Source organism: Pyrus communis, chromosome 15 (assembly GCF_041283825.1).
Source record: "Pyrus communis isolate YQ-2024b chromosome 15, ASM4128382v1, whole genome shotgun sequence".
Lineage (NCBI taxonomy): Eukaryota > Viridiplantae > Streptophyta > Magnoliopsida > Rosales > Rosaceae > Pyrus > Pyrus communis.
The window spans coordinates 28,561,290-28,621,028 of record NC_142579.1 but is presented as its reverse complement, the minus strand read 5'-3'; the positions used below and the strand labels follow the sequence as shown (position 1 = coordinate 28,621,028).

The 59,739-nt window shown below is 36.3% G+C and overlaps 6 protein-coding genes across 7 annotated transcripts; 3 read left to right on the top strand and 3 right to left on the bottom strand.

Moving 5' to 3' along the window:
• Window positions 1-5,006: 5,006 nt before the first annotated feature.
• On the bottom strand, window positions 5,007-6,031 carry LOC137712631 (uncharacterized). Its single transcript, XM_068451747.2, has one exon. It carries the CDS (start codon window positions 5,790-5,792, stop codon window positions 5,163-5,165), a length of 630 nt encoding a protein of 209 aa, XP_068307848.2. The 5' UTR covers window positions 5,793-6,031; the 3' UTR covers window positions 5,007-5,162.
• A 13,635-nt stretch (window positions 6,032-19,666) lies between these two features.
• On the top strand, window positions 19,667-23,113 carry LOC137728985 (putative flavin-containing monooxygenase 1). The gene is made up of 5 exons (XM_068467805.2): window positions 19,667-20,190; window positions 20,592-20,832; window positions 21,724-21,905; window positions 22,152-22,504; window positions 22,602-23,113. Exons 1-5 carry the CDS (start codon window positions 19,744-19,746, stop codon window positions 22,942-22,944), a joined length of 1,566 nt encoding a protein of 521 aa, XP_068323906.1. The 5' UTR covers window positions 19,667-19,743; the 3' UTR covers window positions 22,945-23,113.
• Window positions 23,114-31,774: 8,661 nt separating this feature from the next.
• On the bottom strand, window positions 31,775-33,382 carry LOC137743958 (peroxiredoxin Q, chloroplastic). The gene is made up of 4 exons (XM_068483869.2): window positions 33,026-33,382; window positions 32,751-32,888; window positions 32,441-32,530; window positions 31,775-32,175 (listed from the first exon to the last, which is right to left on the bottom strand). Exons 1-4 carry the CDS (start codon window positions 33,224-33,226, stop codon window positions 31,957-31,959), a joined length of 648 nt encoding a protein of 215 aa, XP_068339970.2. The 5' UTR covers window positions 33,227-33,382; the 3' UTR covers window positions 31,775-31,956.
• Window positions 33,383-34,109: 727 nt separating this feature from the next.
• Window positions 34,110-35,138, top strand: LOC148690822 (uncharacterized). The gene is made up of 3 exons (XM_088686436.1): window positions 34,110-34,164; window positions 34,248-34,458; window positions 34,651-35,138. Exons 2-3 carry the CDS (start codon window positions 34,301-34,303, stop codon window positions 34,784-34,786), a joined length of 294 nt encoding a protein of 97 aa, XP_088542562.1. The 5' UTR covers window positions 34,110-34,164; window positions 34,248-34,300; the 3' UTR covers window positions 34,787-35,138.
• A 174-nt stretch (window positions 35,139-35,312) lies between these two features.
• Window positions 35,313-40,683, bottom strand: LOC137742518 (respiratory burst oxidase homolog protein E). The gene is made up of 14 exons (XM_068482409.2): window positions 39,875-40,683; window positions 39,581-39,740; window positions 38,669-38,717; window positions 38,472-38,585; window positions 37,877-38,302; window positions 37,324-37,707; window positions 37,130-37,225; window positions 36,925-37,040; window positions 36,651-36,821; window positions 36,400-36,559; window positions 36,109-36,297; window positions 35,877-36,005; window positions 35,705-35,783; window positions 35,313-35,588 (listed from the first exon to the last, which is right to left on the bottom strand). Exons 1-14 carry the CDS (start codon window positions 40,443-40,445, stop codon window positions 35,479-35,481), a joined length of 2,754 nt encoding a protein of 917 aa, XP_068338510.2. The 5' UTR covers window positions 40,446-40,683; the 3' UTR covers window positions 35,313-35,478.
• A 7,782-nt stretch (window positions 40,684-48,465) lies between these two features.
• LOC137717356 (uncharacterized) lies at window positions 48,466-50,830 on the top strand. 2 transcript variants are annotated; one of them, XM_088685248.1, is made up of 3 exons: window positions 48,466-48,970; window positions 49,748-50,278; window positions 50,623-50,830. In XM_088685248.1, exons 1-3 carry the CDS (start codon window positions 48,952-48,954, stop codon window positions 50,646-50,648), a joined length of 576 nt encoding a protein of 191 aa, XP_088541374.1. In that variant the 5' UTR covers window positions 48,466-48,951; the 3' UTR covers window positions 50,649-50,830. The 2 variants fall into 2 exon arrangements, with proteins under 2 accessions (XP_088541374.1, XP_068312792.1); XM_068456691.2 differs by having other exon boundaries at window positions 48,469-48,970; window positions 49,662-50,278.
• Window positions 50,831-59,739: the final 8,909 nt, after the last annotated feature.

Genomic DNA, 59,739 nt, shown 5'->3' with positions numbered 1-59,739 from the left:
TAGAGGGGGGACATGCGGGGGGTTTCTGGGTGCAACGGTTCTTTCTCCTTTGAGAGAGGGTTGGTGCCTCGCATGCGACTATTGACGAATAACTAATCTTACCTAATCCGTCTCTCCAAAAAAATTATAAAAAAAAAAAAAACGAATTTGAACTATATTATTGCTAGTCTATTGTGAAGCTAAGCTCACTCCTCTCTCCCATAGTGTAGATAATATTGTTTGTTTTATATATATATATATATATATATATATATAAATAAATAATAAAAATAAAAAAAAATAAAAGCTATTGAGCATATTGTATTCACAAATTGGGATTTCATGCTCAATTATTTGGGTACTGGTAATAGTCCATGTAAATGTCCTACAGTTCGAGAGAAACTTACTTATGTATATCTTTTTTAGAAAGAGACTTGCAACGATAATTTGTAGGAAGAATACTTTCTTCTAACGAGCGTTTGGAAAAAAAACTTATACACAACATACGTATATCTTTTTAGAAGAGACTTGCCCACAAAAATACATGGGATTTTATCTAAAATAGCGTTGTTTGCAAAACACAATTCCAAATAAGTCCATTTTGTAAAATAGAATCTGCAATGGGCACTAACTATTGGTTAATTGTATATCAGCCCAAATTTACTATTATGATATCATCATTATTTTGTCACACTGTCGTCATTAGCTTCAACTTGTCATAATATTAAAAAAAAATTCAAAAAATTGATCATTATGTGGTTATTATTATTGTAGGCCTATTTGACCGAACTGTATTTAATACAGAGAGGGAGAAGGGCCGTCGACAACAGAGAGAAAAGAGAGAGATGTAATTTTGAGGTGTGCGTTGTATCACCCTATTGTGCCTTTATTTATAGTAGTAGGGTATGGGTAGATTAAATCATTACCCTATTAGGATTACAACTCTAATAGGAATTTAACCACTAAAGAGAATATACAAAGATACTCCTAGATATACTAGGATTTACACAATCACATTCCTAATCTAATAGGACTGCAACACTCCCCCTTGAGTGTGTAAATACTCAAACAAAGCATTGCATCAAATCTTTAGCAGATAAGGTAGAACAGTTGATGAAGTTGTCGGCATAACGGGGAATGTGAGTCTCAAATTTAAAAGAAAGTATGCATGGGTAGTAAAACTCACAAAAACCTTGCTCTAGTAAAACCTAAGGCAGGTGAAAACCCATAGACTAAGGAGAAAAGTGAGAAGTATGCATAATGTCTTAAAACAAACATCAAACAGGACAAAAGTAATGAACTCAACGGAGTATGATCATCCCAGGATGGGTGCCTCGTTAAAACCTCATTAGGTAGCAAAAACCTAGTGGAAAAAATGCTCCTAATCGTAAGAAAAAAAGTACATTAAGATCAAGTAAGTATGCTTCAGCATACCGATTCCTTGGATGAGCTTTTGAAAAGTAAACTTGGACAATGACTTGGTGAAGAGATCAACCAAGTTGTCTTAGGAACAGATTTGCTTTACTTCAATGTTTTGATGATGTGGTTACTAGTGAGAATAAAAGAACTTCGGCACTATGTGCTTGGTGTTATCTCCCTTGATGTAACCATTATTTAACTGCTCGATACATGTTGCATTGTCTTCAAAGATTGTCGTAGGAAGGTCAACGACAGAAGTAAGACTACTAGTGCTTCAAATATGTTCCATGACTGCTCTCAACCAAAAGCACTCACACAATACTTTATGCAGGGCGAGAATTTTAGCATGGTTCGAAGAAGTCGCAACTCACGTTTGCTTGATAGACCTCCAAGATATAGCGATGTCTCCAATGGTAAATACAGAGAATATGCCCTATGTGGGTCAGACAGAGAACCAACATCTGCGTAACCAATGGGGTGAGAATCAACTCAAGGACGGAGGGGTGCAGCGGCTACTCTCGATGATTCGTGGGTGTAGAACAAACCCAAATCCATCATACCCTTGAGGTAGCGAAAAATATCTTTAACACCATTCCAGTGTCTGCATGTAGGCGCATTGTTGTATCTAGCCAAAAGATTAACAATGAAGGAGATGTAGGGTCTAGTGCATTGAGCTAAGTACAATAAAGCACCAATTGCACTTAGGTATGGAACTTCAGGCTCCAAAATCTCTTCCTCATCCTCCTTTGGACGGAAGGGATCTTGTTTAGCATCTAGAGTCTGAATGACCATAAGAGTACTCGACAATATCGAGTTTTTCCAAGATCTTTCATCTCAAATTCCGATTTCAAATGAACGACAATTTCCTCAAGTTCTGCGGGAGTTCCAATGAAGTTCATGTCGTCGACATAAACTGCAACGATCGTAAATCCGGAATGTGACTTCTTTATGAACACGCATGGGCATAATTTGTTGTTCACATAACCCTAACTTGTCAAATATTCACTCAGACGGTTATACCACATCCGCCTAGATTGTTTCAATCCATAGAGTGATCTCCTCAATCTAATCGAGAGAATGGTCCATGGTTTAGAATTATTTGAACCAGTCAATGGAAGTCATTTTGGAACTTTTATGTACATTTCCGTATCTAGATCCCCATGGAGATACACGGTTACCACGTCCATAAGCTGCATATTCAGTTTTTCAGAAACTACCAAACTGATAAGGTAGCGGAACATTATGACGTCTATTATAGAGGAATACGTTTCCTTGTAATCAATCCCAAGCCACTGAAAGAAGTCTTGCACTACGAGGCGTGCTTTGTATCACATTATTTCATTTTTCTCATTACGCTTCATCACGAAAACCTACTTGTAGCCCACGGGCTTCACATGGGATGAAGTAGGAGCTACATGCCCAAACACCTTACATTTCGCAAGCGAATCAAGTTCGATCTGGATTGCTTGTTTCCAGTTTGACCAATCTGTTTTATGTCGACATTCATCAACGAAACGTGGTTCAATGTCATTGCTAAGCAAAATGTTGGAAGCAACGGTATACGCAAGTGGACCGAACCTCATCCAATACTGCGTAATGGACTGAAATCTCACGAATGGACTGAACCTCATCCAATACGTGGTTCAATCTCATTCTGATTCCAAGCTTTATCCAATACTGCGTAATGGACCGAAATATCACGATTCTCAGGAGGTTGGTATGTCTCATCTAAGACATCACCGTAATATATAATAACCCCATGCGTTGGAACAGATGAGTAAGCAATGGTTGGATTCATACTAGAGTCACTAGTTTGTGCCATTTTCCTCTTCCGAGGTTGTGAATCCTTTGAACCAGGGGGCCTGTCACGTTTTAGGGTAGAAGCAGGTGATTGGCTAGCCACCAGTGTACCGGGCCATGTGGGAGGTGCAGTCACCCCACCATTGAGGATAGTCCCGCCTTCCAAGGCAGTGTTACAACGTACGTTAAGTACGTCCATCCTTACAAGTGCGTTTGCAACGGGTATATGTGATATTGTCACCTTTGCTAGATCAGTAAAAGCATCTGGCATGCTTTGAGCCATGCTTTGAAGATTTAGAATACTTCGCACTTCAATTTCAGACTGAGGGGTGCGGAGATTTAAATGAGACATAGTGGAAGTAATCCATGACAATCCAAAAACGAGAGGATCATATATACCTTTGTTGCGGACAAGTTCTCGTGTCCGCGGTCATTACGAATGACGTTCTCCCAACGTAACATATGGCTACAATCGGCTGTGGTTTTGGTGGGAAACACAAAACAACTATTGCAACTGGATAACCTCCTGCCTGTAACCCACCATGCAAATAATTGACACAGAACAGACATTTGCTCCCCCAAAACAAGAAGAGAATCTTACTTGCAACCGAATATATGTACCTCGCTTTAACATAAGAGGCAATGTATTTCAATGACACACCATTTTCTCTCCACAGGTAGGCAACTTGAGACCATGATTGCTTACTGTAACATTCATTACGTGATTTACAACAAGCACATATGGGTAAAAATATGTAGACGTAGGCCGGACTTTAGCCTATCGAATTATTTTTCCCCATTTTTTCTATTTGTCCCTATAGTTTATCCTAAATCTCGTTTATGCACCGATCAATCTTACTCGTAAGTAAGAACAACTTGCATCACTCTATTCCTATCTACATTCAAAAGTTGGTTACATGGTTGCAATCAGTGTTGTCAATCATTCGTAACACATCCATAATGGAACAACTACCCCCGCATTAGTCTTAATAATTAATTAATTAATTAGATGCTATCTTCTCTTACAATTCAGTGGGATTGTTGATAAGGGCTGAAACTTGACATGGATAAAGTTTTGTTGTTGTGTTTCTAACACATAATTCTTCTATGCTTCACAAGGCTTAGTTAAACATTGTACATGAAATAAGTTCTTCCCAATTTGGTCTGGTACTGTAGTTTCGCAATTCAAGAGAATATACAACTCATTACTCGACTTGGTATACACAAGAGGATCAACATCCGATTATCAAGCAAACTTTCTTGTGGTTGAGAATCGAAGGTTGTTAACATATTACATGACTTAGTAGGTACAAGCGCATATACAATTGATTATAAAACAAACTCTCTCGTTATTGACAACGGAAGAAAACATACAACTGATTGATTATCCCACATAATATGATAGACACAATAATATATGGCGTTAACCAATTACATAACTTAGTAAATACAAGAAGATATACAACCGAGACCTATATGTCCAATAATAGAGACATAAGTGATTTGATGTGCATGCAATAATGGAACATCGGATAGTGCCAATTCTTATATCAATTTGCAAGCACTCCTCGTTCAACCAGCTGCCAATTCTATATATTGTAAAGTAATGTTAGAGAGATCAAATTTTATAACTAAATGATGGGCTGTTGATGATTGAGTTATTACTTAAGTATTGATTAATGTGTTTTTATTGATGATACATCATTTTGTTTGTAAATTTGTTTTAAGAATTTGACGTAACTAACATTACCCTATACTTTATAATAGGCACACGGGCATGCACAATTAAATCAGAGATCAACTAGGAATTATATAAAAAATGCAACAAGTAGCGTTGCAATTTGCATTGATTTGAGTTTATTAATCATGTTTAACCCAACAAAATGTATTTACAAGTTCTTCTTCGAACCTTCAATCCCAAGACCTTAATGCATAATTAAGCCTAAAACCACATGCTAATCTAACTACCAAACGACACGTGGCTTTGGCTTTGCTGAGCGGGACGCGGTTTCACCAACTATTTTAGTGTAATCATCCCATAATCTAACGACGTTACCGTTAAGCTCCGTCAAGTCCTGGTACCTGTAGCAGCTCATCTCTCCCGTTCTCAACGTCAAAACATCCTCCCACCAATTAGCCGCCACCACCTCATCGCTGCCGCTCTCTTCTGTCTCATCCTCCTCCGGCGTCGGCGATGAGGTCGCTGTCAGGTCACTCTCAACGTTACTATCCTCAAAATACACCGCAAACTTCGAACCCTTTGTCAGCTGCACTCTGCTGTCATCGAACTTGGCCAATGCTGGAACAAAGCATGGTGGCTCCACCTTCTTCGCCGCGGAATTTGACTGAGTTATCTCGGGAACCGGCGACGACCCATTTGAGCTGAGATCGGAAATGGCAGGTTGGGAGCGGAATTTCAATGCGGAAGAAGAAGAGATGGCCCCGGTGGCGGCGGCTCTGGGTCTGAGCCGCCAGAAGCTAACGGCGGCGGTCAAAACGGCGACCCAAGTCCACAGATTGTTCACAACAGTGAACAATCCGAAGCTCAAGTAATTGAAAGCAAGAGCTTCGAGATTAGAATCCAACACGTTCATGATTGAAATCGAAGGTTGCGAAACAGAGACAGAGGAGGGCTTTTATTTTGGTGTTCGTTTAAGGTTTGTGAAAGGTGTGAAGCTTACGAGGTGTTGGTCTCTGGTGGCGGTGAATTTATGGGGGGAGGAGAGAGAGGGCGAGGGAGAATGTGAGCCGTTGGTTTTCTTTAGGCCCTGTCCAGTTTGGATCTCGATAGAGAGATGCCAGAAGAGATGCCAGGAATCGAGAGCTAAGATGCGAATTGCTCAATGGTAGATCCCAATTCATATACCGCATTTTTTCACCACTTGATTTGATTGAGTCCATTGACACGTGTCTCGCTAGGAACCAACTTTCGTCTTCCTTTCGTGAACCCCACAGTGAGAAGCAAACCCTTGCCTTCACGCTCACCGCTAAAAATAGCATGGTCTGGAAACTGATAGAAAATTGTAGGATACCAAACATGCTTGTGGTTCGTAGGCTTCCGCAGTCCTTTCGGTTAACCACGCATAACTCTTAGGAATGTTCCGTTATTTCAAGCTAGTCACATAGATTTTAATTTTTATAATGCAGTACGCTTTTTTTTTTTTTTTTTTGAAAGATTATACATGGAATTATATATTCTCGTAAGCAAAGAACTGAAGCTCACTGTAATTTTTAAGAGTACGAACCTCTACATTTGAAGTCTTGTGTTCGATTTTTTCTTAGGTAATATCAAATTATAGAATATAGAAAAAATAAAAGGTTTTTGAACATTAGTTCTTGCAAAAGATTAAAATTTAAAAAAAAATTTGGTGCTAGATTACATATTCAACTTAATCTCTTGAAGTGTACTTTTATCAAAATTTATATTCAATTTTGTTATTTAATGTCTCCACATTAAATTTTAATTTTATTAATATGCACATATTTAGTTCTTTAATTATAAATGAACATAAATGAGAAAATATTAAAAGAAATTTGTGATACAAAAATATATAAATACATAAGTGTACAAAAATGATTGTGCCGAAATATATAATATTGACTTTTTTGTACTAAAATATTTGTACCTACATGATTGATCAGTTTTTTTTTCTCAGCAATCCATTTATTTTCTTGAAGAGCTACAATTTTCTCATTTCGTTCTTTTAACGTACATTAAAATAGTGGCTTGCCCTTTTAATGCAAACTTTGGTACGAAACAAGATTGTATAGTGTTCACATTCCACACTTATATTCGGATAAATTTAGCTAGTTAAAGCTTTCGAATTCCACTGCCTGATCATGAAGGTACCGTTGCTGATGGTACGTAACCTTTTTTTTTTTTTTTTTTTTTTTTTCACTTTACGAACTTCACCTTTCTTATATATCCATGCAGCTACACGTATATGAAAAAGATTTGGGCCTAATTGGGATGCAAGATATGAATGCTGAGCGAACTAATTGGTGGTTGTGATTGATTAGAGTAGCGTTAGGTAAAGATGATCTGGTAGATATCTTGTTAAAATGTAAGCTTGATGCAGAACTTAAAGTCCATTAAATGACAACCAATTGTATGGGGAGTATAAGGTTTAATTAAACTTAAAATGTTGTCACTTAGGAATTTGTTAAGTCTTGTAAGAGTCCCATAGAAAGAAGAGGTTTATATAATATTATAAGCCTTTTAAGGTGTATTAGAATGCCTAGAATGGCAGACTTGATTAATTAGTAAAGAAACATATTAATATATGCCTTGTACAATTGAAGTGAGTGACTTTCATTTGAAGAGTTATATATCACCGGAAATTTCTGGGAGTCTTAGTTTCCAACGCAACAAATCGTGCATCAAATCAAATTTTGTGTGTGCAGACTTGATTAATTAAGAAACACACATTTGTCTTGTGCAGTTGAAGTGGGTTATTTCTCCTTCTAAAATCAAACATTTAGCTTAGTCGTATGAGTGAATCCACATTTAATAATATCGAGAAAACTTTGTTTTCCCGAGCGAATCCTAAGTGACTTGTCCTTCGTCCCCAAAACTCCTTGGTCCACCCTGCACCAAAGCTGATAGGGTTGGGGAAGTCATGATTAATTGATGGGCCTATCTTTTAAGCAATTACTTTAGGGAATTGTTGTTAGCAATTCAAAAATCTCATTTGGCACTCCTAATTTTCTATAATTAGAAAGAAAAATATACTTGTGAGGAGTGTAGAATGAGATTTTTGGGAGTGCTAATAACAATTCCCTTACTTTATGTACAAACAATAGTTTGACAAGTCACACGTATACCCAAAAAAACAGAAGCAATCGTTATCTTTTTAACGCTTTTAATGCGGTCCTTGGTTTCTAATGATAGATTTAAATGAATTGTCTTTGGTGGCTTCGTCATGTGATGCATATGTACACATTTATAGAGAAGGAAATCAAGTTGCAGAAGCTTTAGCTTAATTTGGGGCAAAATGCTTATTAGTCTATGGTTCTAGATTTTGTTGCATTTGCCCGTGCTCATGACATTTCATTTTGTTCTTATTATTGTTTTCGTTGATCATGTTGTCTTTGGCTTCTTGGCATAGTCCCCCAGCTTGTATTTTTTTCGTTTACCTTCATTATTATCAACAAATTTGGTGGAAGAGGGATATGCGGGAGGTTTCTAGGTGCAATGGTCCTCTTCTTTTTAGGGAGGTAGGTGTCTCGCACACGACTATTGTCGAATAGATAATCTCGCCTAATCTTTTTCTATCTGAGAAGAAAAAAAACTAATTTTGTTTGTGTCATTTAGTATTACAGTCCAATGATTTATATTCAACCTTTGTAGATGAAGACTTTAATTCCCGTACCTGTTAATGTAAATGTATTTTATATAAGAAAATAAAATAAATAACACATTACCTATTACACATAAGAACAGCCAAATATTATCTGTTGATGACAAGCGATAGAGCTTAGAAAGCCCGAAAGACAAATACGGAAGAAGGGCCAAGAAAGGATTCAATCAGAAAAAGAGTTTTGGAGTGGATCAGGTGATTTAAGCCCCGAGTCCCCATGCCGAATACAAAAGCAGGTTTGCACAACGATGATGTATTTTATTTATTTATTTTTATTGTTTTGCGGTGGGGAATCAAACATATGATACATCTTTTATCAATAATTTACTAAATTTAAGGCTTAAGAATCTTGATGAATTACTGAATTGCTCTTATGTATACGGTATAGAGTTCTTTTATTCACCCTACTCTATTCCAGATTTAAAATTTTTCCCTTCCTTAATTTTGTTTATATTTATATCTTTTTGTTATAAGCGAAATTACTATTATAAGCGTGACTAAGGAAAGCATGGAGAGTTTTGAACCAAGGACATTGTGTATTGAAAAGAAAGACACAATCCACTAAAGCAATCAACCAGTTGCCTTTTTGATATACTTTAAAGTAGTAAAATATCATTTGTAATAATAATATTAAAAAAAGTGATAATAAAAAAGACTTCACAATAACAAAAAAAGTGTTTTAACAATTTTTTTTTTAAATAAACAATACTATCTAAGTTAAGAGGGTGGTGGAGTGGGCTAAGCCTCACAATTGGCTAGCAATAATGTGGTTTACATTCGCCTTCGGCGAGAATCGAACCTAATACCTCTCACTTATAAGTAAAGAGGAATATCACTAGACCGTAGTACTAAGTGGTAATAGCGTAAACAAGTTGAAGTTTGGCGTTGACAGTATTGTAATTAAGTTGAATTTTAGTGGCACATTCATCTGTTTTATAGTAAATTTTAGGTTACGAAGAGACAATTGCTGATTTTATGAAGAAATAGTAGTTGGTGATATCAAACTTTAACTTAATTACGATATTATCGCAACAGCTAAACTTTAATTTAGTTAAGATATTGTGGTTGCACCTAAACTTTAACTTATTTATAACTAGCCGTTTCTTTTTATTTCATTTAAAGAAGAAGATGAAAAAGATATAAGAAATTTGTAGCTTAATTGATTAAAAATATTTATTCATGTCCTCCAAGTCCTAAGTTTGATTTTCTTCTTCCATAACTAGCATATGGGGCATACACAAAGTGTGTGTGAAATTTTTTTATTTTTGTTGTTGAAGTAGAAGAAGAGAGGAAGAGAGTGATAGAGAATATGAAAGTGGGAAGCTTTTTATTTTTTTATTATTTTTTTAATTAGAGATGTGTTAGGATTACATGTAAGTGAGACTTTGAAAAGAAAAAACAGCAAAATTTGATTGTGTGAAATTACATTTCTACCCATTTTACTTATTCATGTTCAGTTTTAATTAGAGGGTTAAACCGATAATTTCATAAAGCAACTTTAAAGTAGTTTTTAGTTTTCTTTTTCTTTTTCTCTTCTCTAACAACATCATTGCTCCACTCGTATTCGTCTCTTGTTTCAATCATGTTTTCCCAATAACAAAAAAACTAGAAACCCAATTGTTATCCAACGACCCTTAACAACCATTTTCTCTATGTATTGATGTTTGCAAGAGGAGTACGCAAGAGGGTTGGTGAGATCAAAAGCCACTCTCAAGATGAATAAAGCGATCAAAACCATTTTGTTCGACTGTTTTTAATGGCTTCATATGTATATATGTGTGTGTGTTTTTTTTTTTTTGGTTTTTTATTCTATATGCAATTTTTTTGTCAAACAATAGATTTTGTTAGATTAGATGTTAGATTAGCCACTAAAGAAGTTCGATTCCACACCATCATGCAATAACTCAACATCTTTCCACCCATGTAGTAAATGATCACTTGATATTCTTTATGCTAATTGTTTCTCTAATTTTTTTTCACTATAATCTTAATGTAGGAAATTAGTGACATAACATGCACAAGTGCTTATAACTGTGCATTTTTTCTCGATTGTCATGTCATGTCATGTCATGATAATCGAGAAAAAATGATCACTTGTTATGTCATGTCACTTGTCATGTCATGCACAAGTAAATGATCACTTGTTATGTCATGCACGACATGACATGCATAAATGTTGTCATTTTGGTTGTTAGGGCTCTACATTTTTTCCCCGTTTTAATTCCCACCAGTGGGTGGTATGTAGGCGATTACGAATTTAATTAATGAGCTTTAATTTATGTAAACGATAATAGGCAGACATTGTTACTGTTGTGAGGGAAGCTGGAGGTCCATCTCATGACAGAGAGATGGTGAGGACTTTGGTGGAAGGTTACAATGGCTATGGTGTCAAGCATACTTGCGTGATGGAACACAGGGAAGCGATGAAGTCTACAAAAAGAAAAAAACGAGAAGAAAGAAGAAGAAGCTGCATCGCTTGCGAATATTGGAGTTCAGTCGAGTCTTGAAACTGAAAGAGATGATTTTCTCCTTTTGTATTGCAGAGTTGGATGTACTTTAGCCTACCTAGGCTTCTTTAGTGATATAGAAGGAACTTTATGTACCAAAATCTCCATCTAAATTTGATAGCAAAATTTTACAGCTAAATAAGAAGTAAAGATCACAAGGAAATGAATGGGTCTTTAGAATTGACAAAAAAGTTTCGGTATGTGAAAACATTAAAAACTGCTGTAAAATTCATCAGGCAACTCCAACATTAAAACCTGCTATAAAATGACCTGATTTACTCAAAAATTCATATTCAATCGATGACTAGTCTATAATTCTATAGAATCCACCAGACTATTATTTGACCAAATGAGGCATTAGGTTGGCCAAATGTAGCCCTCCTCTTAACCTTTTTTTTTTTTTTTTGCCTAGCTCTTCAGTTATAGTAATTGATTCAAATTGAACGACTAGATTTGAAAACATCCAAAGATAGATTTATTAAATTAATCAATAAACTTAAACTTTAAATTGTCACTCAGTACTATGGTTTGGTGGTATTCTTTTTCACTCGAAAAAGAGAGGTCTTAGATTCAAATCTTGTAGATGGCGAACTCGATACCAAATTAGGCAGCCCGTTGTGTGGCTTAGCCGAACTCTCCTCCTCTTAGTGTAAAAATATCGATGTATTAAACAAAAAGTATAAACTTAAAACTAATAAATTATCGAGAGGGCTATGTTTAGCCTCTTCGGGTAGATATGATATATGAGTATGATCTGACACTATTCATTTAGAAATATTTTTTTGCAAGACTATATTTTTGGATAGGGCTATATTTAGCCTTTTTGGTTGGATATAGCTTAATCTTGTAAAATCATATACTCATAGTTTACATTACTATATATTGTGTGTGAGAAGGAGAAATTAAGATGCGGTCTCTAGTCACCAATTCTCTATGGCTGAAATCTTGTTGAATTTCAGTTTCTGATTAAGATCCCTGTACTTTGTACACATTAACATTTTACTATTCACATATTTCCATGTTAGCTTTTTCTTTTTTGTCTTTTCCCTATGTTAAAAATTTAAAACAAAATATTGATGTAGGTTAATTGTAACCGTTTAAATAAAAGGGGAGGAAAAGAGAGAGGAGATAATCTCATTGTAATATTGCTTGAATAATTCTTTTTACCTTTATGGTAGGGCTGGGCATTGAAAAATAAAAAAAATAAAACCAATTGACCTGCCTGAGTCTTGGTTTGGTTGGGTTTTTCTTTTTTTTTTTAAATAAATTTTCCTGGTTAAACCAAAACGCAACGATCTTTATCGGTTTGGCAATCAATTCTTAAAATTCTTAGGACGCGGTTAATCAAACCGATCCGCATATATTAATTTTATTTTTTAGTCATAATTAATACGTGTAGTAATAAAAATTGTTAGCTATTTACAAGTTACCGTGTTTCCACCATATGAAAATAAAACTTGTTTAATTTAAGAGTCCATTTGAAGAAGAACATGGGCACCATTTGGAGAACCCTGCAGCTGCTGCTTTAATGCTCTCCTTGAGCTATTTCATTTGTGTTTTTTTTTTTTTTGAGCAATCACTCATATTAATGTTATATTCTGTAGCTTTTAAAAAATAAATTTATTATGTATTCTTATCTTCACATAAACTAAAAACCAATCCAAACTAACCTACCATATTCAATTAACCAACCTGACCAATTTTAAATCTAATTTGATCGGTTTCAGTTTGCAATCCAAACAAACCCGCGTCTACCCCTACTTTACGAGGCTTAAAAGGCCACCGTGAGGATCAATCATTTTGCATTGGGCAGGTTTTTTTTTTGTTAGCATTTATGGTGACTGCAAAACCAACTTTTAATCAGGTAACATAATGTGAACGCAAATATAAATACCAGAATATTTTTGCAGCCAATACTTACTGGGGCTTTAAAAGGCCACGCGTGATGGGTCCAATCTTAAATGCAAACATAAATACGAAAAGAATTTGAATACCAGAAGAATCTTAAATGCTAAGACATAAATACCAGAAGATTTCTGCAGGCAATGGGGCTTTAAAAACTTATCCAACTGAATTATTAAATATTATTTTATTATTTAAATAGAATTTAAAAGATTATAATTATTAAAATAATGTTGAGTCTGATAATGAGTGATAGAGGTAATTTATAAATTAAATTTTTAATAAACAAAATTAAAAAGGGAATTGTTATTAGCACTCAAAATTTCTCATTCTACACTTCAAATTCTCTATATTTAGAAAGAAAAATACACTTGTGAGGAGTGTAGAATGAGATTTTTAGAGTGACAATAACACTTTCGATTAAAAAATGATGGAAATATTGAATAGTAAGTAAGTGCTGATGTGTACAAAGAACCTGACCAAAAACTTCAGTCAAAAGAACTCTAATAATGTCCCGGTGGAGAATGATTAGAGATCGACCAGAGTAGTTGTGCTTAATATACATATATGCCATAAAAATACAAATAAAAATAAAAATAAAATGTCGGTTATGATAAGTCAAGTTAGTCAGCCGGAAAAGGAGCTTTGCTGAATGTTTCTAGATCAAGCCAACGTCGATGGCTCTGTTCGACCTCCATTTATAAATAAAAAAAAGAGTGATATTGATTCCAATGTTATGTTCTACCACGTACTAACTCTAACTCACCAGCAAATCATCAAGAATTAATGTTCAATTCTTCTGATTCCTCTTGTGGCAAACAAGACTTTTGGATCAAATCTGGAAATAATGTGGTATTGCATGCATATTCCACACAGACACAGTGTTCGAAAGGTCAAAGCGTAAATCAATGCATGTTACTGTTAGGGCTTATCAGTGATGATGCAGAGTACGTACTGCTGTAGACTCCCTCCTTCCACAGTTGTGTGAATCTGACCATTTCATGTCCTTTTCATCTAAAGTTGCAAAGTGACATTTTGTCAAATTCTTTTGGAAAAACAACAGGTTTTCTTTTTTTTTTTTTTTTGGGTGAAGGGCAATAGCTATTTTGAATTACACATTATTTTGGAGTACGTTCTCCAGACTCTAAATAATTAGTCACGATGCTCTCATCTGTATACCAACATGAGTTTGAGGAGTGTAAAACAAAGTTTCAAGTACCATTTTGTCCAATTCTTAAGGAAAGCATCAACTATTTTAAATTATATTTTAGAGACTCAAATAAGTCATCATGCTCTCACATGTTATACCAACCTAAAGTAATGCTAAGACCATCTCCAACCAATGAGATAAAGTTTAAAATATAAGCTTTAAAATCCCCTTAAATCATCTCCAACCATTAGGCTAAAATAAACCCTGAGGAGAAAATATATCTCTGGGTTAGATTCCCCCCATGATTTAAGTCTGGCTTAAATTATTCTGAACTCACTAAACTGTAATATTTCAAACTTTTTTTTTGTACTTATAATCTAACGGCTGTGATCAAATGACATCAAATCTAACGGTAAAAAAAAGATTTGACAACCCAAAATTAAATCTAACGTCTAAAATAATGTAAGAAAATTATTTAAATAAAATTTCACTTAAATTTTTATAAATAACTATATATTTATATGATTTTTAATTAAGATTAAAATGTTCATAAAAATAATTAGGATAATCTACATAAATTTTATTTTCAAAAAAGTTACCCAAAAATAAAAGGCTAAAATCATTATTTAATAATCTCATGCTAAAATTTTTAAGGCATAAAGGTTGGAGTAAAAAATAGTTTTTGAGTTATAGCTTAAATTTTTTTACTTAAAATTTTAAGCTTTATCCCCAAGGTTTGAGATGGTCTAAGGAGGCTAAAATTTTAAACTAAATTTACTAAACTAATGACATGGTTGTGATGATTGGATTATTAATTAAGTGTTGATAACGTGCTTATTTTTTTATTGATGACACATTTGATTTGCAAATTTAACCAAATATGTAGACCAAACTTTATGAACCAAATTATATGGAAGTTGATGATTGAATTATTACTTAAGTATTGATTAACGTGCTTATTTTTTATTAATGATACATCACAATTTATACACATCACAATTTTATGAACCAAATGCAGAATAATCTTTTTAAGCACCAATCACAATTGATCTATACGTACAATTATATATGTATCATATATTGTAGAGCTAGCACATCAATATATAACTAGAGTTTGAAATAGATAATTAGATTTATAATTTGCAGTGTAGTCGATATCATGTTATTTTGCGCGGAAATTATATTGAAAGAGATGGATGCATGTGGATAGCAACGGGAGAAAGGCGGTTTGTACTATTTACACGTGAGCTGTAGTCTATGGACATCAAAGAAGTAAATTAAGAGAGAAAGCAAAAGGAGACAGGGGCTGGTGGTACTATTGTCTGGTCTGTATACACTCCACAGGTTCCAAGTCCAGTCCAGGGCAGCTGGGGATAGCAAGATCGAGATATGGCCAAAGTGCCGCAGTCCTTGTGGAAATTAAGATGGATATCTGACGAGAAGTGAATTTGAAATTGGAATAATATATAATTAGATAGATGCATGGCTAGCTCTCGATAAAGAATGCATTTGAAAAGTCCGGTCAGAACATATTTATTTCCTTTTTCTGGTTTCCTAAATGTGGATTTAGTGTGAAAGTTCCCTTCTGATTTCTGACCACCACCTTCATTAGCCAAATGGTTCCTTCATGATATGACTACTTGGAGAAATTTTTCAATATGACCAGAATACGGTTGGTACACCATATATTTTTATATAAGTGATGAAATTTTTTATTTTTTAATACATATATCCCACCATTTGTATAATAACACGTGATGTACCACCACATGTTCCGATCACACCGAAAAATCTCTCGGCTACTTGACTCCTAATAGGTAACTAAAGCAAAACCTAACAGGCTAATAGGTAAAGAAAATCAAATTTTTATTCCACAACAGTACTCTAGACTTGTCCAACAAGAACACCCATATATAAGATGACAAAATAACCTAACATAATAATAAACCAAACAACTAACTAATTAAATTACCAGAACAATCCACTTAATTTTGTTTCTTGCACTTTTATGAAGTCCAATTTTTGTCTCGTTTTATTTTGTAGTTTTATATAAATGTCGATTTCCCTTTTTCCCAAAATCCATTTTTGAATAGTTTAAGCCAAAGGTTTGGGTTGCAAGTAAATGCCTAATTTGTCTTCTTTAAGCCTTATTGAGTTCGGCCCCAAACAAATATTGGTGAACCGATTACGTTCGTTCGAAATTTTATGGTTAGATTATATAGTTTGGAATTAGCCAAACCGCAACGTGCAAATTATGTGCGACTTAGATACAAATTCGAAACAACACAAATCGCGCTCAGCCCCCATTCGAGACCAATAACATATACCTAATAAGAATATGGTAGTAATTTTACTTACTTAAAATATCAAAATAAAAACAAAGGTCTTCCCCATTTTTCTCCTTTTTTTTCCACATTTTTCTTTCATATACATGGTACTTGATAGTATATATAATTCATCCAAGAACTTGCATGGCAAGTCTTACTATGGACTTCTGTTAAGGAGACCGCATGAATCGTGTATCTGCATGAAATCAATTAAAATATTTTGACTGTCGTCCCAGTATAAACCAGTTGAGTCATGGCTAAGAAATTAACACTTAAATATCGAGTCAAAGGTAGCTTTGAAACTGCTATGCAATTTCATTAAACTGTTTGAAGTTGGTACAGAAATTGTAAACCAAAAACTCCAGGTGTGTATCTGACTAGTTGGTTTAAGGGTCACAAAAGATTCATGCGTTTGGATTGCTATATTTTAATACATTTCCAGTTTGCTTGTCGCTTAACTTTAGCGTGATAAAGAAGGGTAAGACATAGACCCCCACTTAATTTCGATTAGTTTCCACTTCGCTTTTGGCTTAACTTCGCCAAATATATAGAAAATACATTCTTTCTGTACGAAATATTGAAAAAATCACCGCAATTAAGCCTATTTTAGTTGTTAGTTAAAAGATTAGTATGATCGTTTTCAAGAGAGACGTGTTGTCGTTAATTTATTTTCTGATTCTGTATATTCTTTATGGTAGATTTCAGTCAGCATGTTACCTCTTTTCCTTTTAGTTTCTTGTTCAATTCTTGGATGTTTCCTTTTGCACCTATTGCATTGGACTTTCTATATTAAAGTAAGAAGGCCAAACCGTCTAGTATTTTTTTTTTAAATCTACTTTAAATATGATTACATGACGTTATTATTCAACTCAAGTTTATAACACTTCAAGTTTTTTGTATTACTATACTTTAGAATTGTGACATATCAACCTTGTCATCCACTCATATCATAACACATAAAATAGTATACCACGTGAAACTATCCAAACCATCAATCAACGACTTTTACATTTTCACTAAGTAAAAATTATAAATCATTTACATTCTTCTTTTTACTTGTAAGATAATATTCTATATACATTGAACCTAAAATTTACTAATCAGCCCATACCCCACGGCTGGAATTCTCTCCTTAAAAGTTTAAAATAGTTAATCTAATACCATTAGACTTTTATTAACATATATCTAAACTAACTAGTGAAAGCAAGCGTATGATCTTGAGATTATCTAGCCAGTTTAACTACATGCATATAAAATTCTATCTGTTTGTTTAATTTATGTGCCCGTATATGCATGGATGCCTACTCCATAATTAAGCTGCATTCAAATTGTTTGGTGGATCTTTCTCAAAAGTTACATGGACATCATTATTAAATTGTTTGGCCTGGATCATTAACTCAAATTGTTTCGTGGATTATGTTGCATCAAATTGTTTGGTGGATCATTAATTAAAGGGAGTTTTAACGAAACACTCATAGTACACTTTTAACGAAAAACCAAATTTTTACATTTCCCTTGTACTATTCACTATACATTTATTTATCATTTTTCATTAAAACTAAAGTTTTTTTTTGGACTTTTTGTTAGTTTTCCTTTAATTAAATTGTTTGAGATGTACTCTAGGGATTAATTTTATCATGCAAGTACTACTTAATCAAAGGGATTTAATGTAGGTTATATATATGCCATGCATAAACATATGTATAAATATGACTAAAATCGTACTTTTTACATGTACTACATGCATGTCAATTAATGATTTTATTCAAGCTCTATATCATCACAAATGTCTCCTAAAATGTAGTTGTAAACATGATCAACATATATAAAAATAAGGTGATCTTCTTAATTAGTGTTTTTCAATAATATACGTAAGATTTAGTTGAGACTGGCCTCTCCGCACCCCTACGTGTTTGGCAAAATTACTTTTCTTTTTCATTATATGTATAGATTTAAAAAATAAAAATAAAAATAGTTATATCAGTAATTTACTCCCTCTTGTACGTGAGATAGTTTTATTTTGTATTTTTACAGTTTTTTCCCTGTTAAATTAAATTACATTCTTTAAAAATTAAAAAGGGAGCTTTTAGGCATTTTGAAAGTTTCACATTTTTTGCCTTCAACTTTGCCACACGCCTATGCATTTGACAATTGAATATTTTTTTTTTTTTATTGTTTGAGTTTTAGTTATTTTAGATATTATTATTTTTATTAAAATATATTTTGAAAAATAATGAACTTACTAACCACCTTACATGTTTTTAATCTTTTTTTTTTTTTTTTTTTTTTTTAAATTGTAACTGAAGAATGGCAATTTGGGTATTATGAAAGTTTCACCCTCTTGTATATCAGTAATTTACTCCCTCTTGTACGTGAGATAGTTTTATTTTGTATTTTTACAGTTTTTTCCCTGTTAAATTAAATTACATTCTTTAAAAATTAAAAAGGGAGCTTTTAGGCATTTTGAAAGTTTCACATTTTTTGCCTTCAACTTTGCCACACGCCTATGCATTTGACAATTGAATATTTTTTTTTTTTTATTGTTTGAGTTTTAGTTATTTTAGATATTATTATTTTTATTAAAATATATTTTGAAAAATAATGAACTTACTAACCACCTTACATGTTTTTAATCTTTTTTTTTTTTTTTTTTTTTTTAAATTGTAACTGAAGAATGGCAATTTGGGTATTATGAAAGTTTCACCATTTTTTTTCTTCTCCCTATATATATATATATATATAGATAGATAGATAGATATAGATAAATGATTCTTATTATACATTGAAAACAATTGCACCATGACGCCAAGAATTTTTTGTGTACCTAAAACACTTGTCACGTCATGTATCTTTCTATGTGTTATAACATGAGTGACTGATAAGGTTGATATGTCTCACTAGTAAAGTATGTTAATTAAAAAATAATAAATGTGCTACAATTTATGCGTGACTATAATATATTCAACAGAATTATATACTTTGATCAACAAATGTAAACGAACCATGACGAGGAAGGTTCCCGTACATGACTTACCAATTTCGCATAACATTTACTAGCTAGAGAAATGATCGTGAACCACAATGGAAATTTGACCCTAGCAAAGCCTTATAGACTTGAAATTCAATTTCACGTGCTTCCATCATCATGACGACCCTCTCATGCAGCCCTGGACCTCCACTATAAATACGATCTGCTCTCACATTGTTTTACCAACCAAGCAAATCGATAGTATACAAATATACCACCCTCATTTCTAAACCCATCTCTTTCATCAATCAGCTCGCCTAACCAAAAAATTATGGATCCAATAGTCTCAAAACTTGGTATCATTGGTGCCGGTGTAAGTGGCATAGCAGCAGCTAAACAACTAGCCCATTACAACCCTATTATTCTCGAGGCCTCCGACTCCATTGGAGGGGTTTGGAGGCATTGTTCTTACAGTTCCACAAAACTTCAGTCCCATCGATGTGACTATGAGTTCTCTGACTTCCCTTGGCCTGACAGGGACAACACTGAATATCCTTCTCACCTTGAGATATTGGCCTACTTGAACTCTTATGCTGAGCACTTTGATGTGCTTAAGTTTGTCAGGTTTAATTCCAAGGTGGTCGAGGTCCGGTTCATTGGTGACCGAGAAAACACTGAATTTGGTGTCAAACCTGTGGAGTATCGGACTCTCTCGCCAGCTGGCGGTCAGCCTGTTTGGGAAGTTGCTGTCCAGACTAATGATTCAGAGACCATTCAGGTTAGTCAATTACTTCATATGCGAATGGTATTTTGGTACAGTTTCATGCATGCCTAGGGTTTGCACATCACTTCTTACAATATGTTTGTGGAAATGGAATTCTCGGATTAATTACCAGAGTCTTATAGGAATATATAGATGCAAATATGTTACAAATAGTACTTTTAATTATTCGTAATCAAATTAATGGTAATCAATAAAATTATTTGAACATGCAAATTACGAACACTATCCGATAGAGGTGGACCATACCACTGTATTAGATAGTATACCAGCAAGTAAGACGCAGTGAGATAATACTTTTTTTCTGTAATTCAAATGATCGATCCATACTAGTTATTATCTTGGATATGGTAAAATTAGGTTCTGATTTATTTTATTTTTTGTTTGAATTAATTCAGTGGTACGCCTTCGAGTTCATTGTGGTTTGCATCGGGAAATATGGTGATACACCCAAAATTCCAGAGTTTCCAAACAATAAAGGCCCTGAAGTGTTTCAAGGCCAAGCTCTTCATGCTCTTGATTACTGCAAACTGGACAAGGACGCTGCATCTCAATTACTAAAGGATAAGAAAGTCGTTGTAGTTGGCTACAAAAAATCAGCTATTGATTTAGCTGTCGAGTGTGCGGAGGCAAACCAAGGTAAAAGTTTGGTCCTCAAATTTCATACATATATGGGGAAATCTTAGGGTAAAAATAGGTCTACATTTCCACGTTACGGGGTTGTAATTTGCCTGGTTACACACAGCAGAAAGAAATTCAAGAATTGAAAATTACGAATTGCGTGGTCAGGGAATCAAAAGAGCTGACCAATATATATATGATGCGTTTTGACTTTTTATTTTTAGTTTTTTGACGAATTCTTTTTGACTTCTTTGACTGCACATGTTTTTCAACGATTCCCAAATCACATTAATTGAATTACGTACAAACCATTAGATTTGACATTATAAATGTTTATTAAATGTTAATTACGTACAAACCATTAGATTCATAAATATTCATTATTAATCAATTATTTACTAATCATCAACGGTTACGCATTCTTCACATCATTCATAAATTATGCGTGTATAAGAGATTTGAAATTTCGCAATGCATGAAGAGGCCGTGTGATTATGTAAAAAATAGTTTCACACAAAAGAAAAAAAAAGAACCTTGTAAAGAATTAGAAGGAGTTTGTTTAATGATTCTAAATCACATGAATTACCTACACACCATAAGATTTGACTTCATAAATGTTAATTATTAATCAATTATTTGCTAATCAACAGTCATGCATTCTTTAGGTCACTCAATTATATTATCTGCATATAAGAGATTTAAAATTTCACGATACATGAAGGGACCGTGTGAATATATGAAAAATGGTTCCACACAGAAAGTAAAAGAACCTTGCAAAGACTTAAAAGGAGTTGTCACTTTCTCCGTTACCAATTGTTTATGGAATTAAGACCTCGATTTCTGACCTTTTATGAGTCTTGATTATATTGACCTGAATTACTTTTAATTCCTTTTATGGATGTATTGCAGGACCAGAAGGCAAACCATGCACCATGGTAGTAAGGACTTTACATTGGACTGTTCCCCATTACTGGATTTGGGGCTTGCCGTTTTTCTTGTTCTACTCTACAAGGTCTTCACAGTTTCTTCATCAAAGACCTAACCAAAGCTTCCTCAGAACCCTCCTTTGCTCTCTAATTATGTCTCCAATGGTAAGTTAAAAATAATAACTAATCAGTTCATATCAAGAAAAGAAAATATTAAACTAATACGTGAGAAGTGACTTATGCACACTTTCTTCTCCCCATACACACTTCCGGCCTTTGGATTGAGTAAATCCACTGAGAATCACGAGACAAGACTTAAAAGGGTGTGTAGAAGAAGAAGAAAAAATGTGCGGGAATCATTTACTTAATATATAAGAGATGAATGCTTAAAGGTTTGGTTGTTATTTACAGAGGCATGCAGTTTCAAAATTTATTGAATCATATTTGCTGTGGAAGATGCCTTTGGAGAAGTATGGACTAAAGCCAGATCATTCATTTGAGGAGGACTATGCATCCTGCCAGATGGCTATCATGCCGGAAAATTTCTTCTCCGAGGCGGATAAGGGAAAAATTGTGTTCAAAAGATCAACATCAAAATGGTGGTTTTCTGCTGATGGAATTGAATTTGATGACAATACTAAGATAAAAGCTGATGTTGTGGTCCTTGCAACTGGTTACGATGGTAAGAAAAAACTCAAATCCATCTTACCGGACCCTTTTCGCAGCTTGTTGGAGTATCCTTCTGGTATCATACCCTTATACAGGTAAACCTAGTTTTCGGATTGGGATTTTAAAAATTTACAAGTCTTAGAAATGTTAAAATTGGAGAGTAAAATTTTTGAATGCATGTTTCTTCTGCAGGGGAACAATTCATCCTTTGATCCCAAACATGGCTTTCGTGGGTTATCTCGAGAGTGTTTCAAATCTTCATTCTTCTGAATTGCGCAGCATATGGCTGGCCAGGCTGCTGGATAATAAATTTGAGCTTCCAAGTGTGCAGAAAATGCTTGAGCAAACAAGTAAAGAAGTGGAAATCTCAAAGAAAACAACCAGGTTCTACAGGAGGCATTGCATTTCTACTTTTAGCATCAACCACAGCGACGAAATTTGCGAGGAGATGGGATGGACATCTTGGAGGAAGAATACTTGGTTGGCAGAAGCATTTAGCCCATATGGAAGTCAAGACTATCTGAAGAAACATTGAACCTACAGTTTGCAATAACCTATTAAGTTTATAATCGAGAGTTACATAAGTACTAAGAATAAAGAAACCCTAGCTCCTTACTGAAAAAAGTAATGAATTATTGTGCCATGTATAAGCAATTCAAAATCTATTTAATTATCTCAATAAATAATTTCTCCATTATTGTTTACTTGTGAAATTCCCACAAAATTATGAGCTGCTCGCAAAGTTGCCAACTAATTCACATATACGAAAAATAACTGATTGTTATAAGTTATAACCCTATTTTGTGGAGATGTAACACACAGATGGAAAAACAAGTAGCTAAAAACATGAGAGCTTTCGAAGTAGTTTAAGCTAGAGTTTCTTTCGATATGATTCTCAGGTTGGAACTGGTTGGTTTAGATGAGTTGAACCACACCATTTTTGTCCAGAACACGTCTGTCTCCCAGGCAATGTCCTCAACACATCCGATAACCCTCATCGCGTGCAAACATTTAAAATCGTAATCAACCTCAAGCGTGATTTGTAGTGGTTATGCATTCAAGGCCTAGTGCGAGATTACCATACAACATTCTCAAGCTATTGAAGGGTTTATTATGTGTTTAAACCATAGGCATGGTAGTTATGGAAAGAAGGTAGAGGAATGGAGATGGTTGATGGATCAGTAAGCGAAACATGCCGGCCTCAAAAAGCTAGGGCTTTTGGGCATTCAAGCTTCGCTGATTGGGTTTTAACTTCTAACAATATTGCGTTATAGTTGTTGCAGTCATATTTAGAATAGGAATGTGATTGTGTAAATCCTAAGGAATCTGGGAAAGTATTATATATTCCTCTTAGGATTAGATTACCTATTAAATGTTGTAATCATAAAGGAAAAGGTTTTACCCTTTCTACTACTATAAATAAAGGCACAATGGTTTGAATTAAACACACCTCACAATTAAATCAATCTCTCTTCTCCCTAAAGCTTGCCGCACCCCTCTCCCTCTTTAACCCTAGATCGCTCAATCAAATAGGCCTACAACACGTTATCAGCACGCTCTTGCCAGAAGCTGAGGAATTGACGCATCGTAGGAGGAGGCTATCATCCACCACATTCAAAGGCTTATTAGTTTTCTGCTAATCAGGTACACTTAAAATAAAGGAAGATATTTGAAACGTCCACGAAGCACGAAAACATTCCCCATGATGCATGAACCCTGTTATGTTTATATTTTCTTTTCGATATATATATATATATATATATATATTGTATATGTTCATATATTTGTCAATATATATATTTGTTTCATGCATCGCACAATTAAATTGTTATGTGGAATTTGTGAGTCAAAATATAAAATTAAATTAGAAGCAAATTTGGGTTTTTCTGAAACCCTAGGTTCGAAAATTGGGTATGTTTTTGGTCTCACCATGGGATGGCATCACCCTGATGCCCTTGGACTACCTGTGCAGCCCCTGTAGGGCTTGCTGCTTCACAACCACGGGCATGCAGCCCTAGTTTCTGGTCCACAGCCTTTAAGCCTAGCTTGCTGAGCCCCCTTTGTCACGGCCTGCATCATCAGCAGCCAGCCCATGCGCTGAGCTTAGCTTCCCGTACCCAAGACCCAGGTCCCAGCCTTCGCTGAGCCTTCCCGCGTGCTCGCCCACAAGCCAGTGTGTGCTGGGCTTGTTTCCATGCCCCCCTCACAGTCCAATTTCAAAACCCAGCTTGCGGCTGGGGTTTCCTCCCTTCATCGTGGCCTGCAGACCACCCCAAGGTCCCTTTTTTGGGCCTCATCTTATATTTAAGGCACCCAACCCGTGCCCTATTACCCACGACACTAAGCCCAAATTATTTTTGGGGCTCTAGTTTCGATCCAATAATATTATTTTCATATTATTTAGATTCTACAATCGACCTTGTATAGCCCAATTTATTGAATTAATTAAAAGTGACCTCCAGTCCATTAATCTGATAATGAATCCAAAATTATTAACCTAAAGATCACTTTTGGACATTAATGATTCAATAATTTATTTTTATACTTTGAACCGCCACATATTTTCGTAGTACCGCAGCTCTCACACTTGAGTTCCCGAAGACGACTCAAATCCACTACACTTAGTATATTGCATTCTATGTTTCTTGCAGGAACCTCTCATTATGAACTAATCGTTCATAAAACTAAATTGAACCTATAGTTTCAAATTTAGTGCATTTGAAACCTGAAGTTTTCATTCAAAACATACCACATGAAACTTATAGTTTTCATGCATAAATTATACCACTACATGTCTATAGAACTTGTATGTTTTACGATATATGTCTATGGTGGCTTACCATATGACTAATCACGTTTTCTCCCTCCGTTTTAGGGATATGTCGAACTTAAACAAGCTCGATTTCTCCGCTCTAGAAGTCTCTAGAAGAAACTATCTGAAGTGGGTTGAAGACGTGAAGCTCAATCTCACTGCAAAAGGGTATTAAAGCCACCATCGAGGCACCTATCGCCGACAAACCTGTTGACGAAGCTCAGCAGGCTACTGCAATGATCTTCATTCGAAGACACATCCATGATGCATTGCAGACTGAGTATCTTGCTAAGGAAGACCCACGCACCCTCTGGCTTGCTCTGGCCGATCGTTTCGATTACCAGAAAGACATATACTTGCATGAAGCAAGACACGACTGGCAGCATCTTCATTTCCAAGACTTTAAGTCCGTGAATGAATACAACTCTGAAGTTTGTAGGATCCGTTCTTTGTTGAAATTCTGCAAAGTAGAACTAACCGAATCAGATCTCCTGGAGAAGACCTATTTGACCTTCCATGCCACTAATATTGTCCTGCAGCAACAATATCGGGCATAGAAATTCACCAAGTTTTTGGATTTGATCTCTGTTTTACTTTTCGCTGAAAAGCAGAACCATCTTTTGATGAAAAATCATCAAGCTCGACCCACTAGCGCTAACCTCACCTGAAGCGCATGTGACTTATTCTAGCAGCCATAAGCGACGAAAGAATTGTTGTGGTCATGGCAATGGGTGACAAGCCCAACCACGAGCCTAAGGTCAACAAAATGTTGCACCTAAGAGAAGAAATATGACCCAGTAGCGTCCATCACTCGCCCCTATGGTCCCAAACTTTAAGAACAAGGGCAAAGCTCCTACTCAGGCTGCTTCTACTGAACTATACATATGCTATCGTTGTGGATCCAAGGATCATTGGTCACGCGTATGCTGAGCTTCCCCTGAGGCTAATGCCAAGTATCATTCTTATCGTGAGTCTAACTTTGTACATGTGGATCATTTGGAAGATGCAACTATATCCATGGAGATATCGGACTTTCAGGAGGCATTAGCGTCTATGGATGAATAAATTAGACATGTTTTTAGGGTGTTTACCCCTAGTGGCCAAACCCACTAGGAGTGGCCAGCCTACCCCCTAATTTGCTAGGTTTATGGTTTAATTTTAAACAATTTTTCTAAGTATGTGGAATAATTTGTTTGGTTTTGGTTTTTTTTTTGAATTATGGATTGTTATTTGAATGGATATTATTCTCTCGAATTGCTTAATTGAATGAATGGACTTATATTTTTGCATGTGACCAATTCAATCAATTTATGTCTAGGTGTGTCTAGTGGGGAAGTTAGTTGTCTGGAAGATAGTGCAACCACGCACACCATCTTGCGTGAACGACACTATTTTACTAACTTAATACCCAAGAAAACTCATTTGACAACTCTTTCAGGACCATCCAACCTGATTGAAGGATACGGAAAGGCACGTATCATGTTGTCTAATGGTACAATTCTGACCATCAATGAGGCACTCTATTCTCCACGTCCAGAAGAACGTTGCTGAGTTTTAAAGATATTGGAGATAATAAATATCATCTTGAAACCATTGAAGACCATGGTTCTAAATTTCTTTGTATCACTTCATACAAATATGGCCAAAAGCATATTCACGAGAAGTTGGAACGCTTGCCGAGTTGGTTATACATCACCACCATTTGCGGCATAGAAGCCCACAGTGTGGTAGGCCCTATGCCTGAGTTCCAGGACACTTTATTGCTTTGGCATGACCGTTTGGGACATCCTGGACGTGACATGATGCTTCGTATCCTTAAATCTTCTCACGGGCATAAGTTACATCCCTATATTGGAGTTCCGCCATGCAAAGTGTATTCTTTAGGGAAGTTGAATATTCAACCCTCCCATACAAAGATTATTCACGACCCCCCTAAATTTCTTCAGAGGATTCAATGGGACATTTGTGGACCTATCCAACCAACTTGCGGACCATTTAAATATTTTATGGTGTTGGTTGATGCATCGACAAGATGGTCACATGTTTGCTTGTTGTTTACACGTAACGCCACGTTTGCTAAACTCCAAGCTCAAATCATTAAGCTAAGGGCTCACCACCCTGATTATACGATTAAGTCTATTCGACTGGATAACGCGGAAGAGTTTACGTCACATACTTTTGACGATTATTGCATGTCAGTAGGGATTGATGTGGAACATCATGTGCCCCATGTTCAAACCCAAAATGGTCTGGCAGAAGCTTTCATAAAGCGCCTTGAATTGATAGCTTGGACTTTGGTTATGAGAACCAAACTGCCGATATCTGCCTAGGGCTATGCAATATTGCACGCGACTATGTTGGTCCGCCTGAGGCCTACTGCTACCCAACCACATTCACCGTTACAGTTGGTCACTGGATACGAGCCTGACGTCTCACATTTACGGGTGTTTATGTGCGCCATTTATATGCTAATAGCGCCGCCATTACGTACCAAAATGGATCCTCAGAGAAAAATGGGAATCTATGTCAGTTATGATTCGCTATCAATTGTTCGATACTTAGACCAACTCCAACAATGGCTTATAACCTAAAATTCCCCTTCCCCCCCCCCCCCCCCCCCAAAACCCACTCTAACCCATATGCTAAAGAAAACCTAAAACCCAAAACTTAAAAGAAGGCCAAATACCGGCCCGTTTTTAGGCCAAAAGTCATTATGGGCCCTACCTGTTGTGAGTGAAACACGGGCTGTGAAGCCCAGTTCCCTTTCCCTGACTTGCCCACGCACTGCACGCGCGAGGCATTTCAGCCTAGCCGACAACCCCACATGAGGGTGTTCCCTCAGCAATCATTCCAAAAAGTAGCCTAACGGCTACTTTTTATGATCTAACGGTCACGTTTAACTGGGCCATTGGTTAATCCAATAGTCCAGGTTCAAATTTTTTTTTTTTAGTTTTATATTTATGTATTTATTGAATCCAACGACTGAGATCAAATATAATTAAATATAACGGTAAAAAAAAGATCTAACGGTCCAAATTTAAATCCAACGGCTAGAATAATTTTAAAAAATGATTTAACTTAAAATTCAACCAAAAACTCTATAAATACCTATGTATTTGTTCAAACATCCACACAAAACTCACTTTTCTCCTACAATTCTTCCAATTTTTGTTTATACCATTTATTCTCATTTCCAGAATTTTCAAGATGGCAAAAGAGCATGTTAGAGGTCGTAATTGGACCTTTGACGAAGATATTGCTTTATGTTTGGCATGGATTTCGATTAGCGAAGATGGTGCCGTCGGCACCAATCAAAATAGAAAGGTTTTATGGGGTAAAATCGTTGATAAGTTCCATGAAAACTCCAACGCCGGTCGAAGGGAAGTTGGTGGTGTTATGATCGGTGGAAGATTATCAACAAAGCGTGCACTTTGTGGAAAGGAAGCTTGGAGGGAGCCATGGTTGACATGCTTAGTAGAAGGGGCGCCTCAGAAATTGTGAGTTTATTTGTTGATATGCTCCCACTATGTCTCATTTAGATCCCCGCACTGCCCAGTCTGAAACTGAGGTGCGACGAATTATAGATCTTCAGAGCATTACTCAAAGCATGCCGGATGCTTTTAATGATCTAGTAAAGGTGACAATATCACACATACCCGCTACAAACACACCTGCAAGGATAAATGTACCCCGCGTACGTCAACTGCCCGTCTGGGAAGGCTGGATCGTCTTCGAAGGTGGGGAGGCTGCACTTTCCACGTGGCAAGGTACATTGGCGGCTAACCAATCATGTGCTCTGACCCTGAAGAGTGGCAGACCCCCTGGTTCGAAGGATTCATAACCCCGGAAAAGGAAAATGGCACCAACTAGTGACCCTAGTTTGAATCTGACCATCGCTCACTCATCCGTTCCAACGTATGAGGTTATTCTAGATTACGGTGATGCTTCAGACGAAACATGTCGGCCTCCCGAGAATCGCGAGATTTCGGTCCATTACACAGTATTGGATGAGGTTTGGAATAGGAATGAGATGATCGTTGACGATGCATTCTCGTACTCAGTAGCTACTAACATCATGATTAGCGATGACATTGAACCACGTTCCGTCGATGAGTGTCGACGTAGAACCGATTGGTCAAACTGGAAAGAAGCAATCCAGGTAGAACTCGATTCGCTCACGAAATGTAAAGTGTTTAGACCTATTGTTCCTACACCACTACACGTGAAGCCGTTTGGTTACAAGTGGGTTTTCGTGAGGAAACATAATGAGAAGAATAAAATAGTGCGATACAAAGCACGCCTTGTAGCGCAAGGCTTCTCCCAACGCCCAGGGATTGATTACGAGGAGACATATTCCCCCATAATAGATGTTATAACGTTCCGCTACCTAATCAGTTTGGTAATTTCTGAAAAACTAAATATGCAGCTTATAGACGTGGTAACCGTGTATCTCTATGAGGATCTAGATACGGAAATCTACATGAAAGTTCTAGAATGACTTCCATTGACTGGTTCAAATAATTCTATACCACAGAACACTCTATCAATTAGGTCGAGGAGGTCACTCTACGAATTGAAATAATCGGGGCGGATGTGGTATAATCGTCTGAGTGAATATTTGACAAGTCAGGGTTATGTGAACAATGAACTATGCCCATGCGTGTTCATAAAGAAGTCACATTCTAGATTTGCAATCGTTGCAGTTTATGTTGATGACATGAACCTCATTGGGACTCCCACATAGCTTGAGGAAATTGCTGCACACCTGAAATTAGAATTTGAGATGAAGGATCTTGGGAAAACTCAATACTGTTTCGGCCTGAAGATCGAGCATTGTTCGGATGGAATCCTGGTACATCAATTGAACTACACCCAAAAAGTGTTGCGTTGTTTTAATGAGGATAAAGCGAAGCCTTCAAGTACACCCATGGTCGTTCGGACTCTAAATGCTAAACGAGATCCCTTCCTTCCAAATGAGGATGAGGAAAATATTTTGGAACCTGAAGTTCTTTACCTAAGTGCAATTGGGGCTTTATTTTACTTGGCTCAGTGCACTAGACTCGACATCTCCTTCGCTGTGAATCTATTGACTAGATACAGTAATGCACCCGCACACAGACACTGGAATGGTGTTAAAGACATTTTCCACTACCTCAAAGGTACTACGGATTTGGGTTTGTTCTATACCAGCAAATCTCCGAGTGTTGCCGCCCTCTATGGTACTCGGATTGATTATTGCCTTGTTGGTTACGCAGATGCTGGATATCTGTCTGACCCACATAGAGCACGTTCTCAAATGGGTTATGTCTTTACTGTTGGAGACATCGCTATATCTTAGAGGTCTACCAAGTAAATGCTAGTTATGACTTCGTCTAACCATGCTGAGATTCTCGCCCTGCATGTGCGTGATGCTTTTGGCTGAGAGAAGTTATGGAACATATTCGAAGCACTAGTAGCCTTACATCAGTCGTTGACCTTCCTACAATGATCTTTGAAGACAATGCAACATGTATCGAGCAATTGAAGAAGGGATACATTAAGGGAGACAACATAAGCACATAACGCCGAAGTTCTATTACTCACACTAACAGCAGTAACATCAAAACATTGAAGTTAAGCAAATCCGTTCCCAGGACAACCTGGCCGATCTCTTTACCAAGTCATTGCCCAAGTCTACATTTCAGAAGCTTGTTCAAGGAATCGGTATGCGTAAGTTGAATCGCTTGTAGTTCTCTTATTTAAAAGTTGTCTAACTCAGGGGGAGTATCTTAAAGCATACTTACATGATCTTAATGTACTCTTTTTTCCTACAATTAGGAGCGTTTTTCCCACTGGGTTTTTGCTACCTAACTAGGTTTTAATAAGGCACCCATCCTGGGATGATCACTCCGTTGAGTTCACTACCTTCGTCCAATTTGACGAGTGTTTTTTACATTATGCATATTTTCTTACTTTTCTCCTTAGTCTATGGGTTTTCCCCATTCCTTGGGATTTACCATAGCAAGGTTTTTGTGAGTTTTTACAAATGCATACTTCAAAATAAATTTGAGACTCGCAATCATCCGTTGTGCCGATGACTTCATCAACTATTCTACCTTATCTGCTGAAGATCTAATGCGATGGTTTGTTGAGTATTTACACACTCAAGGGGGAGTGTTGTAGTCATATTTAGAATAGGAATGTGATTGTGTAAATCCTAGGGAATCTGGGAAAGTATTATGTATTCCTATTAGATTAGATTACCTATTAAATGTTGTAATCCTAAAGGGAAAGGTTTTACCCTTTCTACTACTATAAATAAAGGCACAATGGGGTGAATCAAACACATCTCACAATTAAATCAATCTCTCTTCTCCCTAAAGCTTGCCTCACCCCTCTCTCTAACCCTAGATCGCTCAATCAAATAGGCCTACAACAATAGTAACATTTAAAAAATTTCAAAGGACTATTATACACAAATTAGAACCAGATTATTGTCATCCGTGTTCGATCTTCAGTTTTTGTAATCTCGTTAGTAAATATAAAATACCAATTCAAATTTTCCACAGTTGACTTACAAATAACATCTCACTTCATTGCTACCAAATATCACAGTAGTTTGCCTTATAGGGCATAGTTGCCATTAGTTATAACTAGATTGGATTATACAAAAACAACTACTTGCTAACCCTGTTTTGTGGAGATATAATGGACAAAGGGATGGAAACACAAGCAGCTAAAAAGATGAGAATTAATTTAGAGGCTTTGAAGTAGTTTGAGAGTTTCGTCGATATGCTTCTCTGGTTGGAACTGATTGTTGTAGATGAGTTTTACCACCCCATTCTTGTCCAGAACATATGTCTGCCTCCCGGGCAATGTCCCAAACAGATCCGACGGCACTCCCCATTCTTTCCTCACCTTGTTGCCCTCATCGCTTAGTAATGTGAATGGAAGTTTGTACTTCTTTGCAAAAGCCTGCAAACATTTTCAATTGTAATCAACTTCGAGCATTGATTCGTAATGCTTATGCATACAAAACTAACGCGCGCAAATTATAATTGTTGGCTCACGTATTAGTAGCTTACATTTTCAATTAATTCAAAAACCCAACAAATTTATCCTTACATCTGTTGAAGAATCATTGTGCATAATTTCCAAAAAAACTCTTTTGAAAGCAACATATACTAAGCCTTAATGTGATGACACTACATGATATAAACACACAAAACTTTCACATTACCTTGTGTGATGAGGGGTCATCACCACTAATCCCGACAACCTGGGCACCGGCCTTTTTAAACTTCTCATAAGAATCTCTGAAAGCACAAGCCTAGAGGAGTATCAAATTGTCAGTGTCTGCACTAACTAAAGGCACAATCTATCTGGCATTATCAGCTTCAATGCATATTTCATATCATAACAATCGAAAATTTACCGGACAGATAGCAGAAGTCATTGGCCAAAACTAATCCAGGATAAGCATATTAAGCATAAACAAACTTCAAATTAAGTGGAATTAGAACATGCTAAACAATGTGGTTAATTCGAACCTGTTTAGTGCAGCCAGGGGTCTCATCAGCAGGGTAGAAATATAGAACCACAGGCTTTCCCTTGAACTTGGAGAGGCTCACTGTCTTTCCATCCTGATCTTTCAATGTGAAGGCTGGAGGAACCTTACCCTTGTCCACCTGTCCACAAACCAACCAACCATAACCAATCAATAAAAAAAATGTAGCCGTCGTAAGGGACTCGTAGCTCAAATGATTAAAAGCGTTTATCCATGCACCCATTAATACGAAACACAACATGTATAAGCAAAATGTACCTTAGCAGAAATGAACATCTTGCCAGAGGAAGATGAAGGGATTGGCAGAGTGGAAGAAGTGGAGAACTTGAGGCCATAGAACTGGGAATGTGAAGAGCTGGAGACAATTGGGAGTGTTTGAGAAGATGGGTAGTGTTTGGGAGTTTGGGTGGGAAGTAGAGAGGGGAAGGCTGGGTGCTTGGGAACAGAGAGGGCGGCCATTGGATTGGATTGGAACCAGAGAGAAATATGAAGTGTCCTCCTTAGTTTCTCTGTTTCTCTGGTGGTTTTTTCACAATTGGAGGAGGAAGATAAGGGAGGGAGTGTTGGGTGTTGGGGAGAAGATGGGGATAGACTGGCTTTTGTGGACGATTGCTGACCCCAACCTTGTGTTACTAAGTTTTTTAGTATTTTACTACCTTTTCTATGGGAGTATTTTTTTTTATTGGTACAAAGTTCACCTTATAAATTATATTTTTTAGACAACAATGTTTTTACATTAAAGGGTGAGAGAATAAATTTGTATCAATTTTTTCATTCATCATATTTGAACTTAAGTCTCACTTATAAGTGAAGAGAAAAATCACTAGACCGCAGTACTAAATAGCCACCCAACAAAGTTTGTAAATCAAATTTTAGTGATGAATTACATCTACATTATATGTATTTATTACTGAATTTAGCATGATAAATTATGACAAGTTTTTTTTTTTTTTTTTTTTTTTTTTTTTTTTTTTTTTTTATGTCTAGCAGACATTAAATTGTCATTAACTATGGGACATGTGTTTACTTGTTGGGTGATCCTCCTCCTGCAACAAGTATGTGGCTTCGTCATATTAAGTGATTCTGTTGCCCCTAATCAAGTAATTCCCATGCTATATGTTTCATCACATAATTTTCACATAATAACGCTTAGGGAGACCATCAATTGATATCATATTTTATAAACTATATAACGTGGTTGTTGATGATTAGATTGTTTCTACAACTTGGTCCCGAGACCAAATGACTTTTTTTGGTCCAAGCCCAACTGTCTGGCCCAAACAGAGGAAAGAAGAATAAACTCAAATATAAATCTTTGTGATTTCGCGAAATTTAGGGGGAGAAGAACTCCACTGTAATAAACTAGGGATCTTTGAAGAGTAGAAAGCGTGCTCAGTGTAATGAACCCTAAACCCGTAAATTCTCAGTACTTATCTCCTTAAGATTGGAATTCCTAATTGGGTTTCTGAATTGTGAACAGGATAAGGCGTTCTGGGTTGGGTTCTCTGCGTTTTCTCTCGAAGCATTCGAATTATGGAGGGTTTGCAGAAGTTGATTGGGAAAATCCCAAAAGACCCCCCAAAATTGGGCTCCGCTTCGGCTTCCTTCGACCCTCACCGTGGGACTGAAGGTCTCGCCGCCGCTCTGTCTTCCTCCGATCAGTCTCGTATTTTGCTCAACAGACCCGCCAGGTACCTCTAAAAGTTTCAGATATTTTAATGGTACTCTGTAAATTGGGTAGCGTTTGGTTCAGGGTTCTAGAGGCTTGGGTTTTGTGGGGTTTAGCTTTCAATGATTTTCCGTAATCTATTTTTGCGTATTTTTTAAAGAGTTGAGGTTGATGCATTGCTCAGGCATGAGTTTGTTCTTATGTCTACTTGCAGGCAGGTGGTTTCACTGTGGACATGCTCAAAGCTTTGTACACTTTGCTTTGTTGCTGGAATTGTTGTTGGCTATACGCTGAAGCGACGCGTCCGAAGTTGGGCTTCCAAACTTCTCAAGAAGATCAGAGATGATTGATTGCAACTGGATCGCATTATACTGATCCATTTAATGTGTTGTTCTCCAAAGAAGAATGATTCTCCAACAATAGGTGTCTTCTCTAGAGGGTGCAATTTTGATTAGCTTTCCGCGATTATACTAACACTGCTTCCGACGATTCTGACCTGATCAACATATATTGTTACCCTTCGTTTTTTATTATGTTAATGATAATTTTTACAAGCTAACTATCAGCAGTGCCTCTGTTCCCGTGCTTTGGAATTGTTGCATCTGCTGATTTAGCCTCGCTTGCGTGATCAATGTGATATAAGTCGGATGAATTCTGAATATCAACTCAGAAAGGTATCTCTTTTGCTTGTGTTGTCTGCCATGAATACTTGTTCATACTCTCCAGGCTAGGTTCTTGTCATTTTCTTGTTTTTCCATCGAAATTTCAATACGTTGGGTGCATATTCGCTTGAATTTTGTTTCGTCATTGTAGATTCTTATTTTCGTCATTGTCTACGACCAGGACATAAATCTGCAATTCATCTTTCTTCCCATGTTTTACTGAAACTTTGTATTATATTGGATATGTATGAAAAACAGTTACATTTACATCTTTCCAAGCTACTATCCTTATACATTTATATTTATCTTTCTCTACGGATACTCCGTATGATTAGAAAAATATCGCTACTTGGTACTATGACGATGGTGGTCTTCTAGTTTTAGAAATACTCCTTGTGGAATTCAAACCGTGTCGTTGTCTTGTGACTGAGTTCATGTGATAGCACCTTCAGCTCCTTTGCCAACATCGGCATCCCACAGTAGAATACCCCTGCAAATGAGCTGATTCGTTTAATCTCTCGGTTCTTTGTTTCGTTGCTCTACTAGATGCATGATTAGGGTTTATGTTTTTAACATAAAAATTCGGTTGTGGTAGAATATCTTTACCTACTGTTGAATACGGATGCTTGGAAGCTATCTTGGTAAACACTTCTTTCCAATCTGGTCTTGCGAAGTGAGTTCTTACCTGCAATGCATAATTCAATGTTTGAAAGGTCAGTAACTTCTTAAGAACACAATCTACCGTACGTGTCAACTGAAACGGCGATGAGGATCATACTCGGGTGCCAGACAGGATGTCGACGCCATGTTTGGCGTGGTTTAGAGCTTGTACCATGGTGATTAGAGTCGACCTAGCGTCACCTTCTTCGTAGACACTCGTAAGATAGTTGTGTAGTTCAATCTGACCCTGTAACAAGAAAGAAGGTTAACAAACTAGTAACTTAGCAGTAGCACATCAGCAAGGTCGAAGAGAATTATGACGTAAGGTGGTACAGAAGTTAATTCATTACTTTGTGATCCATTTCTGCAACCTCATCCATGACTCCTTTAAACCACTCAAAGGAGCCAAGCTCTCTGGTAACCCAATAGAAGTGAGCATTCATAGTCCTCTGCGATTTCTTCTTGTCACCGGGCGTCAAACTTGAAGACGTAAAACTATTTTGGCTGTCGTCTGATCTACTAGTTTCTGTATTTGAATCCTAGTTCATGATCAATGCATTTTAACTTAATCGTCAGAAAGGAAAAATCTATCGAAACACTGAAAAGTTTGTACTCAAAGAGTCGGATATTATGAACTGTACCATTTGTTCTTGTGCCGTTCTTGTGCTGTTGAGGAGATCTCGAAGAATGCTTATGAAAGGGGTAGCTCCAATCCCAAGCCCCACGAGGAGCAAGACATCGTAGCTCTGGTAGTCCTGCGCTGGCGCCCCATATGGACCGTCGATAAACAATCTGGGTTGGCTGCATTGATGTTGCATGTAACGTTAATAATCCCATGCATATACAGAACCTAAATCTCGGACGGTGAAATATTGATTAGGTGTGTTCATACCCTCTCCGATCCAGATTTCGAATCTGAACAAATCTTGCTGAATGTACTGCAGGGGATGAATCATCTTCCTCCGCTATGGCTCGCTTCAATTCTCGAGTCCAGTCCCCTACTGTTCGGATGTGAACGCTGAGATACTCATCTCCTGGCGCTGAGGTAATGGAAAATGGATGCCTGTAAATAATAAAGGATCGAGAGGTTTAGTATTTATAGTTGTCGGGGTGCTTTTCTAATTTACGTTTCATGATAGACGAAGTTGTATAAGAATCAGACTCACCATTCAAATGGGGAGATTGTAGGGCATTGTAGAAATACGTACTGCCCACTTTTGTACTTAAATCCAGGTGGTTTGGACATGATTAAGCTAATCACATTTCCGGGTAGGACGGAAACCTGTTAACACGGTCAGAAATCAACGATCGCAAAAGTATATGAACAGTCGACAAAAAAAATATGAACAGATTTGAGTAAATTTTTCTTACCTTGAAAATCTTAACAGAATAATGCTTCGATCTACAAGTTCGCAGACTGCGTTCTGCCACATAGAGCAACAATGGAACAAAGATGTACATCCATGTCTGCTAAGTAGGAAAACATTTATTACTTGATGCAATCAGTTAATAAGTAAATGAAATTTGCTTTGTAATTTTCCTGTGTTATTGTTCAAGTTTCTTACCGTTTTCTCGTACCACTTGTGGGCTAAATACAAGCAGCTTCCATGTATGATCAGCAATATGTAGACAAGACCTAGCAGATGATGAGAATACCAGAACGCATTAAACCCAGTCAACTTGTTGAACGGAGCAGGAAGCCTCACCATGTTCCTCCGAAATCTACGTGCTGCTAGAGTGAATGAGATGGCTATTAAAATCACCATCAAAATTCCAGTCGTGCCTTCAGTTCCGGTGAGTAGGAATTCATAGGTGGGCTTTTTGTTGTGGAAATCTGAGGATAGCGGTGCAAATTTTTCTGGCGATGAGTTTACTATGCGAGGAAAGTCGCATGCCAGATGGTTCCCGGCGTGAATGATTATTCCAATTGCTATAGCAAATGCAATTATCTGTGGTAAAATAAGATCAATGCAAACAAAATGTCAAATTGTTGTGTCTCAGGAAAAAAAAACGCATAGGACCGGCTACAAATAGATAAAAAAATGGCACTAAATTGTAGTTTAATATGACTTATTGTCTATTTAGTATCCCCAAGGTACTGAAGATTAGTGCTTATACCTTGTGGAAATTAATGTTGTCATCAAAAGGGATGAAGCACCTAGCTCTTGTGGATCGAAGCCATGTCAGCGTGTTTCGACAGACCGGTAGGAGTACGAGAGCCATGTTAAGCTTGAGAGTCTCTGCAGCCCCTTTGGCCACTGGCAAGCAATAGTGCATGACCTGAAATGCAGCCCTATTTTTTCTGTATTGGTAGAATTTCCAGCCAAAAAGGGAAGCCATTGCAACAACCCACAGCAGTAGAATCCAACCGCGCTGCCAGTTCTCGAGTATGAGACACTGAAGTGAACGGCTCAGTCTCCGGACCAGATTCTTGGGCTTCAAGGAACTGAGGTTCTGACTCCGAGATACACTTGCTGTGCTCAATGGTCTGCTGTAGTTTAAGTACACATCTCTTTGTAGAAGCAATGCTTCCAATTGCCATAACTGAGTAAATGGTAAAAGATTATTAATTGTCTGATTTAGAATCCCACGAAGACGAGGAAACTTTTAAATGTGATTGTCACACTATCAACGTTTATAATATGAGTGAATTAATACATCACGTGACGGTGTGATAGTCACAGCTTTTATTCGAAGGTTGTATTAATTTTACCTCAATGTAACCGAAGTTTTCGGGATCAAGCTCTTCCATTATTAATGAAGCATAATCTTCAGCTTGTTCTTTCAGCTTAGATAGCTTGTTTGCAGAAGCACTGAGCATTATAAGCTGTAATTGAACAAAACAAAACGAAACTCCATAAGAAACTGATGGGATTTTTTTTTACTTTTACCGCAGTGAACAATTTTTACCTCTCGAACTCCTTCCCTTGTGATTCTTCCATCGTCATTGCTATCTGCCCTGAAAATTAAATCGGAAAATTTAATAAGAAAACAACTTTTGACCAACTAAACACCCAAAGAAAGTGATCAGATCTCTAACTTTCTTGTTTTTCTATCCAACCAAAAACCAAAAACCATGAGCCATTTTTCTATTCTTTTTTTTTACCAAAAAAATACATTTCCACAAATAACAGAAGGCAAAAGCTACACGCATTTAAAAAGCATTTAATTACCTAACTTTTATTTTAGAGGCACTGAGATGGGAAAGGTTGAAGTAGATAGAACACACAAAGACACAACATAGTTTAACCTATGTGGGTAAAATTCTCTCTTTTTGGTCAACTAAACACAAAACTCACACCAACACAATGCACAACTGCAAAACGCAAAATGCCAAAACACAATACAATCAAACACTCCAAGACGATTAGATTAATAACTTTCCAAAAGGGGGTGACTTGTGAACCCCCTTTTGAGAATCAATCACTTGATTTGTTGAGTTAATCTTAACTGATACAATTATAATGAATTTTGTTACGATCAATTGCGTGTAAGCTCTTAACAATTTTTTACCATAAAATTATGTGAAATTCATGTATACATGGAATGACAAGCATCTGCATGTCATTGACTTTAGCACCCTTCACTAACACGCTAATATAAAAGTTAAAAATATCAAAAGAAAAGAAAAAAGCAAACATAAGTTAGGTCTGTTAGCCATGGTGCATGTCCCCTTGTATTCAAGTTTCAGTCACCTTAAGATGTATGACACTAGTTTAGAATTAGAACTCTGTCCGTTTGGACGGTGGATTTGTTCGAAGCAAAATCAGAGAAACCTAATCAACGGCTGAGAAAATAGAGAAATGAGAGTGAGAAACCCACATGTCAAAGAAGATTTGAAGGCGCGCGTCGAAGCTATTGTCGGAAATCTGCAACCAAAAGTCGCGAAGCTCCTCTTTCGTAATTTTGCTTATCTTCTGCCGCCGCCTTCTCGCCAATGCATCAAATATCCCCACCGCAAACTCCTCCGAGTCCCCCATCCCTTCATTTATACAAAATATCATTAATCTTTTTCCCTCGCAATTTCCGGGAACCAAACAGACAAATTAAATTAATGTCAATCAATGTTAACTTATTAAACTTAGTTAAGATCAATTAATTAAACTCTTAATATACCTATACATTCACCGAAGTCTGCACTGGCGAGCAAGCCGTCCTTGGCGAGCGACTCGAACCTCGCCTCCACTTGCTGCCACTGCTCCGCCGCGTCACTTCCTCCGGCATTCGTCTTGCTGATGAATCTCAACCCATTGAGAGCTCTCTGCGCGCTCGATCTCGTCCGTTGAAGCTTGGCCTTCATCCTCCTCGCCTCGCGAGCCGACAGAGTGAACTCCGCCACCGACTCCGAGTTCGACGCCGTCGTCCTCGAAGACGCCGATTTCAACCACCCGAACGTCCGCCGAATACTCCTCGACGTCGCCGAAAGACTCCTCCGTAAAATCCCGTTCGCCGCCGCGGCCTCCGACGACGTCAAGTCATCGTTTGCGGGAGCGACGCTGCACACGACAATTGAGCCGTCGTCGTCATCGTCGAGCTCCAATGTGACTTCGACCAAGTCCTGGTTGAGGTCGTTGAGAAACTTCGGCAGCATTGCACCGCCGACCGACGACGGCGAGGAGTTTCCCGGTAACTCAAACCCGTGGCTGTAAGTCGACCGCTTCGAGCTAAACGACGCGGTTGGCATCATTGTTTAATTATTATAAGTCTTGAGGTTTTTTGTTTGCTTGAAAAATTGAAATGCTGAGGATTTTTCTAGTTCTAGAGAGAGAGACAGAGACAGAGAGAAACAAGATATGCACCTCTCAACCAATTCGTCCCCTACAATTTCAACGCAAGTCGTGCTACCTCTCTCTCTAACTCTCTTTCTCTCTCTAAAGAATAGTTGAGTTTTTGCTCAAGAAGCAAATTTGTCCCACAACAACAATAGATTTCCACTTACTTATAACAATTATATGATCTTTGAAGGGAACGGAGAAGGTACGTACTATATATTACTTCCCAGTACTATATTTTTGCCGCCAATTTTTTTGCGTACATATAAAGTGTGTTATTGAGATTTGATGATTTTGTAATGATTTTATAGGAGGAGCTTACCATCTACAATTTAAGAAGAAACAATGATTACGTTAATTGGAATGTTTAGGCTAATTGTACATGATTATTGTACATACGCACATGTTGTATAGATAAATATTTATATTTCTCCAAGACAAAAACCCTAAAATTTATCTTTTTCTACCAACTACACTCTTGAGTTTCACATTTTAACTCTAAAGTTGTTGTCGTAAATTTAGACTTGTATTTTATATTCTTTTGTTACATATACATTGTATCATACTCATGCATGCATATATAGTAAACTTATTAAACTCAATTCTTCATGTATTTTACGTAAACCAATCGAGTTATTTTGTATGAGTAATATATTTTGCCCTTATGGTATCATTACGACCATCAACTAGCTATGTGATTGAAATGAGAACCATGAAGAACTAATTTCGGATTAATGCTAGGAAGAACATATGTAGTAAGTTGAGTGATGTGTACTGATTGTATGCATCATTTTGTAACATCACGTGATACAAAAAAATGTGTTATACTGTTACTCCAAGCAATGCTCATAATATGAACATGTATACATAAATGGTTAAAATGCGTATTATCCTAATAATTGACTATAAAATAAAAAAGAATACTATATATATGTATGTGTGTGTGTGTGTATGTGTATGTGTAGGGGTTAGTAATGCTTCATGGCATGTGTAGGGTTAGTGATGCTTCATGGCCACAAACTAGGGCAAGGATTTGGTCTACATAATCACCTATTCAAAAGGAAGCATTGTTCTATATAATTTTCAGACAGTTTTATATTCTCTTTATATATGTATTATTGATGAATAGTTATGCACAGGGCATATCCGGCCGTTGGTTCTTTCACTATTTTTATGCATAACAATTGGCCATCAATGGCTTCTCTTATTTTATACTTAACAATTGGACATATTGGAAGTGGTCATCACTATTGTTGAGCAGTCAGTCTCAGACTCGATTTTTTATACAAACGTAACCACATAGAGATTACCCAGCATAGCTTAATTACCTGCTGGAACCAAACATGCATGCATGCCTCTTTTTATTTACGTGTTGTCATTGTCTTTGACTGCTTAAGATTCTAAACAAGTTTAATAGGTGTTTGACAAGTACATTAGCTATTTAGTTAAATTATTTAAATTGGATTAATAGGATCCCTTGATTAATGAGTAGAATTGGGATTAAGTCTCATTTTTCAGTTTTAGAGAGGAATACCACTACACCATAATACTAAGTGGCACTTATATTATATGTATATATGTATAAGAGCTAATCTTGATTAATTTTTTATACAATTTAATTATATAAAAAATATACATATGACCCTTTTTTAGAAGACTTATCTTCAATTTGTAATTATTGTTAACTTAATTACATGGTTTCGAATAGTACGCATATATGCAGACCAATTTACACACACATATATTATGTGCATATATATACAAGTGCTAATCTCGATTAATTTTTATATACAATTTAATTATAAAAATATACATATTTAAAAGTTGGTATTTGTTGTTATAATTAAGTTGTCATATATACGTACCCTCGTTGAATTTGTTGCAAAACCACCCATTTAGGAAGATGCTTTAACAATACTCTTTCATTGTCCGAGCTAAAAAATTCTACAATGACTCTTTTGCAAACGTTGAAAGTTAAATCTTGTGGCTGTTTGACATAGCTAATTAGAGCATGGCTTCAATTTGAAACATGTTCCCTCATAGATTTCGGACAGGTTTATAAAATTACTTCTAATACAATTCAGGTACCTCAACTAGTCAACTCTAAAAATCAGTTTTTAAACCCATTAAATTGAGAGATATTGTCTCCAAAGCATGTTCTAGATTGTATATATATGTGAATTAGATTATTTAGCCAAGTTAGCCTATATATATGTGTGGCAGAACACCATTAACACAACACGAAGATGCTGGTGCTCCAAATTTATGCTTTCAGTTGGTATTAATTGTGTATGAATTAGAGGGCATATTTTTTATAGTCTTCTTATTAGAAGGTTCGTGTCTTCCACTCCTGCCGCCCATGAGGCTGCTCGTAATACACTTCACATCAAGATAGAGATTGGAGATTTGGCGTTGCCCTAAAGTCACACGTATAACACCCTTCCATTTATTACTACGTATACTAGTTTTTTTTTTATTTGATAGAGAACCAAAATTTGTTTATAACCAAGCATTGTTCTATTTGTTAATATCATGTTTAATGTTATATTGCACAAATCTCATAATAAAAATCGTTTATTTTTTTTAATCATCATTTAAAAAAATTAATGTGCTTTAAAGGCTTAAATTCAATGCTTGATCTCAAATTCGATTTTACGTGACCACGTATTGTTAATAACAAGTAACTAAGAGAACATGATTCAGTAAGTAGATAACTAAGGTAGTAGCCTCAACGTTTATTTGACTACTGTAGCTTTTGCAAACTAAGAAAATAATTAACGTTTGGCTTCAACTTACTACTTGTCAAACTATTATTGGTTACAATTGATGTTAAAAATATGTATAGATACGGGCAATAGTGCTGGAATTTGGACCGTAAAGAATTGGTAAATTATATGTATATACTGTACACAAAGAAGAAACAAACGAATGAAGTTAATTATGTCATTTCGATGCTGTTCAGATAAGTTAGGTACGGATGATGACAAATTATTGCTTAGGTCGAACTTAATTTACTTGTCACTCTTTGAGTCTCTGGCTCAGCTGATTTGTTATAATATGATTTAAATGCAAATTACTTTCAAAAGTTCTGCATGCTATCTCATCTGAAATGCCAGATGAGTGAAGTAACTCAACCAACCCATTGACTTTAACAAGTTTAATTACAGAGGTATTTATCTTTAGAGTAATTTGACAAGTTTAATTACAAGCACCAGAGATGCCAAGACATATGAGGGAAGTAACTCAACCAACCCATTGCCTTTATCAAGTTTAATTACAGAGGTATTTATCTTTAGAGTAAAGTTAATACTTTACTGTTACTGTTTTGAGAAAATTTTGAGTCCGACGGTCACAATGCTATGTCTGATGTTACTAATGAACATGTATCATATGTGTGGATGCAAATTTGGTACACAACTGATTTGACAAAATTTTACTTACAAGAGAACAAACCATTAGCCTAATTGACAAACATCCTGAAAAAGACAGAGGGTGTCTGTCAAAGGGCCTCCACTACCTATGAAAAGTAGTAGAGAGAAAAAATAAAACTTGAGAGTGTTCTTGGCAATAAGTGGCGATTACGGTTTTCTGACTTGGCTATTTATAGAGAAAACCCTAACAGGCAGCTGGCTGGGAAGGTTGCTGAGCATACTAGGTAGTCTTTGATTATGCAAGTCAATCTCCGCAGTCCTGCTAGCTACCAGTTCTAAAAGTCCATGTTGGTAAGAGCACAGTTGTGTCGGACACCCAAAGAGAAACTCTGGAAAGTTGGTGTCCTACCACCATTGGACTGCGGAGACTCCGGAGGTCAATGGCATGCTATGTTGTAGGCGGCCTGGAGAGCTCATAGTCCGTTAGCATAAAAGTCCAATTATTTTAAGGCATTCTACGTCTTTTTCTCTTAGGGTAATTTTGCGGTCCACTTACGACGGCAAGGGTAAAACCGTCTCATAGAGCATATAGTCCACATGTTCTTCTCCTATTGGATGTGGTTATTTTATTTTTCCACAATACGTACAGAAATGTTGTGAAAATTTCATGTATTTAAGATATAGTGTTAACAAATAAATATACTTATTATAATATGAGTAAGCTGATAACACCACATGACAATATTTCAATATCGAAAGGCTCTTGTTAGAACGAGAACATTGTAAAAAAGGGAAGGTTCTGTACTTTCAAAACCATTTGTTCTTGGATTGTGTTATCCATATACCCATTTTTACCTTCCACACACCCCTTGTTAATATTTGTCTTTTAATCTTCTTCAATTCATTCGATTCGCGAGCTGAAAATTGAAAAAGATGTGAAGGAGGTAAAAAAGAATGTGTGGATAGCACTACCCTTTATCTTTAACTAAATTGTTCCACAAATTTTTAATTAAACCGTCAATTGCATGAAGTTATCGGTGTCTATGAAACTTTTCTTGGTTAAAAATCACATTAGAGTTCGTACGTACTTGAAATCCTATAGCAAATAAAGAAACATTTTCATATGTATATGTATGTCCTAGCTCATCGATCTTGTACTCCCTCTCCCTCGTACTGAAAATATTGTACTAGGCAACAACAACATTAAATAAATTAGAGAAATTAAGATTTCTTAAGCAGCATTTTGGTCAATTAGGTGGAACCTACTAATCAACTAGAACCAAAATGCATGTCTTAATGTGGACATTTTTTGATGGTGATACATGCTGGGTGTGGCAAAAATCTAAGTTTCGAAGCAAGTCTGTGGAATGACACTGACACAAAATCTATATGTTGAGTTTAGTCGCTCAGTCCACCAAGTAATTTAATCCTTCAAAATCAAGCAATTGAACTCATAGCTACTCGTGAACTTCGTGTCCCTTCTCATTCCATTCATTTTATTTGCATGTTTAAATCTCAAAAATTCAAAATTGCCAAAAACCTAAGCAACAAAATAATAGTAATAAAGTAATCAGCAAGAACAATGGCGGGTCCATGGTTTTTTGTTTTTTTTTTGTTTTCAGGGATCAACTTGTGCACTAACATGAACCTAAGAAGCTTAAAAGATAAGTAAACAGTCCATTTTTGCTTACTTAACCCTAATGCAACCCTACCTCGATTTAGTATCGTGTCATGTTGTTAGAGTAAAATGAGAAATATAGAGAATAATCCGAATGATGACTTTGAGGTACAACTTGAATCATTTCCATAAAAGGTTATTTGCACCCACTCAAATGAGTTTGCTAAAAGGTTCTTGGCAGTCACTCCAGGATACAACAAAGTATGGAATATTCGATTAGCAAAACCGAATTGTATTCCCTTAGAAATAACTAGAAAGAAATTGTATGAATGTGATGGAGAGAAAAGAAAGCAAGGAATGTAGAAACAAATTTTTGAAAATTGTGTGGGAAACATTATGCCACAATAGGTATTTATAGGCATTAAAGTACTCGTTCATCGAGTCCCTTCATTTTAGTTAAAGATATACAACCCTTCTTAATAGTGTTGACTCAAAAGACATGTCTTCTATTTAAAATTTTCAGAAAATAAAGTTTGATTATTTATATCTTTTAATTCTACTCACACAATTTAAGAAGCATCATGTTTTTTAACTAAAAGTTGTAACCATTAAACTAATTACATTTGTTGCGCACTACAGCATCCTTTATCATACACGCACACGCTGCACAATGCAGCACCAAGTCATTATATATATATATATGTGTGTGTGCGTGTGTGCACATATACAAAATAATATATATATATATATATATATAATTTATATATATTTATTATTGAAATCTCTAACACATGAGTCCAAGGAGGATGCATTCTTTGAATAAATTTTTTCTCACTGCATTCTTTGAACTATACATGGTTTTTCTTGTTAGAATTTTTTTGAAGGGGAGTAAGGTTACACCAAGATTATGATTGAGCAGGGACTCATCAATAATAAACACAAATTGCCAATGAAAACCAACAGTTTCTCTATAGACCCAAAAAAAACAAAAAAAAACAAAAAAAAACCAATAGTTTCTCAACAGAATATTGTTGGACTGTATTCCGGAACTTAATTAGGTGAAAATACCGTGAAATGATGATCTTCACGAGTTTTAGTTAGGTCATATCGGGCTCAAGAAGCTGAACTCTATATTACTGACTTTGCTCAAATCTATGTTGATCTCAATTATCTGGCCCAAAAGATAAGAAAATCTTTGTAATCCCGGAGGCAAATTAGTGGCCCAAGTCCAAATATCATACTTTTCAATAGTTGGCGGAGGCTGCTGAGCTCCTCACCAGACTCTGTGATTTTTCTTACATTGGTTTGGCTTCTATACTCCTCCAATGAAAGCAAATAAAAAACAATTTGTAATATATTCAGCTTATAGTGTAAACGGCTAAAAGAGGAGTCTCAACATCGCTATTCTTAAAGAACTGTATATTAGCGCAGTAGTAAGTCATCTATCTATCTTATGATTTGAGAAAAATTCTACTATATAAACAACAATGTATTGCATGCGTTACATTTTTTAACCATTCAACATGACATTATTCATCTTTCCCTCACATGATTTAGAACGATAATCACCGTTAATTTAGTAATGTATGTTAGACATTGTTATACAATAGAAAAAAAAATGCTTTGAAGTTAGAATGCATCCCTTTTTAAGTTTCATAAAGTAGCTTTTAGCATACATACTCCGATTTGGAAGCTTAAATATAATTATATAAATGTTTATCCTCTCCATCCTTATCAACAAATGTGGCTGGTAATGTATCCTTAAAAATGAATTCATCTTTTTGGTCAGCTCAAAAACAATTCCTCTACATGTGCGAGATGAAAGAACACAACGATGTCAATGAGTGCATGAACATGCATGCAACACAGATTAAGACCTACATTTGTTATTTTTAAATGCTAACTTTTAGAGATGAATTATAGTGTGGGGGTGCTAATCACGTCGAGAAAGGGTTTCTGGTCTGATAAATTAACGAAAGGGATTTTTGGCAAAAAAATTAAAAAAAAAGGGCGGGGGACTTTAACAAAAAACCAAATTTTTACACTAACAAGTCAATCTTGATACTATTCACTTTACCATTTATTTTGTCTTTATCATTAGAACTCAAAGTTTTCAAGCTCTTTTCATTAGTTTTTCTAAAAAAAATATTCATTCACCAAGCCTGCTACATGTTGTCACTAATTTTTTTTTTTTTCAAACATTTTTTATTTGACTTTGTGAGTGTCATCATCTAATGTAATGTGTGGGTGCAAAGTTGCCTAAAGTCGTCAAATGCTACAAATTAAGGGTACGTACTAGCTTATAATATTTAAGCTACGAGACACATAAGGAGTGTCATTACTCCCCTTTCATGTCTCATAACTAGTAAAATTAGCTACGAGACACAGAAGGATACACTATTTGGGAACAGCTGATCCTTGGCCCTATTAGTAGTGTTACAATCATTTGACTTCAAATAATTTATGTTATTGTTATGTTCTCGATTGTTATAAAGAGGTGATATTGACGCTATCGAAATGTTTCAACATACTTTCGTTATTGTTTCTTTATTCTTTTATTTTTAATTCAACTTTCAAAACTTCCCTTTTGTGTAGTTGATACGAAGAAGAGCATATGGCTAAAAGATCAAAAGAAATCGATGAATGCAAATCAACATTTTAGGAGTGAGAAACGAAATTAGAAAAAAACGATGTTATGTGTTTGTGTTTTGTTATGATTTAATGATTCCGTTAAACAATATGTATTTCCTAAAAAACGATCTTATGTGTTCGTATTTGTGTTTTGTGACGTATCTAAAAAGAAAAAAAAGAAAATACCAAATAAAAAACTAATGACTTGACATCTCATAAAAAAAGACTTGGCATGGGATTGTACCATGGAGATTCCTCAAAGCACGTGGAAAAGCCAAAACTCAAAAACGAAAAGCAAAAGGCGACGCCATTATGCACACGAAAGGTCGTTCAAAGTTGAGAGCCCATCAGCTATAAATATGCTCCTCTGTTTTTCATAACATCTCCTCTTCCAAGTCCTCATAATTTTCCAGTTCATCAAACATAAACACACTTTTCTGTTTTTTACCTTTTTTTTTGGTCTCACGAGAAAACAAAATTATATAATTTATTTTGATATAGAAGAAGAGAAGCCGTTAGGTTTGCTTGGTTCCTAGGAAAACCGAAAAAACAGAGCCCTCCGAAAGCGTAGGCAGAGCAAGTGAGAAAGGAAAATTTGCTTCCGAAAATTGATGGGCTCACAAAAGTAGTAAAACTCCCAAAACATTCATCTCCTTTTTCTCTCTGGGATTTATTATTAATTATTATTATTAGCAATATTTAGAATTTTCTGAATACAATCTCTCTCTTTGGAGACCTAGAGCTCGCTCCGTTATTTCCTTCCGAAGCTCCCATGGCGTTTCTTCTTCGGGTTTGCAGCTGATGTTCTCCCCCTCCTCAGGTAACTGCATGTTTATTTGATATTCATTATTTGGATTCGTGCGTTGAAATTAGAATTTCCATATTTTTTTATTTATTTTTTTACTTTGTTGCATTTTGATGTTATGTTTTTGGCAATATGCGTTCTTTTGTTTTTTTTTCTTTTGTAATGTTGGATTTATGGGATTTCTGGAATCTGAATCATCATACATGCAATTTTTTTGGTGGAGCAATTTGGGTTTTTCAATTTCAAATCTGGCCTCTTTGTTAGCCAAAAATGAAGAATTTGAACCAAAACTTAAAAATTGGGATGAAATTTAGATGCTTTATTGAATTTTCACAAGGAAGGATAAAACATTTCACTTTACGGAATACAGAAAATATTGAAGAATTATATTACCCATGTTGCTATTTCATCTTACGTGAATGTATAATCCTAGAAATTAATGTAGGACTGGTTAAAGTTTGGAACTTGGTTGCAGATGTGGGCGTAGGCACATTGGCTAGAGCTGATGTGCTCCTCCGCTATGCACCCAAGTTCAAATCTTCCTTCCTACACTTTAGATTAGTTTAAAGTAGAATATCATTTATATCAAGAACAAAAAAAGGTTCGGAACTTGGTTGTATACTTGGTAGATTTGGCATAAAAGAGATAATGATCATGATGATTTGAATTATAATGATGATGTTGATTTGAATTAATCCTTTCATAGTGGAAGATCTGATGAGACGTTGTGTGGAATCGGACAATCTGATATCTGTGTTGGGATTCTTTCAACAATTGTGGTAAAACCTGTAGCAATGAATGAAAATGGTGGCACCAAGTTGACTGGAATCAGGCAGATCGTCAAGTTCAAAGAAATCCTGCAGAAGTGGCAAGCCGTCACGCTTGGCTCGAGGGCAAACAGCCCCCGAGCCAACAATAGTCCCCATTCTGAAAGAAGAGGAGGGGATCCCCATTCTGAAAAAAGAGGAGGGGAGAGCACCACTCCCTCTGAACGAGGCCATGGGGGTATTTCACCGGCAATTAGCCAGAGGCTAACAAATGTTATTTGTGACTCGGATGAGGATATATGCTACAGTCCCGAACCGCCACATGATATCCCCAAAGGATATTTGGCGGTTTATGTTGGACCGGAGCTTCGGAGGTTCATCGTTCCCACTAGCTACCTCAGTCACTCCCTTTTTAAAGTACTGCTGGAGAAGGCTGAGGAGGAATTTGGGTTTGATCATAGCGGCGGGCTCACAATCCCATGTGAGACTGAGACCTTCAAGTACCTCTTGAAGTGCATGGAGAACCATCAGAAAGCTCACCCCGATGACAGCCCAGGTAAAAAACCACATACTTTAACTACCTTCACATTACAGTGCCTTCTAGATCAAGTCATCCTCTTTGATACCCAAAATGAATTCTAAAGTTCTCTCACCGGCAGTATCTCAAGTCAATTGCACACTCCCATGCGTTTTTAGCTTAATTTCTCGTATGAATGTTCGTGATTATCCTGGGATACCGACACGGTGACATCCCAAGTGCACGAGCGTATTCCAAAAGCCCTTGATCCGTTTTCAATTTGATGGATCTACGTTGCATATTAAGTATTTATGTCTTTCTTCACGAAATAGGTTGCTAGTTTTATTGATGTTGTTAATTTGGTATTGTTGGTGGTTTTGCAGCCGGAGACTGGAAAGTCATTCAATGAAGAGTAAGTGACTGTGATGAAGTTTCTTATTAGTGGTCCAGGTTTTTAGGGGTGTGATTTTCTGGTGTAAAGCAGGGTCTCCTTGTATTCAGACATCTTTTTGCTTTTCTCTTTTTCTTTTCTTTTTTTTTGAATTAACAACAATTACAGAAACTTTAGTTAAATATTTTTTAACCTCTCTATTTTTTTCTCTGATTGATTGTTACCTACATCTTCTGATGTTTGATCCTCAAGTACGAAACACATTTGTCCTCCATCACAATATATGTCCAATATGAATTAATTTCCTAATTAAAATGGTTCCCGGTAACAAATTCTAGCAAGCGTATTTTTAAGTGCTACCATTATATCAAATTTGACGAAATGATTTTGCACACCCTTGTTTATCTCTCTCAATTCTTCTTTGTTTTATTCGATTCAAATGCCTGAAATACACATGGATCTGTGTAATGAGAAAAATAGCATGAGGAAATCACTTTCCGTATAATTTATATCACCTGAATATGTAGAGATGGTTAAAAAAATAAGATCCTCAACTGTCTATATATTTCCAAATATATAATGCATCTGTTTTTTGTTCATTGACAAATAATGGCACATGCTTAAGCTTGAAGACAATATCCATGTACAACCTCTCTCTCTCCCTCTGTGCACATGGTTTCCGGGATCACAATCTTTTAATACATAATTATTTTTCCAATGGCCGTTGCCAATTAAGTTCATAGTTAATATTATATAGAAGCTGATGGCAGTTATCATGTGAAGGACCGAGTAAAATTGCAGACTTTATTTGGACATTAAACTAGCTCAAAGAGTTGTTAATTACAAACAAGCGTGTCTTAGAGACTCGTATCATTTCACCAAATAATCGAGTCCCAGTCTACTCAGATTGATTCTTAAAATATTGGTACCCAAAATTCATCTATAGCTCCAATAGCAAGGCCATCCACAATCATGTTTTTCTTCTGGTATACATGAATAAATCCACAGTCCTCTATACATCACATACACTGTCTGCATGCACTGAGACAATACGAGGAATATTATATATTATACGTGATCTGCCATGATTTTCTATGATTTTGTGTACTATACAAAGCCAGTTTTTCAAATTAAAAGGCTTCTTCCAGCGAATTTTAGTATTCTATGGTGCATTCTGGGCTGTACATGTCGGCTAACTTAGATCACTACTCAACGATTACGAAAAGGAAAAATGTAGCCAAGTTTGAAATTAGTTTGGAAACCCATTTGACACTGGGTTAATTGTTGTTCCACGTAAATATGTGCACATAAGCTTCTAAATTAAGGTACCAAAATATTTCATCACCTCAACCAATCACTAGAACTCTTGACTTGATAGGGAGAAACTAACTTATATCCGGGAAGCTAATATGGTGATATCTCAAACTTATTACGTGTCATTATGTGTTTTGACTATCACGTAGCATCTCATGATAAACTTAAAATGTAAGTTTCTCTGCCGTTAAAGGGGATGATGACATTAATGCTTAAATAACTGAAGAACCACTCGCATGGTTGGAAGTTACTGCAATTGCTTATAATAGAGGAGGAAAACAAAACATTAATTATGGAGAGAATCGTGGTATATAGTTGTTTAGTTACAATGAGAATCGTGGTATATACCTTGCAGAAAGAAAACTCAAATACTATGTGGTGTATAGAAACCCCAATTTTCATTACATAATCTGCGTTCCTACAAGCATACAACATCGGGTAAACTACATACATACGATACAACACTTACATGAGAGCAGATTGATGATGGCTAGCTAGCTAGTTGCCCTTGGCCTTCTACCTAGCATTCCTCCTTTTATTTACTACATTGATACACATATGTATATTTATATACTGATGATATGAGTAGTATACTATATATAAGGGAGAACCCACTTTATTCCTTTGATAAAAGTCAGGCTGAGAAAGGGCTTTGCTCCTTCATCAGATAACATTCGTGCATACTTGGCCCGACCCGATGAGCTCGAACCTGGTCCCATACGCTTGTACGCTCGAACCTGGTCCCATCATCGTCACTTTAATTTCCTATAAACTAATCGTTAATAAATTTAATATGCATGTTATCTTTTTAGACCATCTCATGATGTGAATATATCTAAACTATTGACCAATCAAGTTATTTTGGCTTAAACATAAAATTTCAATGTGGCAATATAAGTCTAGTAAGAGAGGTGCTCATTTGTCCCACTCGGTATGTGCAAGTAGTGACTATAGTCGAACCATCTTTGTCTGTCGATGAGAGAGCCCATGTATGTGTAAGCAAAAACAACCCTTCGTCTCTCCCTCAACGTTCGCTCCAGAAATATGTCACTTGTCCACGTTATGTTGTAATGTACAAACACAAAACCACTCTCATCTTCCACATTTTCCCTGGCATGCGCCGTTATCACCCCCATACCATTTGCAACTGAATGTATCGTCACGAGTCTTAATTTAACTCTTGGACGAGTTATGGGATGGTTTGTGTGATCAGAGTTTGTCATTTTTTTTTTCTTTTCTTTTGATGTCTACCTTATACTTTGGGGTTGATGGGTAATTCATTGTAAAACAGGAGAATTCGTTTTGTGTTAAAAAAAAAAAAAAAAAAAAAAACTCATCACGTGGTAGGGTACTTATGTGAGAGGGACGTTTTGTAGAACGATTGTACATATGCAAGAGTTCTGGGGTAAATATTGAAGGTGGCTACTGTTTATGAGTTGTGAATAACGAGGTGAAGAGTTTGGAGGAATTTGGGTAAAAGGAGGGGTTTAGGTGGACAAAGAGGAGAAGTTGGTGTATGAAAAGTAATAGATGATGTTTTTTCAAGTAGGGAAAGGGGAGGTTGGCAGCAGAGCAGAAGTTTTTCGGCCACGCCCAAAATAGCAAAATGTCCAACTGCTTCTTGGGAAACAGCGTTTGCATTTTTCAGCTACATGGGCTTGGATACTACTTGGGCTGGAAGTACGAACTCTAGCCCATTCATATGGGAATTCATAGGCTTGACGAGGGCTTCTTACTGAAAAAAAGCTGTTAAAGGTTGGGCCAAAAAGCAAATCGGTGCTGCGGCCCCAATGCTTCAGCATTGTTATACCTTGTGATGTCAAGATTTCTATCACTACAATGAAAGAGCACACATGCACGAATTTATTTTCGTCAATGATGCATTACGAATTTATTTTCGTCAATGATGCATGTGTGCTCTAGCGTTGTAATGAAGACATGTTGAAAATGGCATGTTTACTTGTTTGGAGTGGTGTGTATGCAAAGCAGTGGTTGATTTAGAAATTGTATCATTAGTTAATTTTTGTTGAGTTTTGACAGTGAAGCATATTGTTAATCACTTGGAGAGTCTGTCCAAATCTGACAAGTCATGATTTCGACACATGTAAACATCTGCCAATCCATAATGTGAAGGCTCGTCGAAATCTGTCCAGGTCATTTCGAAAAAGACAACTATCACCTATACAAACCTACGCATATTCCCATAGGACCTTCCGAATCATTTTTACCAGCTTCCAGAGAGTCCCAGGACCCTATAGGCCCTTATGGTGCGTTTGTTGTACCAGATTATCTTAAACTAGATTAGTTGTAGAAATTAAGCTGGATTGGCTTGGCTTGAACTAAGCAGAATAAGAATAGTGAAGTGTTTGGTATAGTACCGGACTAAAATATTTTAGGACTCAAATCGTTTTTTTTTTTTTTTTTTTTTTTTTTTCATTTTTAATCCACACTTGCTTTACAAAAGAAAAACTAAAAACTAATTAAAAAATAAATAATAAAAGATCAAATCCAGTAGAACACCACCGTTTTATCCTCTTGACGAAACCGGAATTTGACAATTTGTTCCATCGTCTTCAATCTTCATCTGGGCAATGCTTTTTCAGCCCTCCTGTGCGCCGACCCATTCACCCATCAGAAATAGGACACAGTTGTCAAGCTACCATGGCAGAGCTTCAGCATGAGCTTTGAAAATTTTTATCAAAATTTCTTGACTGCATCCAATGGGCACAACATCAGCATGGAAAAACGGAACAGCCAGATGGTTCTTCTTCAATTCAAGAGAAATAATTATCAATTTTTAAGGCAAATTAACCGAGTTCATAAGCAGCTCTAATTACCAAGTTCATCCCCCAATTCCCATATCGATCTGAGAGAGAGAGGAGACTTGTTTTGGAAGCTCACCGGTAGATCAATAGCTATGACAAAGAACGGTTCACTCCCACCAATTCACTCGAAGGAGACGACGAGGGAAGTAGCGTATTGAGGTTCTTAGCAATCCCATGCTTTTGGGTCGGACTAATTAGGACAACTTAATGAGGCCGGTAGTCCATGCGAGTCCGGGCTAGTCCCATTTAAGATAGTCCATAGCCATGCCAAACATGGGTTATTAGTCTTAGCTAGTCCAATCCTAGCTAAGGAGGTCAAACAAACGACCCCTTAATGGATATGCAGTTGATGCAAGATAAATGTATCATTTTGTTTCATGTCAAATTATGCATTTACTATTAGATAAAAAATAAAAAATATAAGCTAGTCCCACATTATCTCATACCTAAATAACATGCTATCGAGGTATCAAAAGAAAGTATGTCTGCGAAGGAAAAAATAAACAAGTATCAACAATTCATAATTTTCCTAATGCTAATTGTGTAGTGTACAACACAAACACGATGTCATCAGTCACCTAATAATTTTGCTTAAGATGAGTGCAGGGATAGAAATATGGGAGACTGTAAAGAACACTAACCATTATATTATTTGTCAAAGATATTACCCTATACAAATCTTATTATTCTTGTAACTTGGGACTCCTTCGCCCTGTGACACATGCTGTGAGTGAAGTACTAAGCGTGCAACCTAATTAATTAGAGGGAAGAAAGGAGAATATATCATTGTACAAGTATAGCAGGATAATGGACACTTTCGTTACTTACCTGAACTACCTCCTCTTCCTTTAGTGCAAAATATATCATTGTACTCAAACAAAAAAAAAAAAAAAAAAAAAGAGGAGATATACTTGGTATTCCGCACCCTAGCTACTCACTCACTCACTATAATGGACACTTTTGTTACTTACCTGAACTACCCCCTCTCCCTTTAATGCAAAATATATCATTGTATCAAAAAAATAAAAAATAAAAAAAAGGAGATATACTTGGTATTCCGCACCCTAGCTACTCACTTACTCACTATACAAGAGGATGGGTAATCTAATAACATATCCAATGACTCTGTTTCATTTTTGGCATGCATGCAGTCTCTAGTTTATGGACGGACTTGTTCAATATAGTGTTGTCAATGCAAATTTCTGTCCTTTTTCACTTAGACGAAAAGGCATTTGTAAAACAATCAACACCTTTAATCAAATACCCAAAGTCTCACGCACCCACGATGAGTGCAGGGAGGGTTTGGCAAATGAATCTCCGATACCTAAGAGTGAGTATTTAGGGTTTTATGTGTATAAAAAAAGCTCTACCATTTTTGGTGGAGAAATAGGGTATTTATAGAGGAGATGGCCGGCCATTAGGATAGGTTTTGGTGAGAATATTCCCAAGATATTGTGTAAATAATATCTTGGAAATAATGGTTATCCCAGAATAAATGTGACTGACTAGGATTACTTACTTTATAAGGTTTGTCTTCAATTAGAAATGTATTAATGATAGGATTTAGGGATAATCTTACCATTAAATACCTTAAACTTTTTCCACGCGCGGAGGAGCTCTGCGTGCATGTCCTAGGATCCTGAGCTGCGCGTGGGATGCCTTGCTCATTTAATAAAGGTAATCTCATCTTTTTTGGCCAAAAGTCCACGTGTCGCCGCCAAAAATTTTAAGATTATTTTTTGCTCCACAAGTATAGCAGGAAAATGGACACTTTTGTTACCTACCTTATCAAGTAGTTGAGTTGTTATCCTTAATTTACCACGATAAAGAATACTATTCACGAAGTACATTTCAGTGTAAGATTACACCGCCACTTGCCTTGTCCACCCAAATTATAACATGTTGATCGTTGATTAGTGAATTACAATGATAATGCGTATGAAAATTGGAAACCTAGCTAGTGCATGCCCCTCAACTTGCAACCTCAATTGTTCGAATACACAAAAATACTGAAGACACTTGACCAAAAAAGAAAATTAAAACAAGGGGCATTTAGATTTAAATGCCTCATTGTTCTATTTGTTAGATTAAACATCTATACTTTTTAGATTTTTATTAAACATTTTCCTACATTTTAGGTGTAACATCCCACATCGACCAATGGAAATGGGATGATGTGCCTTAGATGTACATGCCCACCTCCATATAGCACGAGGCCTTTTGGGAACTCATTGGCTTCGAGTTCCATCGGAACTCCGAAGTTAAGCGAGTTCAGGCAAGAGCAATCCCAAGATGGGTGACCCATTGGGAAGTTGCTCGTGAGTTCCTAGAAACAAAACCGTGAGGGAATGGTAAGCTCAAAGCGGACAATATCGTGCTATCGCGGAGCCGGTATGGGTGTGTCATTAGGTGCCAAATATATTATAAGCAACATTTTTTTAATGCAAAATTACACAATTTGCCATATATTTAATGTACCAATTAGGTAATAATTATCCAAATCTCCTAGAATCTAGTAGACGTATGTTTTAAAAATCTAAAAACATATGAAATTTGATTTATTTATGCTTCTAACGTGTTATATATTTATGTTCTTCTTTCACGACCATTCTACAATTTTTTCGTGCCATTTCTTTTCTATCAGTTGATACTCTTCCGTCCTCCTTTGTGAGTCATGTTCATTCCCTTTCTATTTTCATTTGATGCGAACTTCTTGATTTGAGTATTCGTACCATGGCACATTTGGAAAATAGATTCTAGTGGTAGATGATATGGGGTATGTTTCCATTTAGTATTGGTACGTTTCTAGCTGATATGTTGGTACATTTTCAGTTGGCATGGGTACATTTCATATCAGCATCGGTACATTTCAATTTGGCATGGGTACATTTCTAGACAATATGTTGGTATGTTTCAAGTTGGCATGGGTACATATCCTATCAATATTGGTACATTTCAATTTAACATCGGTACGTTTCAAGTCATATTAGTACATTTCAAATGGCATGAGTACAATTCAAATTAGAAATTAATATATTTAAATTTAGTTTCAATTTAAAATTCACATTCATATATCTCATGCTGAATGACATTAATCTCATTCCAACTAATCCCTTTTGTCAACAACTTTTATGCAAATTATATTGTGCTACAATATTTTAAAATCACTTGTTTTCTGTTGCAAACTACATAACCATGCAATCAAACTAGAACTCAACAAGATAAATGTAGCGTCTATGGTGTTTTCATCATGTTGGATTGGCTATCTCCATTTTTTCTGCTAATGTAAGTTTTTTCCGTGATCAATGAAGTTTTATTATAGAAAAATAAATGTTAAAAATTCAAAAATTAAGAGATAATATTGATGATTTAATAGTTAATATATATTAATTATCCAACATCCCTTAAAAAAGGACGTAGATTCTGACACGTCAAAAAACCTCTATTAACTAAAAAGATTAAGTGGGAAATCAACATATAACATTTTTCATTTAGAAAAAAACCAATTAAAATAAATTAAAAATACTTAGGTGGCCACTAGTCAAAGTGTCTTAATCAAATCTTTAAAAGACACAAATGTTTAATAAAAAGTTTGTAGAAACGGAATGGGGCTTTCTAACTTTCTCTTAAAAGAATATCCAATTTAAATATTTTTCTAGGTTATGTCCGAGAAAGTTGGAGCTAAGGGGATTGGCGATTTTCATTCCAAACCCTAAGGTAGGGACGATGGCGCACTTCAGGAACTTGTGACAAAGGCAACTAGGCTACTTGCAAACGGGAAGGTTGAAGAGAAGGGTTTGTGTAGGGGTGCTGGTGCAGGTTTTACGTGTGCAGGAAGTCCTAGGGTTAGGGTTTGTGGAGGTCTTTTCGGACCTTTGTGGCACACGCACGCTTATTGGACTTGGGGTTTGAAGGATACCCGTATACGTGGAGGAATAGACATATGGATGGTTTTATCCAGGAAAGGATTAATCGTGCTCTTGCTACAAAGGAATGGGTCCAATGTTATCAACAAGCAGTTGTAAATCATGTGGTTTTTGAGCAGTCAAACCATGCAATGTTAGTGGTCTCAACAAATGTGGATCAACCCCAGTGAAAGAAAAGGTTCATGTATGATCCATGATGGAATCAGGATGCAAGGTGCGATGAGGTGATGCGTCCATGTTGGGGTAATGCTCTCGGTGGTACTCTTGCATATAACCAGGTGAATAACTTGCGGAAGGTTAAACACGGCTTGGTGATGTGGCAGAAAAAGGAGAGGCGTAATGAACAAAAGAAGATTTGCTGCCTGAAAAAAGTCATATGTGATGCGTATCAACAACCTGCGTTTGATGGCCAACAGATTCAAAAGTTGGAAGAGGATCTTACACGGGCAATTAGAAAGGAATAAGTATATTGGCGCACGAAGTCTCAAGTACAGTGGTTACGTGAAGGTGATAAAAATACTAGGTTCTTCCATGCGCAAACTTTGAAGCGAAGACGGATGAATGTTATTCGTGGGATAGAAGATGAGGATAGGACATGGTGTACATAGAGGCATCGAATCCATGGCATTACAGTTGGTTATTTCCAATCTTTGTTTTCCATATATTGGTATGCTAGTTTTGTGGGATCCTGCCGTGGGTGCTGAGTAAGGGGGGATATGGAGAATAATTTATTGATTGCTCTGGTGACTGATGCAGAGATTGAAACTGCTATATATCATATGCACCTAACGAAATCACCGGGTCCGGATGGGTTTAATGCAGGATTCTTCCATCATTCGGAGACGGTCGGAGGTGTGGTTATGGGTATGGTTAAATCTTTCTTTTGCTCGAGGAGAATGTTAAAAGAGTTGAATGATACTAATATTGTGCTCATTCCTAAAGTGGATAACCCAACAAAAATGTCCTAATTTCAGCCAATTTCGTTATGTAATGTGGTATATAAAATTATTTCCAAAGTTTTAACGAATCAGTTGAAAAGAGTTC

Excerpts from the sequence above, each read along its gene's own strand:
- LOC137712631 (XM_068451747.2), bottom strand. The coding sequence starts at position 5,792 with ATGAACGTGTTGGATTCTAATCTCGAAGCTCTTGCTTTCAATTACTTG.
- LOC137728985 (XM_068467805.2), top strand. The coding sequence starts at position 19,744 with ATGGATCCAATAGTCTCAAAACTTGGTATCATTGGTGCCGGTGTAAGT. Across the intron at positions 20,191-20,591 it reads ATGATTCAGAGACCATTCAG|TGGTACGCCTTCGAGTTCAT; the intron begins GTTAGTCAATTA and ends GAATTAATTCAG. Across the intron at positions 21,906-22,151 it reads CTCTAATTATGTCTCCAATG|AGGCATGCAGTTTCAAAATT; the intron begins GTAAGTTAAAAA and ends TGTTATTTACAG.
- LOC137743958 (XM_068483869.2), bottom strand. The coding sequence starts at position 33,226 with ATGGCCGCCCTCTCTGTTCCCAAGCACCCAGCCTTCCCCTCTCTACTT. Across the intron at positions 32,889-33,025 it reads AGATGTTCATTTCTGCTAAG|GTGGACAAGGGTAAGGTTCC; the intron begins GTACATTTTGCT and ends GTTTGTGGACAG. Across the intron at positions 32,531-32,750 it reads CCCCTGGCTGCACTAAACAG|GCTTGTGCTTTCAGAGATTC; the intron begins GTTCGAATTAAC and ends ATACTCCTCTAG.
- LOC148690822 (XM_088686436.1), top strand. The coding sequence starts at position 34,301 with ATGGAGGGTTTGCAGAAGTTGATTGGGAAAATCCCAAAAGACCCCCCA. Across the intron at positions 34,459-34,650 it reads TTGCTCAACAGACCCGCCAG|GCAGGTGGTTTCACTGTGGA; the intron begins GTACCTCTAAAA and ends GTCTACTTGCAG.
- LOC137742518 (XM_068482409.2), bottom strand. The coding sequence starts at position 40,445 with ATGATGCCAACCGCGTCGTTTAGCTCGAAGCGGTCGACTTACAGCCAC. Across the intron at positions 35,784-35,876 it reads ACATCCTGTCTGGCACCCGA|GTAAGAACTCACTTCGCAAG; the intron begins GTATGATCCTCA and ends TATGCATTGCAG. Across the intron at positions 35,589-35,704 it reads GCATCCGTATTCAACAGTAG|GGGTATTCTACTGTGGGATG; the intron begins GTAAAGATATTC and ends GCTCATTTGCAG.
- LOC137717356 (XM_088685248.1), top strand. Across the intron at positions 50,279-50,622 it reads TCACCCCGATGACAGCCCAG|CCGGAGACTGGAAAGTCATT; the intron begins GTAAAAAACCAC and ends GTGGTTTTGCAG.